This window comes from Martes martes (genome assembly GCF_963455335.1).
Source record: "Martes martes genome assembly, chromosome: 12".
Taxonomy (NCBI): Eukaryota; Metazoa; Chordata; class Mammalia; order Carnivora; family Mustelidae; genus Martes; species Martes martes.
Genome location: NC_137900.1, coordinates 766427 through 837634, shown reverse-complemented (window position 1 = coordinate 837634; position 71208 = coordinate 766427). Strand labels below are relative to the sequence as shown.

The window sequence follows — 71208 nt, the reverse complement described above, 5'->3', positions numbered from 1 at the left end:
TGGGGCCCTCCCCACCGAAGGGATAGGGGCGTGCCCCCTAAACCACGCCACAGCGGCGTACTGATTCTCCGGAGCTAAAGGAACTTGAGAGACAGCGGATGCAGGAGGATGGTCCGACCTCCTTTCATTCTAAAAGCAGGTCATACAACGTCTGTGATGAGGTGCCCGGCTTGTACCCAGAAGAGAACATGGTCATCGGCTGAGACCGAGGCAACACAGACACGGACCCGCACCCGCAGGCCCTCACCGAGACAGCCCTGGTTCTCCCCATGTGTTTATCGCTCAGGATCGGCCACTTTCCTGGAAGCACGAGCCCCTTCCCCCGCCTTTTTAAAGCCCCTTTCCCTTTGTCTGGACTCCACGATTGGTCGCTCTGTTGGAAACGGTATATAAGGTTCTCAGAGCTAACCTATCCTTCGGGGTTTTCATTTCATCTCTGTTAAGGCCTCTCATATGGAGTAAACTTTTTCTTCCGTGAATTTTCGTTTTGTTCTGTTTGGGGGATATTTGTGGGCAGTTCAAAATGCAGAGCCCCAGACACTGAACCTAAGAGGGTACAGAACCCCTTTCCCCCCGACTCTCTTTTATTCACACAAGTAAAACTCCCTCAAGGAGTCCCAGAAGCTAGGGAGGCCGACACCCTCCCTACTGTAGAAGTTAAAAGAAAAAAAAGTTACGTCTGTCCGTTTTTGTGGGGGAGCTTACGATTCGGACGGGCGGTGCGTGTGGTAAACGAAGCTTCTCGGAGAGGATGAGCCTCTCCGAGAATGTGGGGAAGCCGTGGCAGGAAGCGGGCAGGTGGCCAGCTGTGTGAGAGGAGAGTGGGTGGTCCCTCCCGACGGCCTCCAGAGGCGGCCCGTGCTGACCTGGGGGATAGCGTCGGGGAACGCGGCCCGGGGCGCTGTGGGCTTGGCACGACCGTGGCCGACACCCCACGTCTGGGTCTGTGGCTCCCCTCCCCTCGGTGAGGGTCCCTCGAGGTGTCCTTGCAGTGGTGGGGGAGCCCTTACCACGGTCTCCCAAGAGCCTGCTAATCCTCCTCTAAACAACATTCCTTTTCTTTTTTTTTTTTTTTTTAAACTGAGGAGCTGGGAGCGCTCCTCCCGGCAGAGGCGGGGGCGGAAACAGCAGCTCGGTCTTGTTTACCCATTCCCAGACGTCTTGGGCAAGCGTCCTAGGTTCTTTGTTTCCCGGTTTCCTCATATGTAACGTTGGGGCAACCATAGTATCTTTCGCATACAGTTGTTGTGAAGAGTCGATGAGCTAATAAGTGTCAAATCGGAAACGGCCCCAGGCCTGGGGAGCGATAGATCATGAATTCAGGGATCAACGGATGTGGGATCTCTAAGCTTCCCCCACTCCGAGGATCCGTGAGTCGTGACGACATGCGCGCGATCTCCATATATCAATCGACCATCCTGTTGACACGTTTTTATGTCACTTAATGCCCTGAACAATCCTGTGACTCAGGCTAAATCACCCCATTAGACAGAGGGGAGACCAAACCCGGCAGCTGGCCTCAGATCGCACAGCACTGGGTTCAGTCTTGACACCACAGCCAGGATGCAGACCCTCTCCTCCCCGAATCACAGAGCCCACGGGAGAAGTTATTTGCAACATAGAGAACAAGGGAATAGTACCAGAACACAAAAGAAATATGGCACACCAGAAAGGAAGAGGCAACAAAATGTGTAACACGAATGGACAGTTCCTGCAAGAAACTCACATGGCCAGTACGTCTGGACAAGTGCTCAGCTCAGTGGGTATCAACAAGGGCAAACCAAAACCACAATGAGATACCCGGGGCTACCCCCAGAAGTGCTCGTGAGCGTGGGGGAAGTGGAGAGTCCCTCTGCTACAGGCCACGGATGGGCTTTCTGAGCTCCAAAGCTACCCTCCCACTCCCTCCTGACCTCCCAGACCGCCCCTGAGAAGTCCTATGCTACTATTGTTTCTGATTCTTTTCCTGTGTGTTTTAAGATGCTTTGGGTAGCGAGGGGCTGTGGGGGAGAAACAACTTTCCATCCACCCTCTTGCGTTCTTGGACTCTGGTTTACAAATTCTATCAGCGAAGAGATTCACGGGACAAAAGGCACCCAAACTTTATCTGATGTTAATCTTAATTTTTACATGTACATGAAGGTCTTCATAGAAAAGAAGTAAACACCCAAGGAGGTGGATAGACCTGGAGGCTTACAGATGATGATTATATATGTGATTTCTACGTGATAAACTGTACGGACACAGCCGGACAGAGGAAACAGGTTTGGGCTTCCAGGAGCCGCAAATGATGGGAAGGTGCCCACATGGGGAATGCACTAGAAGATCAGGGTTATGTAGTGAGCTTTGTTCACGCAGACTCAGGTTGGGGCCTCCCCACCTCTGCTCATAAACATTGCTGCTCCCTTGCTGATCCGGTAGAGGGGACACACCTTCACAAAGAGAAAATCATGCCCTATTTTTAGGATGATGGGGGAGGACAGAGAGGTTTTCCTACATCTGCGCTTCTCAATTGCCTTCAGCTCAAAAATAATCCTTTTGCCGCGGTGGTGCATTTGGGGCGTCCTGTTCCCATCCCCCCACAACATAGCATCTGTCCAAAAATGACATGGGTACCTTGACTGTTCCCTCAGCGGGAGGTCTGGAAGGAGGCGACCCCGAGGTTGGTCTGGCACGTCTCCACGCTCATCAGGGGCCCAGGCGCCTTCCGGCAATCGACTCCTTCACCTCCAACGTGTCAACCGCGGCACCTCTGCGGGCTAAGACGGTTGCATCAGCTCCAAACCTCACGTCCTGAGGCACAGGGAGAGGGGCAGTAAGAGGAAGCCGTCCTCAGCAGAGGTGACCCTGAATTCCCTTGCTTGGGGCCCGGCCACACCACACCCCGTTCAGCACCTGGCCACGGGGTCCTAGATGACCACGCGGGTCCCGTCGTGACTCCTCCCACAGGACGGGCCCTACTGCAGGCCTCTGATCTGGGTTCTACTGTTTCCCCAGAAAAGGGAAAGGGCTGCTTGGCAGACACTTACAGTATCTGCCCCAATAGGGAGCCGCGTTCGTCTCCTCTGTGAAATTCCGGATTATCAGTTCTCTCCGATGTTTGGGGTGGAAGTAGAGAACTCTGAGTCCCACGTTCTTTAATCCAGCCTTGGCTAGAACATTCAGCTGAAGCAACTCCAAGAAAATGCGAATCTGCTAAAACAGGTGCTTTTTGAAAAGAACCCTGAGCTAGACAATAGGTAGTTTTTAGGTAGGGAAGGAGGTGTTCCACCGGACAAGCCTGTGGAATCGACGCATATTGTAGATCTCATTAGTGTAAAGTTAACTCTGGCTAAGTCCTTGTGGCAGGAAGTAGAAGGGGCTTTCTTGGAATACCGATCGTGTTAATAGTTCCATGCAGTTTTCTCGTAAACTTGGGACCAGAGTATGTTTGCCACAAGACAGTTCAAGTTTTCAGGCTATTTGGTATAGACAACTGTGTTTGTTCCCTTCAAGTTCAAAACTTCATTTCTTACTGGAGGCTGATTTGACTCACAACTGCGGTGATTCAGTCCGATTAACTCTGCCTCTTAAAGTTAGAACACACTTTTATGAATACGTATTTATTTATAAATTGAACAGCTTAACTTTGAAACACAATTCAGAAACTTGACTTGTTACAATATGTGAAGTTTCATAATGACGTGCTTCGCCATTTGAAACTCATTTTCTGAGGTGTTCAATGGGCTTCTTTGATATGGAAGCTCATGTCTCTGGTTTGGGGAAATTTCTGTGTGTTAATTTTTGAGGCGTGTAGACGCTAAGAAGCGAGCCGGCAGTGTGAGGGGAGCACGGGCTGGTGGCCCGCTGGAGTGTGCTGGGCAGGGAGCCAGGCCTTTCACTCCACATGTCAGCACCTGGAGGCCTCTCCTCCACAGAAGGGTCCTGGGAGGGGTGGCACCGGGCCGGGAGAGCCTGCCTGCCGGAATTCTAGAAGCAAGATAGGGCGGATGTGCTGGACAGACACGTCATCTGGCTACTCCTTCCAGGAAGAGCTTGCCGCCCCCAGCCGTCAGCTCCTCAAGGGTCTGCCCGGTGGCAGGGAGCCCCTTCCCCGGCAGCCCCGTCCAGTGCCCGAGGGAGGTGAGCACCTGCTGGCTGCGTCTGGGGCTGACCCCGGCAGCACAGCCCGGTCTGCTCACTGTGTCACCGGAAGCGCACGGTGAATGCTGAGGTGTCTTCTGCAAAATGTAAGGGTCGTCGTGGCAGACACCGTTGATGCCACATTTCCTTGGAGCTCACGTTCGCAGATCCACGACCTCTACGGCAAGTGGCGTGGCCACGAGAGCTTGTGTTGGGTGCATGAGGATGTGCTGGAGCAGCCCCGGGCCCAGAGTGGCAGCCAACCACCCCAGACCGGCTAAGCGGTCAGATGGGAGGACCCCAGCAGGGCCGAGCCCCGGCTGCCCACACCAGGACACTCTCATGGATGCGGCCCCTGGAGCTATGTCAGTGCCTCGGCCTCCCCTGCAGGAGCCTCCTGGGATGGCCCCCCAGAGAAACTCCTGTCCCTGCGATCTTCATTTTAGGACCCGCACTGGCGGGAGCCCCAACTCAGACACAGCCAGTCGGCACCAAGCCAGACACCGACATGCAAGCTCTCGATCAGAGCGGAGGGTGAGGGCTAGCTGTGGGCGTCCCTTCCGCCCGGCCGTCTTCAGTGGGATCGGCGTCCTATCACCTCTGCCCCGTGGGGGCCCCACACAGCACCGAGAAGCAGGTGCTTCCTCCTCGTTTCACAGAGGGGGAAACTGAGTCTCAGAATATTGCCTCAGGCCACAAGGCTAAGAAGCTGGGAGGCTGTTATTGGGATTCTCTCTTCGTGATGCCAAGGTCCTGTGTCCTCAACGTGGGAGAGTCTGCTCGGCCTGCAGAGAAACCGGATGAAAAGTCATTCAGCAGCAAGGCCCCGGGAGTCTCAGTAATGTTCCCAAGACTATAAGCACCTGTTCTGTAATAGACAAATTCGTTTCCCTCGCATTGTGTTTAGAGCAGCCAAGTTTGATACACAGGAGGGGAACAACCAATGCCATAATTCGAAGGGGAAACGATCCCAAATTTAGAAGCAGAATTTGTGAGTGGGACACAAGGCGTGTCACCGAGTGGAACGAAGGAAAGTCACCGTGGGTTAGAAGCCAAGGCAGATCCGAGGCCCTTTGGGAAATTACTGGTTTCCTGAGATTTTATCTCTCAGAGCAATGTTTAGCCTGGACTAGTGCGACAGAGAGAAACGGGCAGCGAGTGCCGGTCCCGGGTGTCACGAGTGGGTCTGGATGACACCCTGGCTTAGTGTCTCTGTCTCTGTCTTCTCCTCTGTAAGGAGACCGTGGGGGTTGACAGGAGATGCGGCCTTGAGACCCGACATTGTAGCTCCTAAGACTCTCCCCCCCCCGGGGTGACTCTCAGCTAAGACTTGCGGAGAGGAATGCAGGGGACCCAATCAGGTCACCTGGGGGTGCGTGTGCGCAAACGAGGCTCCGCATTCAGACCGTCCAGGTGCAGAATCTCTTCCCAAAATATCTGTTACAAAGCTCTTTCCAAATATCAAAACAAGCCATTCATATTGGAGGCAAGAAATTTGCTTTTGGTGAAATTCCCCGGGAAGTGGTGATGCGACGGTTTCCGAATCAACATAGAAGAGAGAAGACAGAGGGCCAGCGAGCTCTTCACGCATGAAACGGATTGTTTTCTTTGTCTTTTAACCAGACTTTGATCCTGAAAAATAAACTTTCAGATAAAAACATTCCCCAAATCAGAAAACTGGACTCGTTAGCTGCCGAAAAGTGGGTGAAAGCCCAACTCTACCCACTCGCTTGACCAGAGATGGGTGGACGGCAGGGGGCCGTCTGGCTTCGAACCCCTGGCCACCGGGGGCTCCAAGGCAGCAGAGCCCGTGAGACAAAGCGGGCTGGGAGCCACGCGGCTGCCCACACAGCGGCCCGCAACACACTGTCAAGTCGTTAGTGGCGGGTTATTTTGGACTTATCTTTTTTTATCCACTTCATAAACATTCATCGAAGAATCCATGTAATGTCACTTTTCCTTCTGAGGGAAGACATTCCATGCAAATAAAATGTTCCCTCGGCATGAAAGTCGTCATCGCGGTTGAAGCACAAAGGGCGGTGTCCTCAACGCAGTTGACAAACGTGGCGCTGGAAGGACAGAGCCGAGAACTGCGGGACAGGTGCGCCTCCGGGTACCTGGACACGTGCAGATTCCCGCATCATCTTGGGACACCAGCTCTCGCTGCAGTAGCCGCTCCGTCGAGGGGGGACGCCAGTGCCCCACAACCTCGTTTAAAATAATCCAGTCCAGACGCTGGTGCCAAAAAGGAGGTCTGCACCCTTCGCCACCGTGACCTGGATCGTATTTCAAAAGTGTCAGATCACAGCTGTCCCACAAAAGCCTGATTCCTTAACGAGTTCCTTATGTGTTCATCTCGTGAATACAGAAAGTGGGGTATCCACTGGGGAGGAGAAGATCTACAACAACCGAACCCGCGGGTGTGACGCTTCTGGAACACGCCTGTGCAGCGGCCTTCGCAACGTGGAATTATTTACTGCTTCATTAAGATGCTTTCATTTAAAAAGCCACATCTGAGAGGCGTCGTCATATTTACAGAGAAGACGGAGCATGCGCGGAAGCAAAGCTTACTGAAATCTCAACGTGCAGAGGCTTTAAAAAATGCTGATGTTCTGTTGTGTTCATTCGGGGCTGTTAAGAGCAAAATTTAAAAAATCTTATCATTGCTGTATGTTAGATGTTGGCCTCCTTCTTGAAGAAAGATCCCGGCAAGGGGCTGTCTTTGAGTCCTGACTTACCATGCCAAGTAATTCCGGATACTGAATAAAGCAAGCTTTTTCTTTTTCGAAAAGAGAAAAGAGGTGTGACCCTCAAGGTGATTCGAGAAATACCTATCCACAGACAGAGACGGATGGACAGAAGGGCAGACGAATACAGACGGGGGCGCGGAGCCGTGTCACGGGCTTTCGCAGACGAGCACCCCCCTCCCTCCAGACTAGCGCCTCAACGTGCTTTTGCTGGGAAAGGGGCAGCTACAAACCCCGAGAAGCATTCTTGAGTGTTCTCGTCCAAGACCTCAGGGAAACGGGGCTCTGTCTTACAAAAGCCTTCAGGATACCGACGTTAGGCCGTGAAAACTCCGCCCGCCCGTGTAGTCCTCCCGCGGTGGCCCGGCTGCCCGCTCCGCGCCCGCCCCACGCTGGTTCTTAGATTCCAAGTGGCTCGTTCCTTCTCCCATTTGCAAGTTCTCCAACGGGACTTCCGTCTCCAGACAAGAAAGCGTAAACGCACCTGTCCACCTCCTCTCTCTCAAATACAACGAAGAGCCTGGAAACAACCTGACAGAAAACGGCAAAGGGACTCCGAGAGCAGGGAAGAAGGGGGAGGTGTGGTGATGTGCTGAGGTCTGTGACCTCCCGTATGCCCCACATCGGTGCCGAAGAGGCCTGAAGCCTGCACCTGCCCACGGGCAGAGACAGACAAAACCAGAAAGGCCCGGCAGAAGAACCGGGAAAGGAGGGGCCCAACAGAGCCCAAATGGGGGCTGCTAACCAACCATTCAGCGGGGAGCCCGATTTGCCTTCAAAGCCCTGCGGGGCTGACCTAACCCCCACTCCACCTGGTGGGCTGACCCTCCAAGGGGGCAGGCTTAGTGCAGCCCAGCAGCTCTGTGCTCTGCACCCAGTGGCAGGAGAAAACCCAGCTCAGAGGCGTAAGCCCCTCCCGCTTCCCACTAGCAACACACGTGGCCCAGGGAGGCGACTTCCGCCCTCCAGGCAGCAAGAGGGAGGACGGGGCGAGAGCCCCAGAAGCGCCGGAAGAAGGAGCCCAGCCAGCAGCACCGTAAGGGCTCTAAAAACCACCCTCTCCCACAAAAGCAGGTCAGAATCTAGCCAGTAAATGCAAAAGGGGACACCTGCCTGCTAAAATACAAGACTTAAGTAGCATCAAGGGTCCCCAACACAAGAACCAAAATTTTGTCCAGGATACAACAAAAATTCACTTATCACACGAACAATCAGGAAAACTACACTTTGAGAAAGAAAAATCAATACCAATACTGAAGTGAAAAGATGTTGAAATTATTTGACAAAGATTTTAAAACTGTAATTAATAATGTTTCAATAGGGACACCTGGGTGGCTCAGTCAGTTAAGCATCTGCCTTTGGCTCACATCATAATCCCAGGGTCCTGGGATCAAGCCCCGCATGGGGCTCCCTGCTCCTTGGGGAGCCTGCTTCGCCCCCTCCCCCTGTGTGGTATTCCCCTTGCTTATGCTTTCTCCCCCCTCTCTCTGTCAAGTAAATAAGTTTTTTTTTTTTTAAAGAATGTTTCAATAAACAATTACAAATCCTCTTGAGAAAATTGAAAAAATAAAAACATCTCTGCAAAGAAATAGAAGTTAAAAAAACTCACTGAATGAACTCAATAGTAGAATGGAAACGACTCTGGATAGAATCCATGAACCTGAAGACAGATCAATGGAATTTATTCAGTCTGAACAAAACAGAGAAAGCAGACTGAACAGAAATGAATGGAGCGCAGGGATCTGTGAAACAGATGTCTAACTAAGTATCCAAAATACCCAACATTTATCATCCGAGTTCCAGAAAAAGAGAAAGAGGGTGTGGCTGAAAAAAAGAAGTCAAAGAAGCAATAGCTGACAACTTCCCAAATTTGTCAAGAGACATAAAACTACACATTCAAGAACCTGGGGGAAATCTAAGTAGGATAAATACAAAGAAATCCAAACAAAGACACGTCATTATTAAACTTCTGAAAAACTAAAGACAAAAAAACAAAACAAAACAAAAAAACCCCTCAAGAACCAGGGAGAGATGACGCTTACCTATACTGGAAGACCGAATTAGTAACACCAGATTTCTCTTCTGAAACCATGAAGGCCAGAAGTCAGTGATACATTTTTCTAGAAATAAAAGATCTGTCAGCCATGAATCCTGTATCTGGCAAAACTGTCTTTCAAAAATGAAGAAGTAGACTTCTCAGATGAAGGAAAATTAAAAGAATTTGGTGGCAGATCTACCTTTAAAGATCGGTAAAGGAAACCCCCAAACGTTAAAAAAAAATGTTATGGATTGAATTGTGCCCCCTGCTCCACCATTCATATGTTGGAACCCAATGCTCAATGTGACTGTATCTGAAGACCTTTAAGGAGATAACTAAGGTTAAGCAAGGTTTTAAGGGTGGGGGTCCCAATCCGATAGGATCAGTGGTCTTTACAAGAAGCGGAAGAGACCCCAGGGCCATGTGCACATAGAGGCCCCGTGAGGACACAGGAGGGGGCAGCCTACAAGCCAAGGAGAGAGGCCTCAGGAGAAACAATGCCAGCCAACACCTCACCTTGGACTTGCAGCCTCCAGAACTGTGAGGGCTGCCCTTGGGCTGTTTGAGCCCCCAGGCTGCAGGCTGTGTCCTGGCAGCCTGAGCAGACTAAAGCAGAAAATGACAACAGGCAGATGGTGGGACCTTCAGAGCGAAAGACAAGGACAGTGGAAGAAGAAGATGTAGAGGCAAACCCAGACTGTTCTTCTTCTCTTGAGTTTCTTTAACTATACCTTATGTTTGAGGTCAAAATTATAACACCATTTAATGTGGTGCTCAATATGTGCAGTGGAAACACTTAACACAATTAAATTTAAGAAGTGTGGAGGCTCAGGGTGCCTGGGTGGCTCAGTGGGTGAAGTGTCGGCCTTCGGCTCAGGTCATGATCTCAGGGTCCTGGGATCGAGCCCCACGTTGGGCTCTCTGCTCAGCAGGAAGCTGAGTCTCCTTCTCCCTCTGCCTGCCCCTCCCCCAGCTTGTGTGAGCACGGGCTCTCTCTCTTTCTCTGTCAAACAAACAAATAAAATCTTAAAAAAAAAGAAGCAGCAGCAGTGGGGAGGATCAAAGATGTAAACGGAGGTGAGGCTTCACACCGCGGGTGGAGGTGTATCACGGGGCACCCGGCCACAGCCAGGGCAACTGGCAGTAAGGTTATGCCAAGTGGCATGTAAAAAATATAAATAAGGAAGAATCTGATGCTAAATAATGTTCACGTAACTCACAAGAAAGCAAGCAACCCCCCCCCCCCAACAAAACCAAAACAAACAAAACAAAAAAGCCAGAGGAATAAAGAATGAGGACAGAGAGAAAACAAAATACTAAAATGGCAGACTTGAGCTCTAACATATGAATGACTACGTTAAACATTATGGGTATAAATATACCCATTAAAAGACAGAGATCTATTATTCTTCAGTAAAGAGAAAAAATTAAGAATGGAAAAAGTAGAGATAGAGTGGGCAATACACGTGACTCAATCACTTGCAGTCTACGAGAAAAACGACTTCAAAACAGTGCCGTAGACACGTGGGAAAGAAGAGGGTGGGGAAGCTGCATCACGCAGACACGAGTCACAGGAAAAGCAACAGTGACGATACTAACAAAAAGGGCCTCACAAAACGGTAAAGGCTCCATCGACCCACCAAGATCCGGGAATCCCAAGTTTGTGTGTAGCACACAGCAAGGTTTCAAACTATGCGAAGCAAAAACCGGTGGAGAAGAAAAGAGAAACAGGTAAGTTCACAGTCGTAGCCGGGGATGTCAATGCCCAGCGTCCAGCGTTTACTCTCGGAGACAAAGCCAGCCAGGCTGCGGACGAAGGAGCTCCAGCGTGGACCCCGGGACCTGCCTGACGTTCCCGAGTACTGCCCCACCAAGAGCAGGACACGCACCGTGAGGAGAGGCCATGTCCGTGGTCATACAACAAACCTCAACCAATCTAGAAGAGTTTTAAGCTGACGGAGTATGTTCTCTAACCACAACAGAATCAGATTAGAAATCAGTAAGTGAAGGACCACAGAGCCGTCTCCCAGTTCTTGGAAATGCGCCGACGCGCTTCTAAATAATCCGTGGGCGGAGCGGAAGGCCCGAAGGAAACTTAAAAATAAAAATAAATGAGGTTGAATGAAAATTGAAATGAAACTGAAAATACAACGTATCAAAGCTTGTGGGGTTCAGCTACTATGGTGTTTCCATTAGAAAATAAATGTTTACATCAGAAAAGGGACAATACATCAACCAGTAACCTAAGTTCCCGGCTCAAGAGGCTGGAAAAAGAAGAAGGGAGGGGAAGGATAGTCACGAAAAAGAAAGAACAGAATTTTAAAAAGGAGAAATCACTGAAAACAAAAACATGAGAACGAGAGAATTAGTGAAACAAAAACCGTATTTGTCAAGAAAATCCATCAAACTGACAAACTCTTAGCTCAGCTGACGAGGATAAAAGGAGACGGAACACATCACCACCAACATGAAAGGGCTCCACAAAGGTTGTCACGCGCATCAGAAATTTGACAACTTGGAAGAAATGGGCTAATTCCTGGAAAACCACAAACTGCTAAAACCCAGCAAGATTAAACAGTACATGAATCGTCCTAGAAGCTTTAAAAAATAGGACCTGTAATTTAAAAGTTCCTGGAAGAACAAACTTCCAGGGTCCAGACGTTTTCAAATAGAGAATTTCTCCGGCATTTGAAGAATTAACACCAATTTCACAAGACGTCGGCCAGTGCTGAGAAGAGGAGGGGAACTTCCCAACTCATTCTATGAGGTCACGATTACCTTGATACCAAGGTACAAAGAGGACGTACAAATAAAGCTAGACGTCAGCATCTCTCATGAATTTAGATACACAAATTCTCAACAAAACAGTAGCAAAATGAACCAGTGATGTATTAAAACAACTGTACATCATGACCACGGTGGGGGGTGGGTGTCCTGGGGCTGCGAGGCTAGTTCGACATTCAAAACCAACCAACGTCATCCACCAGACCCGTAGGCCAGGCAGGCCAAATCACTTGCGCGCCTATTTCCATCCTGCTGTCTGCTTCTCAGAGGATCCAAACTTCATTCCCTTGCTAAGGGTTACGTACCAACCACCCCACAGCATTAACTTAAGTTGAGAAACATAACAGAGAGATTTTAGATGGATTTTCTCTATGATTCATTACAAGGTAAGGGTGCCCAGTGCCAGTGCTACCATTTAACATTGTTCTGGAGATCCTGGGCAGTGCTGTGACAAAAGAAAAGGAAATAAGAAAAATAATGAACATCTACCTAGAGAAAGAAAACAAAAGAACCACCCAACCACAGTCGGGCCTTAGACAGCATGAGGGTTGGGGCACTGACACATATGCAGTAGAAAATCCCCATGAAACGCTGGACCCCCACCCCCGCCAAACTATACCATTAATAAGCCCACCGTTGACCAGAAGCCTTACCAATAACACAGCTGATTAACACATATTTTGTGTGTTAGATACTGAATTTTGACAATAAAGTAGTCCAGAGGAAAGAAAATGATATTAAAAAATCATAAGAAAAATACATTTATAGTACTGGGTTGTATTTACTGGAAAAAACTGCATAAAATAGGACCCACGCAATTCAAACCCATGCTGTTTAAATGTCAACTGTATTAGAAGATGTGCAGGAGTTCGGCAAGTTTTCTAGATCAGTTTTCAAAATTAATGGTCTTGTGCTCCCCGGGGCAGCACGTATACTAAAATCAGAACAATACAGAGGTAAGCAGGAACCCCACGAAGGATGACCCTCCGGCTGGTGAACTGTTCCCAGTCTCTGTTAGGGAGGGTGCTTGTGGCAAGCACCGTGTGTTCTGTGTTAGCTGTTGAACCACCAAATTCTACACCAGAAACTAGTACCACACTGTACGTTAACTAACTGGAATTTAAACGAAAGCTTGGGCGAGAAAAAGGAACACAGAAAACAACAGACGGACGGTCTTTCTCGACGCCGGCAATAACTCCACCACGTTAATGAAAGTGAGATACACATTACGATGGCTAAAAATATTAAATACCTAGAAATTATAAAAGAATCCCAAATCCTTCTGTGGGGAAACAAAACTCCACTACAGGAGACTGAAGATCCGAATGAATACGACGACATCCGTGCTCTTACAGGCATGTTTAATATTGTAAGATGTTGGTTCCTCCTAATTTAGTCTACGAATGAAATGCAGTATCAGCCAAATTCCAGCTGGGTTTTTTCAAAGGAACTCAACGAAATTATTTAAAAAGACATATAAAGACATAAAAATCTATGAATATTAAAGGAAATTTTAGAGAAAACAAAGGGTGGGTGTGTCCTGCCAGATGTTAAAGGACCATATTTTATTTTACTTTTTTATTTTTTAAAGATTTTATTTATTTATTTGAGAAAGAGAGTGAGAGAGTGGCGGGGAGGCCAGAGGGACACGCAGACTCCCGCTGAGCAAGGAGCCCAATGCTGGGCTCGATCTCAAGACCCTGAGATCACGACCCGAGCTGAAGTCAGACACTTAACTGTCTGAGCCACCCAGGGGCCCAAGGCCATATTTTAATAGACATTTTGAAGCTGACGCAGGAACAGATGAACAGGCTGAGAGAAAATGACAGTTTGAAGACGATCCACACGTTTGTACGAGACTCGGTATAAGGTGAACTATAAACATAAATTAATGGGGAAACAACAGACTGTTTAGAGAACGAATTGGGATTACGGAATACAGAAGAAAAATAAAATTGGGCCCTACCTAATCCCAGACCCAGGAGCAGACTCTAGATAAAGCCCCGAACATGAAAGACAGACACTAGAGATCCAGAGACAGCAAATAATGCTAGAAAGTCCTCAAACAAAAACATAAACTGTAAGGAAAAGAGGTCGATGGCTCTCATTACCTCAAAATTCATGTTTCTGCCCAGTGAGAGCGAAGACACAGATGGCAGGTCTGTTAACAACACGGCTGCGTGAAACCATACAGGGTCACGGCCTGGCACCCGCGGGGAGCCCCTAGGAAAATAAACCGGGGAAGGGGGTAATTCGAATACAAGAATGGGGAAAGGATGTGCACGAAACATTTTCAAAGCAGGAGATCCTTGGGGCTCTGGGAGGCTCAGTGGGTTAAAGCCTCTGCCTTCAGCTTGTATCGTGGTCTCAGGGTCCTGGGATGGAGCCCCACATCGGGCTCTCTGCTCAGTGGGGAGCCTGCTTCCCTTCCTCTCTCTCTCTCTGCCTGCCTCTCTGCCTACTTGTGATCTCTGTCAAATAAATAAGGAAAATCTTAAAAAAAAACAAAAAACAAAAACAAAAAACAGGAGATCCTAATTATGACTTCAGGCTGATAAATGAGGAAATGCGGGCATAAACTTATTTAGGGCAGTATTTTATTCTCCAGAAGGAACAAAGGGGAAATGCTTGAAGGGGTTGCCTCCTGAGAGTGTGGCTGAGCGTGGGCGCTACTGGGGTGAAAATCCTTCAATACAATTTGATTTTTTAACACTGTGCTTGTTTTACTTTGCTGGCATTTTGAAATTCAAGAAAAAAATTTTTATTTATTTTTTTTTTTTGAGAGAGAGAGAGAGAGAGCACTCCAGAGCAGGGAGGGCAGAGCGAGAGGGAGAGGAGGAGAGAGAATTTTGAGTAGGCTCCGTGCCCGGCATGGGGTTCGATCTCGAGAACCTTGAGATCACAACCTGAGCTGAAATCACGAGCCAGATGCTTAACTGACTGAGCCACTCAAGGACCCCGCAAGGGTCTGCTTTACACCAAGGGGTCGCCGAGGCAACGGCCCATCTGGTCTCTGGGGGAATCCGTTCCGCTTGCCGCTCCTGGGGTTGCGGGTGCTCCTCTGCCTGTCGTCATACAGCCTCCTCCCCTGGGGTGACCTCGCGTGTCTGAGGGGCACCTCCTTTTGCTTCTATCTTAGGAGGACACGTGTGGGGGCGTTGAGGGCCCACTGTTGTAATCCATGGCCATCTCACCTCAAAATCCTTAAGTGCATCCCAGATACACAAACCCCCTTTTCCAGATGAGGTAAATCTACAAGTTCCAGGGATCAGGACTTGATTCTCCGGTGGCCGTCGTCTGATCTCCTACAGTACGCAGTTCTCCCAGCAACATTTGTTGAAAAGACCGCCCTTTCCCTTGTGAATCGGGACTTGGGCACTGCTGAAACCAACTGGCCAGAAATGAAGGGTTCATTCCTGAACGCTCAGCTCTGCTCCACGGATACACCCTCCTACCAGCACAGTAACGTCTTGCTGACTGCAGTACCGTGGTGACTCTTTAAATTAGGTAGTGTAAACCCTTCAACTTTAGTCTTCTTTTTAAAAATTGTTTTGGCTACCATAGGTCTCTATTTTCATATAAATTTTAGGATCAGCTTGTTGATTTCTGCATAAAATCTGCTGGAATTTTGGTAAGGACGGCACCGAATCTGTAGATCAATGTGGGAAATCTTCCAGTCCAGGAACATGGAATGTCTCTCCATTTATTTAAATCTTTAACTTCTCGTAGCGATATTCTCTACTTTTTATACTTTTCAGTGTACAGGTCTTATAGCTATTGTTAAATTTACCTACTTATTTTAATGCTATTATTCATGGAATTGTTCCCTTAATTTCGTTTCGCATTGTTGCTAGTGCACAGAGATACGATTCATGCTCATGCAGTGGTCTGGTATCGCCTGGTCTCGTTAAACACGCTTATCACTACAGTTCTTCAATCGATGCCTTAAGAGTTTCTACACATAGTGTCATCTGCAAATGAATTTACTTCCTTTTTTCCAGTCTAATTCCTTCCCCTGCTCCTCATGGCAGAGGCCAGATTCTCCAGACAAACTGTGGCTGGCACTTTGGACTTTTCGTACCCGTGTTCAGGAGGGAAACACATTAGTTTTCTTTTCTTGTAGTTTGTCTGGCGTTGGTATCACGGGTATCAAATAGGACGAACGGAGATGTTCCCATCTCCTCCATTTTCTTCTGAAATAAACCTGTGAATGATTGGTATTCCTTGTTTTTTAAACGTTAGATAGAATTTACTAGTAAAGCCATCTGGATTTGGACATTTTTGGGAGAAGATGTGAAATTACTAATTCAATGTATTTGTTACTTTTACTCAGATTTTTCTTATAGAATTTGTTAGTCTGTGTCTTCCTCATTCACGTTGTCTAATTTGCTGGCGTAAACTTGTAATATTCTTCTACGATCTTTTTAATTTCTCTGGGAGCAGCGGCGCTGTCGTCCCTCCAGGCCTCATTTGCTAACTTGTGTCTTCTCGGTTCCTTTCTTGGCCGATCCTGGGTTTGTCAACGGTTTCACTGATTTCCTCTATTATTCCGTTTTCTATTTTATTTCCTCTATTCTTTGTTTTCTCCCTTCAGGCCTCATTTGCTCTTCTTTTTCCAGTGTCTTAGGGGATCAGCTTAGGTTAACGAGTGGAGACCTTCTCCTCTTTTCTGACACAGGCGTTGAGAGCTACGAAATCTCCTTCTGGCCCCTGCTTTCGCCGCGTCACATAAACTTCCACGGAGCGGTTCAGCAGGTTCGAGAAGCTTCCTTTGCGGCTCCCCTTTGATGGCGGACACGCACTGCCGCAGGCTTTCTGGTTTTGAGAATCTCCGACTTAATTGTGTTGCGGGCCAAGAACGTGCATTTTTCTATGGTTTCAATCTTTTTCAGTTTATTGAGACTTGGTCACAGCCCAGCAGGCGGCTCATCGCGGAGGCGTCGTGTGCAGCGGGAGGCTGTGTCCCGCAGGCTCCCGGCGGACGACCGTAGGGACGCAGGCCGGCTTGTGCGAGCCGGTCCACGCGGCCGCCCGGGCCTCCCTCGCCTTCCCTTGCCGGATGTTCCAGCAGTTGCGGCTGACGGGTTTGCTCAAGTCTCCAGCCATTACTGTTATGTTATCTGTTCTTTCACTTACGCTACTTTTGCTTTAGGGATGTTAGGTCACTGCTTTTAGGAGCCATATACACCTCTAACTGTTGTATTTTCACTACGCAGACACCTTTTATCATTCCAAAACGTCACTATTTGTACTAGTATTTCTTGTCTTACGAGCCCATTACCTCTCTAAATCTGATACTGGTCCCTCGAGCTTACGGTTCTCGATCACGTGGCACATCGTTCATCTCCTGACTTTCTACTTCTTTGTGTCTCTGAACGTGGTGTGCCCCGGCATAGTGTGTTTTTGTTTAGTTGGCCAACCTCAGCCTCTGGATGAAACGTTTTGTCCATTTTACGTTCTAGCGCGCTCATCTCCATGGTTGGTGGGGCTTCTGCTCTGCGTTTCATGCTGATTTTGCACCCCCGTGCTTCCCTGTGTTGCTTCCTTTTGTGTTACTTTTCGACTCACCATTTTAATTCTAATCTCCCCGGTTATTTCCGGACCCGACGGAGCGGCCCCCGCGGACTCTTCAGGAAGGGCTTGTGAACGGCACCGAGCTCCTCAAATTGTCTTCCTCCAACTCCTCACCTGAAAGACTGCTTTTCTGGATACTGCACATTTCTTTTCCCCTCATATCTCTGGACAGTGTTGTTTTCTATGTCGCTTTTCAGAGACGACGTTTTACTTCCTGGGTGTTCCGCCGTCATTAAACCTCCAGCCCCTCCTCCTCTTCACGAGACATGGGGCGAGATCACGAAGGCTAGGTCTTCTCTACGACAAAACCCATGCTGTCGATGTGTGTTAGGACTGATTTTATTCGATGTCCTCAGAGCACCGTGTTTTGGGAAGGCAGAGATCACTGAGACGGACTTGGCTACAGTGGTCCTCACACATGCTGTCGTCTGGGATACCACGGTTTTGCGTCCACAAGGACGCGTCGGGCCTGCACATCTGCTGATTCTTGTCCTCTTTCATGGACTTAAAAATGCGCATTATAGTATTTCTGTTACTGAAATGCAGCCTACAACTGGCACAGTGCCTTTCAGTGGCACACAAACAAATGCGTGTGGCCCCGCGTGTGGAGTTCCAGCTTTGAAATACTGCTCTTTTCTGTCCCAACTTGTCCGGAGCCCCACGTTTCCCGAGTTGGAGCCTGGCTGTAGACAACAGACGGGGAGCAGTCACCTGGCTCTTCCCAGCCCGCGGGCACCTGTGCCCAGTGAAAACAGTCCCCCAATGGCTTCCGTGCTGCTTGCCCCAGCCAGTTCACAGACAGAGCCCTCCAGAACCTTGTGTCTCCGAGAAACGTGTGCCCTGCTTCAGATTTGAGAGCGATTTTCCCTCAGCATCCTGCCTCACTTTTATAGAACTTTGTTGTTCCTAGCATGTATGTTTTGTGGCGTATATAACCGGATGTTGGTCACTGAGTAGTTTTAATAGAAAGACTTTAGTTTTGCTTTTTTCTTCAAAATGCTGATCTTCCCAAGGGCTGAAGTTAACCACCATGTGTTGTTTCCACCTTCTTTCCAGGAGCTTCTGTCATTCTTCAAACATAGCAATGAATATCTGGATGGTGAAATGGTGACTCAGAAAATACTATACAAATAGCTGAAAAGTTGCTATCACCACCTGCCAATGCCAGCAACAGCCCAGAGTGGCCCAGGCACAACCAGCAGAAACCTGCAAAAGTCCAGATACTATACACTGAAGAAAGGCACTAACACATCTAATTAATATCTTCTAAACAGACACCAAGACTACTACCCAATGTATGCAAAAAAGCCAAGAGACTATTCTGTTGAATATATTACATGTGCAAACAGACTGGTTATCAGGAATGTAGGTTTATTTCATTAAAAAATAAAGCAAAAGATTCATCCCCCAAAAAGAGTCCTGTATCCTTTAAAGCAGCAGCAATCACAAGGCACGTATGTACGAAATACCTCCAGCAAAACAGAAGCTACACATGAAAAAACAGGTTATTCAAACAGACGTTGAAGACCATTTGTTAATATGAACACACACTATAAAAATGGCATTCTTATACATTTTTTAAAACAATTTTATTCCTTGACCTTTACTAAGACAAGAAACAATGGTGTAGTAGTAACACACTACCCCGTGGTGCCCAGCACAAATGTTTATACCACCGAACCTGGTTTGCTCAAGAAAAAAGATAGCTAAAGAACAGCTTAAAAACGGTATGTTTAGTGCATTCACATTTTCAGATATTTGAAATCCATAAGCTAACAGGAAAAGTAAATTTCCTTCACTTAGAAAAAGACTGTAGTTACATGTCCTCAGGCAAACCCACTCCACAAAAAAGGACTACATTCAGGATATTCTAAAATATCAAGGACATGATTTCTATTTTGGGAACATCACAGTGACCCTCTTCCTAAAACAGATTAGAAATCAACACGTAATAAATGTGAAGGTCAATTATATTAAAATAAAGCAGTACTCGACTTAAATTATTGATCACTTAAGAAATACAATGACTACTCATTCCCTGGTTAGGGATGTTAAGATTAGCTATTAGAAATGGTGTAACGTTAATATTTAGTGTATATAAAATTTTGGGGATTCAAATATATTACAATGAAAACTTTGTCATAATCACACAAAAAGTGTTTCCTTATACATCAGCCACCGCTGAGCTGTGCAGGACGAGGGCTGAACAAGATGCGGTTGAGTCAGACCCTCGAGAACGGGGTTGCGTCCTAGCCGGACGGGCGTTCCTCCGAGCACGAATGCTGCAGAGACGTAATTCTAGGAAACGCTCAGGAGTGCTGCACGCTCTTTGCTATCGGAGGGAGAGGAGATGAACTGAAGCTCCATTTTTAAACAACAAAAAAGAACATAAAATACTAGTACAGTAGAACACTTAAATAGTACTAAATAGCACAATTTAAATACCAGTTATCTGCTGTCATTAGTTCTCTTCTTAAAAAAAAAATCAGTTCCTGGGCTTTAAATGTGTTTCCTTTTTAAAACTAGCCAGCATCCTCCTCGCAGTTGGGTGGCGAGTCTGCACCCACGTAGCCGGCGGCCACCCCCGCAGGTCCCCGCAGGCCGCGCCCAGGTCACAAGGCAGTGACGCGGAGGCCCGTGCGTGTGCCGTGTGGCGGCCGCCCAGCAGGCCCGAGGCCCCGGCCTAGAGCAACACAGCCCGGGCCGCCTCCTTGATGGTGCGTGCGGCTCTCTCCAGCTCTTCGTCTGTCTGCTCCACCGTGACCACAACCCTAATGCTGAGAAATAACGACACAGGACATCGTCAGAGGGGTCTCTGGCACCTGCTTCGGCCTGTCAAGTCCTACCGGGACGCGGCACGGCCAGCAGCGTGCTTGCCGTCTACAGCCCCCTCCTCACCCCGCGGCGCAGCGCAGCAGGGACCCTCCTTCCCACAGGCCTGGACGCAGACCGGCCAGGTACAGAGTCCGCCTCTCCCCGCCCGACTGCGCCGGGAGCCGCACCCTCCCCATCATCTCTGCCCCGGCAACGCCGGTCCGAAGCCCGAACTCAGCACGCTCAGGTCAGTGCCTGCACCCCACGCCCATGGACGATTCAGTCAGTCACGTGAAGCTCCGGGACACGGAGGCAATGCAGAAACGGTTACATTTTCAGGAAACCGAAAACCAAAACTATCGCTCTGACAGGGCAGTGCTACCTCTTTCTCCCCCTCGCCCCCCTGCAAACGCCCGTATCATCCACTGGACACGGCGCTGGGCTGGGCTGGGCAGGGAGCCCCGAGGGCTCAAAGCGAGCGTGGCCCCGTGCTCCGGAAACCCGGGATCACAGCTCTGCCTGCGTGCGGTCAGGCGCGAGGGCAGGACCTTCAGGGCACCCCTGAGCTGCCGCCAGCGGTCCTCCAGAATCCCAGTCCGGACCTCCACGTCGGCACGGTGCTCGGGACGCGCATCGCCCCGGACCCCGGGGCCTTCCCTGTTCTCCAGGGCCCTCTGGCTCGTCCCTCTCAAGCTGGTGCCCTGGCCCCCGCAAGCACCCGGGGGTCTGGACGCCACTGCCCGCCCTGCTAGAAGGGGCACCCACAAGTCTGACGTACTTGACCACACTTGAGGCCTGAGCACCGCCTGCCCTTGGCGGCCTGAGCCCCTTCCCAGCCGGAACGGACCGCGCCCTCCACCTCTGGCCTCGCCGACCCTGCGCTGCGGCCCTGAGCGCTCCCGCTCTGGGTGTCTCCATCTTCGGCTACACGGGAAGTGCTGAGGAACGAGCACCGATCTTAAATCAGGAGTCCAAGCGCTCCCCTCGCACGGACGGCTTCTCGAACCCCTCCAGATCTTCCCCACTGTTGTCCTGTTTTCCCCTGGGTGGTTTATATGTGTTTGCCAGCTCAAGTGCCACACGGCGCTCCGGCCAGCTATGGGGTCAATCAGGGCCGGCACAGCGCGTGCAGCTTAGGGTCGTGGCAGACCTCTGCGGACCAGAGCTCAGTCCTGGGGTCTCACACATCTGAGTTAACTGAGGGAGTACAGTGAGTCCGGGGGGGGCTTTACAGTTAAAAATTTTAAAATGGCTGGTTTAAGAAGAGAAAACAGATGACGTACTGTATAGTACAGGACATACTCTTCCTTATCCTGTGATAGCCTTTCAAACGTCTTCAGAACAGAATACATTTTATAGAGTTCTGAAAGTAGGAAAAACAGGTCCAGTCACATTGTAACGTCCACCAACCTTGGAGGAGGGAGGCACTTCTCTTCCTTCTCCAGGTAGCGAGCCTGGGTTAGCGCGATGCTTCTGTTCATGCACTGCAGGAAGAAGAGGGACACGTTTGCAAGCTGGGCTGCGGACACCGTGCTCGTTACCACAGGAACGGGCTCTGAGATGCTATCCGTAACCGCGGCGCTCATTCATTTTTCCAGTTACAACTGTGAGAAGGCAAAACGGCAACACCAGGACCCCATCCCGAGCAGCCCCAAGCGGCACGACCGTCCTACGGCGGCCTCCGCTCCACGCCGCCCAGGGCACCACGCCAGCCGTGTGGCTGTCCGGCACTGTGAGACAGGGCCAGCGCCACCGAGACTCCACTTTTAATCTTACTCCACTTAAATAGCCACAGGTGGCTAGGACTTTCCATTTTAAGCAAAGCAGAAGTAGGACATGGGGAAACAGTGCCAGCAAAGTCCTGGACACCACCCCGAAGTCGGACTTCACAGTTAACACCGGAACGGTCTCAGAGACAGACCAGTCCCACTTCAAAGACCGGGAGTCCCTCTCATTTCCGCACCTACCTTCGAGCAGGTCCTACCAGGCTACAAGAGTCTGGTGTCACCCACTGTTTGCGTCACTTTCCCATACCATAACCATCTGTCAATATTTTTTTAAAAATTCAAACATTCTCTCTCAAAATAAAGAAAGTATAAAAATCAGACTGAAGTCACGGTTTATCAGGGTTTCTTTTCAGGAGATGAAAATGTTCTGGAAGTCAGGGGGTGTACAACCTTGTGAGCGTGCTCACAAACACTTCACTGCAGTACTTTAAAAGGGTGCATTTTTTGGTCTGTGAATTATAAAAAAAGCATCAGTCAGAGCCAGGGGACCGATAAAGGAAGGAACAAGCATTCCCAGGGCTGGGCAGTGAGGGTGTCGGCCCGAAGAGGGGCCACGCCGTCCGCAGCCAGGCTGCCCTCCCGAGGCTACCCACACCACCGGAAAGCCCCAGCAGGCCACACGGCAGATGCTTACTGCCCCGACAGCCGGAGTGTGCTGGAGGAGCTAACTCCTGAAAACATCTGGACTGGCTCTGCTCCTAGCCCTGGCCAGCTAAGAAACATAAACCATCGCCCAGTTTGCAAAAACAGGGTCTTGTCCAGCCACTCAACAAGCACTTGGCAAGAGCTCTGTGTTCTGCAAAGCTCACGCGAGAGTCTCCTCTCTCCGGCACCGACCAGCAGTGAGGCAGAGCTCGGGACGAGGACCCAAGGACAGAGCTCTCTCTCTTTTTTGCGCAAATGCAGTTTCCAGACTGTGTTTCGTCCCTCCCCAGAGGCCCTGCTCCCGGATTCAGCTCTCATGAGGATTTCCTGGAGGCAGCCGGTCTCGGGCTGGGGCCTCTGACGGAGTCTGGTCTCCGTGAGCTGTGCAGACTCTGGCCCTCTCTTCTGTTCTCAGGACGAGCAACGCAAGTACGGCCTGCGTATCCGATGCTCTTCTCGCTCACCCTCTGCAGTGTCTCCGGCACGAGTGGAAGGAAACCCACTGCTGGGGGCTCTCACGTGGAGTGAGCGCCCTGGCAGCAGGGACGGCCCAGGTCCCGCAGCGTGGAACCAGGGCAGAGAGTCGTCCCGAGGGGGGTGGGTGAAGGAGACTGGAGTGACGGGGCTTGTGGCTCCCAGAGGCTGCTCTGCAGAAGTCCGCGTCCGGCCCCACACCGGACAGTCTCAGCGCACAAGCTCGCCTGTCACAGAAGCCACCGTGACGGCTCTGCCTTGTACGCTGTGTCCATTCAGCTTGCACTTAATTTATACACAATTCTGGTGCCGCACGTAAGCCCAGGGATGCTGCACTTTCTCTCGTGTCCGTATGTACTCAGTGACATCGCGGTCCAAGTGCCGAGGTGGTAAAAGGTGCCTCCGGGATGTTTCACCCCGCGAGAGGGCATCTGTCTTTTCTCGCGCTTGCAGAGCTGAACCCGAGGGAGCACCCGGGGCATCTCTGCACTCGGAAGGCAAGAGCCGCCGCAGCCTGACTGCTCATCATCTCACACACTTCCTCAGTTAGGGATCTCAGATTCTGTTTCCACTTTTGCTTTATAAGATGACCGACTCCAGAGGGCCTGCACGAAGCCCTCCGTGATGCGTCCTTCTAAGTGACAGGGTTCACCCTGTAGGACAGAGGACAGCTGACGCAAGCTGGGAAGCAGGCTGACGTCACCCGCGCCTCCATACTGAGCAGCCACGTGACCAGGGACAGAGGCCTGACTGCGTGGCCACAGCCAGGCAAAGGCACACAACAGAGGACAGCCATCCCCCTGACGCCCGGTGGCACGGGCTCAGAGCAGGAGCCCCTGGAAGGAACCGTCAGGACAAACGGGACAGGGAGGCAGAATGCAGCCTGCTTTCATTCTCAGACGCACACTGGCTGGACCGAAGAGTCAAGTAAAGGCCCGGCCCCCCAGCCAGCTGGCTCGTGGTGCCGCCGGGCCGCCTCTGACCCTCTGCGAGGGGAGGACAGCGAGGAGCTGCACGGAGCAAGTGAGCGGGCCCGGCTCGAGAGACACAGCTCTACGGAGCACAGACGGGCACGTGCGCTTCCCCAGAGAGGCACTTCTCAGTTAATAACTAAGTTACAATCAGTAGTAAAATCACTTTCAGAAGATTTAAATCAACCTCCAAATTAGGCCTGGTAAAGGAGCGAGTGGTCCGTCTTCCTCTCTGGCTACAAGACTATGCTGACCTGTCTCCGGGCTACGCTGGGGTTTCAGCCCAGACGGCTGCCAACTGCTCTGTGGGATCATCGTGACTCATGACGCCACCCCCCACGCGTACGCCAGCCTGGCTCTGGACATGCTAAGCGAGTGGACGGTTAACCAGTTAGACGTGTAGACGCCGCGTGGGTTCAGGGCAGAGGAGCCACGTACTTACGTGATTCACAATCTCCTGAAGGAGTTTAACGTCTTTTTCTCGAGACCCGGTGCTGTCTGTGAGCTGTAGGTGAAACGCTGGGGAAAGGGACTCCCCCACCACTTTTAACCCAGAAATGCTGAAAGGAAACACACACACAAGCGTTAAGTCGCTTCTGGGCACAAGGATGTCCCACATCTAGGTCACTGTCCGACGGCTGCATTAACGAATGCACCATCAGCCTGTGGCTTTTCCAGGAAGCGTCACGTGGCGGCTCCGGCCCCGAGAGGGACAGCTGAAACCCACGCTCTTGCCCTGGCTCGCCGATCTAGATCCTCCTGCAGGGCCGCTCCGGGAGTGTGGCCAGGAAGGCGATCGCTGTCCCGGCAGACACCTCTGGCTCCCTCCTGCAGGCCGCTCCCTGCCCCCCGGCCCGCAGGCCCCCTCCTCCTCTGCCTGTGCTCTGCAGCTGGTCGGGAAGTCAGGTTCCAGCCTGAGGGCTGCCTCCTGGGGCCTCCCTCCCAAAGCCCTCCTTTAGGGAAGCATCTACACCCTTGTCTCCTATTACTGTTTCCTTCGTGACTCCTTACGATTGATAATGGGCCTTTGTTCGTTATCTCAGTCTTTATTTGTATATCGTCTTTCCCAAATTACAGGGATGACTCCTGACATTAAAAACACTGCATTTTGACCATCAGAAGTATGTTTAGATTATACAGTTCCCTTCTTATTTGCATGTTTTCTGTTAAGTTGTACTTGAATTATGACTATTTTCATCTTTCTTAGGATTTAACAGCACAGACATCTGTAGCTTCTCAGATGGGGAGAGGGATTTCCTTAGGGGTTAAATCCTGTATTTTCAAATGTTTATTATATTGATGGCAAGAGAACCGCAGCAAAGGTTCATTCAAAGTTCATTTTTATCTGATACTAGTAACAGTTTGACTCATCTCCTAGGCTACAAATGATGACATATGACTATGTGAAATTGAGCTAAACATTTTTAAAATTTTTTAAAATTAAAAAAAAAAAAGCACTTTTATTTACTTATTTGAGAGAGCACACCTGCACGAGCAGGGGAGCAGAGGCAGAAGGAGAAGCAGACTCCCTGCTGAGCAAGGGGCCTGATGTAGGACTCGATCTCAGGACCCTGGGATCATGATCTGAACTGCGGGCAGACGCATAACTGACTGAGCCACCCAGGGGCCCCGAGCTAGCTTCACTTAGAAAGCTCTGCTTCTCCCTCAGAATGAGATTAGCACAAAAGGTACTTCGTAGCACATCTGACTTCTTCAGCACATTTAGGACTCACCAAGCTTTACTGAATGACTACTGTGCGTCAAGCACCATGTGAGATGCCAGGAGCCAATTTCAACTGCCTTTAAAACCACCAATGAGCACTGCAACTCGTGTCTCCTTTCCTTAAATGTAATCAGTCCTACTAGGACCTTTCAATAATCCAGGGTGCAGAACAGTGCACAAAAATACACTGCAATCAAGTAGGGATTTACTCCAGAAGGCAAGCATGGTTTAACACCAGAAAAATTATAACAATGTAATTCAGCAAAAATGTATGATTTTTTAAAAAAAAGCCTCCAAATCTAGGAATAATTTGATAAATACCATGTACAGAAAACTTTCAGTATGAAATTTCATACTTACTGAAGAAACGCTTTTGTACTGGGAATGACAGGGGTATCACTACTATGACAGAGGATGTCAGTAGTGTGTTAGCGACCTACACCAACGCAGTAAGAGAAGAAACAGAACTAAGATGTCTAAGAAGCCGGCAGGAAGAGAGAACCACAGGTCTCTCATAAGCATCATCATGAACAGAATGAAACAAACCACGAGGAGTCCGGAAAGATTGCCGGATATCAGATCATGAGGACAACGTGCAAACTCCAGAGAAGACTGGCTACAAGGAGAAGCGACAACTGGCTAGCAGCTAGAGAAGGTGGGGTCTTCGAGGAAAAGAGGCAGTTAAGACACAAGATGGTGGAGTGTACCCAGTGCTAATCAAATGACTCCGGAAAGGGTGACAAAAGAGAGGGGACAGCCAAAGGTGCTGGGCCCTTGATGGGGAAGAGCTATGACGGCAGGAGACAACGTCTCCAGTTGTAACTCGACGGAAGACTGGTTCGGATGCCGGTGTGTGTACAGATTTGTGAGAGAAGAGGAGGGGGTCTGAGTGAAGGCAGCGGAGCCAGGCTGTGTGTGACAGTGCATGGAGCACAGGGCCTGAAGAGCTGGGAGGAGACAAAGGTGGGAAGAGTGGGAAGGTGGAGCGCTGCCTTACAAGATGCACAGAGACACCACTAGACAGCATGAAGGGCACCCGAGCGTTCCTGAATTCATAGTGACTCGAACATGCTGTACTGTGTTGGCATATTAATATTTTATAAATCAGGTAACTAGAACCAACACGAATATCTCCTAACCATAAATCATGCAAGAGGAACTTCTGTTACTACCGTGTAGACACACCCAGAACTTTAATTATTTCTGCCCTTGCTTCATCCGGAACAGCTGTGACCCGCTCCTTTGCTCACTGTCCTTTCGCCCTTTTGAAAAGCTTCCACATCTGTTGACAGGGAGGACTTTCATGGTTGGAAAGACACGTCTCCACCTTAGGAAAGGCAAAGGAAACACCTCGGGCAACGTGAGAGCTTCTGTAAGACCAGGAATCTGCACGAAGGTGTCACCCACCTGAGTTTTTTTCTCCATCCAGAGAAATCTTAAAGAGCTTCTCTTGTGTAGTTAAGACAAACGTTAAGTAAAAACTTGTTCAAAAAAAAGGTTCATTTCAATTTCACCTGTTTTTCTTGTAGTAATTTAAATAAAACTTAGTAACTATTTTATAAAAATTATGGCCAGTACGAACCCACTGTCAACTAATTCTATAGCATATAATGATATCATTTTATCTGTACAGATGCGGAGCGATTCTCCCATGTCTACCTGAGCGTGGTAGCATGTTTGGTGGTTTTCACCTTTGTACTGTATGCATTACTATAATATTAGCGAGCTTGTATCCTTTTTAGAAAAACAAAGTCATGGTTCTTCAACCACAAGTGGATGTTCTGGCTTCAAGCCCACAGACAAATCTGACTGAATGGAGTTTTCTCCTTTAGTTGTAATTCCGTTGAACTAATCTAAGCCTATTAAATATACTCAAAACCAAAAAGGTGACATTCAAAATTTTTTCACTAGTTGTTTAAATATGGTACAGACAGACTTTAAGTTGGCTGAAAATACAGAAAACTTACCCTTGTAAAGCTTTATGAATTCGTTCGCACTTTTCCTTCAGAACTAAAAAAATACCTGCATGAAAAGAAAATGCACTTGTTAGTGTATCTAGAAAATCTGCTATCACTAATCTAAAAGTATTTTTAAAGATTTTTGAAGTTCATCAATTTAAAATGCTGCAAACCCTCCTCCAGACTAGCACACAGACAGGAATACTCCTGGAGGCCCGAGCCCTGGTCACTGGCACGTGTCCTGGCAGCTCCTCACCCAGGATCAGCAGAATCTGGGAGGAGGTTTTCACAACGCAACAATGGCTCTTGTTCTCATCAGATTCTACAAAGAATCTGGCTAATAAAAGGGTACAAATATATCACTTTCTGGACACTTAACAATTTGGTAAAAGATAAACACTGTAGTAACGTTTTCTATCTTTTCCTTGATACCTACATACTTTATCCATGGAAAATTAAAAAACTAAAATATCTTAGCAAGAGGCAGGAGCGCCAGGCCTTCTGAGAATGTGCACCCGGAAACATTCGTATTTCCTGATTCTCTGAACTAAAACTGTTAAGAATTTAGGAATTTTAAAAATTCTAAATTTAGAAACACCAGGTAAGGGTAGCTTTTCATTTCTGTTTTAGGCTTCGTGAGGAGTACTGTCAGAGCCTGAAAGCACATTTGAAATTTAGCCAAATTGGCTCAGTAAGGAACCTTTAACGGTTGGTAACCGGGTTTGGCCTTAGTACCAACTCATGAGTCAAAGACTGAAGGGAAGAAACCAGACAAGCTATAAATCGTATTACCGAGAACCAGCAGCGCACTTCAGCTAACTTCTCCAGTGACAACTAGCCCAGAGCTGCCCCGCCTCCCGGCACTGCCGCCCATCCCGGGAGCCAGCCCTGCTCTGGCTCCGGCTCGCCTCCTGGGCGGGGGAGCAGCTCTACACGAATTCCTGAGGCTGGAGGACGTCTTCACCGCCCTTCTCCCCAGGAAGGCCGGGTAGCGCCATGGGAGGCACAGCTCCGGGTGGTAAACACTTTCCCTCGAGCTAATTCCTCTGAAAGCACGCCAGCAGCCTGGCCGACGTCACCTGCGGGGCCTGGTGTCCTGGGTTCAGAAGATCATACCTGGATTCTCCTCCATGATATTGAGAGCCTCGATCGCAGCGGCAGCCAACAGCGGGGGGAGCGAGGCTGAAAAGCAGTACCCCTGGCCGGAAAGTCGCTGAGAAGAAACGCACAAGTCAAAGACTTAGATATGCTGCTCTTTCTTTTTGGCTAAAAAACTTAACGGCACCAGATCTGCACCATCTCTGACTGGTGTGTACACATAGTAAAGAGCTAGGATCCACACACGCACGCCAAGTTACACTTGTGACACAAATAAGACTTTCTTAAAAAGGGAGATAATTTCGAGTGCCAGCACTGAGTGACTCTACTAACAAATCAACTTTTAAATACAAACCGTGGTAAACTAAGTCAGAATGAAATTCTGGGACTGGAAATCACACGCTGGTAACTTCTCACCGTGACCAGTGCGACAACTAGTTTCAGCTTCTGCTCGTTTTCCAAAACGAACGCACCTGATGGTCAATCACAAAAGACCTGCCGCAGCAGAAGCCTCCGACCGAAGCGAGGGAGTTCTCCATGCTGGCGCTGATGAGGTCGATGTCATCAACCTGCCGGAAAAGCGGAAGCGCAGGGGTCATCCCTTAATTTAAAGAAAAGTTAAAGACCGACGTCAAGCCTGCAGACAAAGGTTCGCACTGATCACGTCAACATCTCAGTCAAACAAAGCACCCACCCGCAAACAAAGCATCAACCACACAAAATTCATCGCTACAAGGAGAGATGTTTCAAAGTGCACCTCTGGAAGGGGCTCACTGTGCTCTTTTTGGCCATTTCGTCATGCCCGCACGATTTATTCACAGCGGCAGGAGAGACAAATTAAAAGAAGACGAAATCCAAAACTGCTTCGTACTAAAAACATTCAGAGGAATAAAATAAAGTGGCCCAGCTGGCCTTCCCCCAGAAGGTGCTTGAGATAACACAAACAAATCGATCAGAGTTTTGGGCATTTTACCCCACATTCAATTTACCTTTCAACTTTTCAAAAATGAAACCAATTACTCTGTGCCCTGCGGGCTTCTGAGTCCCCAGCATCTTCTCAAGTCCGTGCCCCGCTGACCCTCACCTTCTGCAGCAGCGCCAAGGACCGCCCCGGACACACGGCAGCCATTCAAAATCACGCACTGACGGCCGCAACGACAGGTGGTCTGAGTGCACCTGGGGGTTCCTAAATGGTCCACACACCCACTCTTTTCAAAAACCTCTTATTATGAAAATTTTTCAGTCACATAATAAGTACAGAGGATAGAGAAAGAATCTCCCCACCAGATTCAGTAATTACCCGCTCGTGGACCACCGTGCACCTTGCACCGCTAGCTCCTTGTTGCCCTCATCACTTCTCTGCAGCAAACCCCAGACTTCACACAGTTCCAGCTGTAAACGTCTCACTGTGCATTTCTAAAGGATATGGACCTTTCCAAAACCATAGTCACAAAACTATTATCACACCTAAAAAGTGAAAAATTTCTTAGTACCGTCACATACTCAGTGTTCGAATACCCGTCTCACAAAAGCTTGTCTTCTGCGGTGTTCGCTGGAATCAGGACCCAAAGGAGGTCCATACATTCTGCACTTTCCCTCACTGCATTCGTCACCAAATGTCAGTCTGTCCTCGAGGAGTATGTGTCACTCTAACTTTGTGTGATATTCGTCTGGCTCTCCATTTTTCTCTGGACCGTACTGGTGGTGGGATACAGATAATCTCTGATGATTTTTCATGTTCTTTAGTTCAACTTCTTAACACAGGTTGCAAAAGTTTTATGCACAGGATTTGCAGCAAAGTTCCCTTCATCCCCACCGGTCACAGTGGTGGGTGAAGACAGGTCCTGCGGACAGGCTGACGTTGCTTCCCCGAGGTTCCGGGGCACCAACCATCAAGACTGGGGCAGTTGGGGCTCCTTTCCCACCAGCAAGAGAACGCACGCCCAATTCACTCCAGCCGTCTGGAACCTCGACGCTGTGCGTCGTCTATGCCAGCACTGCTTCTGACTCTCTCTAAAGAAGGCATGACTATCTAACACCCATAAAGGGAAATAACAGAGGATTCAGAATTATAACTACTAGAAAGTATATCCTTCCACTGCCATCATGGTATTTTCTAAAGGACTACTTTAGGGAATTCTCATTGATTTTAAGAAAAACATGTTCAAAGGCTGCCAAGTCAACAGACCACAACGTTGTGAGCAGCCACTGTGAGCTCACGGGTCCCGCAGCCCGGCTGACCTGCTCCTTTCTGGGCTGAGCCAAGTGACAGACCCGGAAGCAGTGTGGCCTTGCGCCCTTACGAGGAGCGCTGCCTCGTGAGACACGTCCGGTGGGACGGCACCGCGCGTGCTCTGCGTGAGGAAGTGCCCCAGACGAGAACTTACACTGATCCCGAAATGCTCGGTGACGCCTCGGCCGTGCTCCCCCAGGACTCCGAACGAAAGGCTTTCCTCCAGAAAGATTCTTGCTTTGTATTTGTATTTTAGTTTAACCTAAGTGGTAAACAGAACACAGCTTTAAACTACTGACGATCAGCGCACTAGACAATATCCTGGGAAGACAGACCTAATCCTAAAATAGAGAGAAAATAAAAGCACTACAGGTTTCCTCACAGACCTCACAGGTCCGTACACCTGTGCATCGGCCACTTGCTAAAGCTTCTTCATAGTCAACACCCAAGGCCTGGGGCAGGGCGGCAAGAACCCTGCACACGCCCAGCTGAGTCTGACCAGCGCTTCGGCCCCTGCGGTAAACAAGCGTCCTTCTTCAGGGCTTCTTCACCGCCGCGCTGCTTGCATCTTGGGCTCTTGGCTGGTGATTCTGTTTCGGACGGCCCGAGCACAGAGCACAGCGCTGAAGTGCCGTCTAACGTCTCACGGGAGAACAGTTGCGTTAGATCAGCTGCAGGTCGGGCACGAGTCACAGTGCTGATGGCCCTGAGCTCAGTGTGAAGGAACCAACAACACATACGAAACTGGGGCGCCTGGGTGGCTTAGTCGGTTCAGCGTCTGCCTTCAGCTCAGGTCATGATCCCAGGGTCCTGGGATCGAGACCCACCTCTGGCTTCCTGCTCCGCAGAGAACCTGCTTCTCCCTCTCCCTTTGCCCCTCCCCCTGCTAAACAAAATCTTAAAAAAAAAAAAATAAATAAATAAACAAAAGACCCTCTGATACGTGTTAAATAAAGTGTCTTTGAACAAAAGAGACATAAAACGAGCTTAGATACTGGGCGACTGATGGAAATGCTGTGACGTAAGGCAGAGAATGAACAGCATTAGCCCCAGGAGCCACACTTTAGTATCTGCAGCCCATATGCATGACGTAACCACACACGTGCGCTGTCTAGAACTCCCAGTGGCCCTTGAACAACAGAGGCTTGAACACAGGTCTGCTGAGATGTGGATGTTTTTCAATAAATAAAGTCCGGCACTGTAAATGTATTTTTTCTTCCGTATGACTTTTTTTTGTTTTTAATTTTTTTTTTTAAGATTTTATTTATTTGACAGAGATCACAAGTAGGCAGTGAGGCAGGCAGAGAGAGAGGAGGGAGCAGGCTCCCCGCTGAGCAGAGAGCCCGATGTGGGACTCGATCCCAGGGCCCTGAGATCATGGCCTGACCCGAAGGCAGAGGCTTTAATCCACTGAGCCACCCAGGCGCCCCACCATATGATTTTCTTAACATCTTCTTTTCACTAGCTTATTTTAGGGATAGAGTGTCTAATCAAATGATGTACAAAATTTGTGTTAATCAGCTGTTTATGTCACAGGTAGGGCTTCCAGTCAACGGGAGACTATTAGTAGTAAAGTTTTTGGGGAACCACGAGTTATGAGGACTTTCAGCTGTGTGGGGCTAGTGCCCCAGCCCCTGCATTGTTCAAGGGTCAATGGTACCACGATGACAAAAACAGGCTGAACTTCAGATGCTCTAAATTTAACTCAATAATGCAGACAGCACAATGCCCATTTTTAAAGACGGAGACATTAAGATATTATGAATGAAGACATATAATCTACCTGTTAAACGCTGGTTTGATTATATGTAAAACTCCTGAGGAAACGTGTATCATTCTTCCCTCAGTGGCACTGTGTTTTAATTTGAATTCATGGCACTTTTTTTAAATTCAGAAAAAGCTTTCATTAATAAGCCTTTCCATCTAACTTTCTCTTTGCTTTCGGTCTTATAAGAAAGTCTTTTCCCAACAGAGGTTTAGATGTATATTTATCTGCAGGTTCTTCTGTTACTTTTTGTTAGCACAGTGGGAAGCTGACACATGCTTGCCTGCATCCAGCTTTCTCCCCCTCCAATGTTTACGTGATTTACCCCGAAACACTATGAACGTGATCAGTTTCACGAGTGAATTAAAGTATAGTAATTATCAACAGCTAAAATTTCGGTGGATTTTTATTAACAATGGATAAGCTAATCTGGGGAGAACTCTATCTTTTCAATACTGTTTCTATTCATTAATATGTATGGAACGTTATATGAGTGAGAAGTTTTCTAAAAATCAGGTTTTAGAGAATTTCTAATAGTATTATGACAATACTGGGGCACAAACACACAGACCAGTGAAACAAAACAGAAACCCTGAAGTCAAACCCTAATCTGTATCCTGTCATCTTTACATACTAATGCTAATACGCATCCGACCTGTCCCTTACACTGGGTATTTCTTTTCACGGCTTGGGTGCAGCATCCGCCCATCGCTACTGCTCCCCACTGCTGCAGTGCTAACCACGCAAGGCTGCTATCTTTTGGCCACCATCACCCCGATATGCTTCTGTCAGCCTTTGGCATGAAAATAAGAGGACAACAGATATATCTCTTCCTGGATATTTAAAGATGTCCTCAGGAAACAGTGAAAAACTTCAAAAACGACATGAAAGCCTCATTCTGAATCCCCACTCAACTGACGGACTCAGATCCCAGCTCATGGGCAGAAGGCAGAGGCGGTTCACCGGAGGATAACCTCGACACTGTCAGCAGGATGAAGGAAAACCACACGATCGACTTACCTACCGATGCAGAAAAAGCACCGGACAGAATCCAAACCCGTCGTGGAATAAACACACAACACATCAGGACGAGGGGGAACTTCCTCAACCCGATAAAGGGCATTTACAGAAAACACACCGCTAATATCACAGTCAGTGGACGCAGCCTGAAAAGCTTCCCCCTCTCGCCACTCCTGGTCAACACCGTGTGGGAGGTGCTAGCCAGAACAGTCTGGCAAGAAAAATAGAGTAAAAGACATCCAAAACGGAAAGGAAGACGTAACACTACCTCTACACATAGATTACAGGAGCTTACATACAGAATATTCCATGATACAAGGTCGAGACCCAAAACCAGGGGTGCCCGGCCGGCTCAGTCGGCGGGATCCAACTGTTGTGAGTTCGAGCCGCATGCTGGGCATAGCGAATGCAGCAAAAATGAAGTCTTAAAAAAAATAGTAACAATGAAATAAAAACTAAAAAGCCCTATAAAATCAGTCGTATTTCTATAAACTGGCAGTTAACAATCCCTAAAACAAGTCCATTTATAACAGCATCTAAAAGAATAAAATACTTAGGAATAAATTTAACCAGAGATGTCAGGCCTGATAGTGATAAACACAAAGCACTGCCGAGAGAAGCTAAAGAAGGTCTAAGGAGACGGACGTACTTCTGTGTTCACGGATTCAAGGACTTGATGTCATTAAGACGGAAATACTTCCTAAAGCAATCTACAGATTCAATACAGTCCTGATTCAGTACGATCCCTATCCAAATTTCAATGGCATTTTTTTTTTTTTTACAGAAATGGAAAAGCTGATCCTAAACTTCAAAAGGAATCTTCAGGGACTGCAAATAACCAAAACCAATCTCAAAGTTGGAGAACTCACATGCCTTGATTTCAAAATTTACTATAAAGCAAAGGAATTGAGACGCTGTGATACTGGCATAAGGCTAGACACAAAGACGACGGGACAGACAAGAGAGTCCTGAAAGCTAGAGAGCCCGTCCCTCTGTGGCCAACAGACCAGGACCACCCAATGGAAGACAACAGTGCCTTCAGCAGACGGTCCAGGGACAGCTGGAAACCACGTGCAGAAGAACGAAACCGGACACACACACCAATTAAGTCCACATGGATCAGATGGGGCGCCTGCGGGGCTCGGTCGGCTACACGTCTGCCTTCGGCTCAGGTCACGATCCCCGGGTCCCGGGATCAAGCCCCGCACTGGGCTCCCTGCTTGTGGGAAGTCCGCGTCTGCCTCTCCCTCTCCCTCCGGGCTCTCTTTCTCTTTCTCTCAAATAAATAAAAAAAATCTATAAAAGCAAAAACAAACAAAACACCGAGATGGATCAGGGCCCCGCAACAAAGCCAGAGCTACGAAACTCTCAGAAGAAAACAGCGGTGTACCTTCCCGACTCTGGATTTGACAACAAATTTCCCAGCGAGGAACCAGAAGCACGTGCGACAAAAGACTAGACAACTGGCCTCCGTCAAAATTACAGACTTCAGTGCATCAAAGGACACGACTCAAAGACATGACAAGACGACCTCCAGAACGGTGGGGGAAACACTTGCAAGTCACGTGTCTCGTGAGGGTCTAGTATCCGGGGCATGGAAAGAACTCTCGTAACGTCACAATACAAAGACAAACAGCCTGCGTGGAACATGGGCGAAGACTTCTGAAGTCTCTTCCCCAAAGACACACAAAGAGCCGCACACACAAGAAAACAGGCTCAACATCGTCGGTCTTCCGGGAAGTGCAATCACAACCACGTGCTTCACACCTACCGGCACAGCAAAGATCGGAAACAACCACCGAGTGTCGGTGAGGCTGTGCGGAAACCGGCGCCCTCCCGTGCTGCTGGCGGGGCAGAGGGTGTACAATGGTGCAGCCGCTGCAGAAAACCGTCCGGCAGGTGCTCAGGAAGTTAAGCACAGACTCACCATTTGATCCAGCAACTGTACGTACGGCCAAGAATACACACGGAAGACTGAAAACAGGGATTCAAACAAGTGCTTGTACGTGAGCTCATGGCCGCCCACCAGCAGCCAGAGTGCGGCGGCATCCAACCCTCCAGCAGCCAGAGAGCCGCGATCCAGCCCCATCAGCACAGGAGCCACGCAGCGCGTCCCCACAGCGGACTGCACGACCCCGCGCTACGAGGAACGACGAAAACACGGGAAGTGCAGGAAGCCAGACACAAAAGGTCATAGGCGGTATGATCCTGTTTATCAGAAACCTCCAGAACGGGTGAATCCACAGAGACAGAAAGCGGACTGGTGGTTGCTGGGGGCTACGGGCAGGGGGAAGTGGGGAGGGGCGGCTCAGCGGCGGGGGCCTACTGGGAGAAAACCAGACAGCTGACGGCCGCGTAACATGGTGCCTGTGCCAAACGCCAGCACCGCAACTCTCTAAAACGGCTAATTTTATCTTGCGTGAGCTTCACCTCAGTGAACGAGAAATCTCGCAGTCGTGCTTTCTAAAACCAGTAGATTTCTCTTCCTGTTAAAGCAGCTGTTTTGGGGCGCCTGGGTGGCTCGGTTGGTTAAGCCTCTGCCTTCAGCTCAGGTCATGATCTCGGGGTCCTTGGACTGAGCCCCACGTTGGGCTCCCTGCTTCTCCCTCCCCCTCTGCCCCTCCCCACGGCTTGCGCTTTCTTTTGTTCTCAAAGTCAATAAAAGTCTTTAAACAAAAAAACTGTACACTTGTAAGTCAATTACACCTCAATACAGTAGGTTTTAAAAAGCTGAGTCTTGATGATTGCTTAAAGACCAGGGTGGGCACGTAACGCTCATCTGCTTCCCGGGTACACGAGCGCCCATTACGCAAGCAGCGCAGGCGCTGGACAGGAGAAGGGCACGTAAACCAACCGCCCCGTCCGAGTACTGCAATGCTCGGTGAGCGGGCCGGCTTACCAGCTCCGGGAGAGGACAGATAGTCCCAGTGTTCATATACAGCCCTTCCACGACGATGAAACGTCGGGTGACCCGAGCCTTGCGAGGATTCTTTAAAAGGAAAAAAACAAAAAGACATTTTAAATCTCAGTAACTCCAAACGCAGAATCTGTCAGATGCTCCCCAGCACTCCACCCGACAAAATCTATTCATCTGAGTAAGTAAACCAACAGACAGTCTGGGTGAGTTTCAAGTTCAAGGTTTTATACCCTGTTATTTTGAGACAACAGTGCTTTCTTTTCTCATGTTTTCCAGTTCACTCAATCCGTGAGGTGACCGCACACACGCACGCACACGCGCAATTTAGGTGCTCTGAGAATGCCGAAGCACAAATAAAACAAAACCCCCCACACCCAGAATGACTGAGATAGCCCCAGGGAAATTTCTGGGGAGATGGGCACATTTTAGGTCACAACAGGGCCATGATACTTGGATTATGCACTGGTCAAAATGTATGGCCAGGATTTGTTCACTCCAACATCTACCAAGTTTGCCTAAAACAGAGCTACAGTGATGGTGGCAATCACCACAGGTGGGACGGGAGTGTGACAGAGGCTCTGATGACACGAGAAGGGCACGAGGCTTCTTATACTACTGTATTTCCGTTGAATATACCCGAGATTTTCCATGATAAAAAGTTGAACAGACCCTGTTCTCCTTCACCTGCCCAACAGCAGATAAAATCCTTCCTGACCACCGGGTCAAGTAAAACCCAACCATGACCTCATCCAGGCACGCGTGAGGCAGTGGCGGAGGCTACTTCAGATGACACAGAACCTTCCTGCACCCCGCTGACGTCAGGTCACTAGTAATAAGCCACCGGCCCTAGGAAATTTGTAGATGCTTCAGGCATGCAAGGCTGGAAAAATACTGCGATCCTTGGGTAGAACTGGCACCATCTTCCTGTGCAAAGGTTTCTTGCCTCTACCCTTCTAACGAGGGACATGCCAGGACCCACGGCTGTGACGCTCAGAGCACGCGGAATGCATGCCCCCGAGCGGGCTCAACCACCTTCACTGCACTCTTGACTCAGACCCGAACGCCATGGGTTTGCTGGGGGTCACGAGGGAAGATGTGAAGAGAGGCGCGCCTCCCCCTACCTTTCCAAAATGAAGTATTTTTATTATGACTTAAAAAATACTCAATGGAGGAATCTTGGGACATGAGAAAGTGCACAAAATTTTTAACAGATCAGGTAGTTACAAGACCCATTGATAACGGCTGTCTTTCTTATAAACTCTGTTCAAATCAGGATTTTACTGCCATGTGTTAGAACCTGAGTTAAAAAATTATTTTAATTAATAATTACTGAAAACATATTTTGATGGAGATACACTACTCTGCCGTGCGTACACCATAGAGTAACCATTCCACCAGCGCCGGGCGTAGGTGGTTTCCCTTCTCTTGCTTTTTTATATCACATGTCGGATTCTCTTCTGCAGACAGCACCCCAGACACAGGTATGAGCGCTAGCGCGTTCCAGCGTCCCCTCCGCAGACTGGGGAGTACACCTGCTCCCCGACGCGCACGCTGCCCTCCTCTTCCAGAAAGCTGCCTGCGCTACTTTCCCCCAAAGCTGCCGAAAGTAATTAGGGCGACGAGGAGGCGATTACAGGCAGACCGCCTCTCCAACATGGAGTGCGTTCAATAAGCAGGAACGCCCTCACTTCATATCCACAAGTGATCCACAGGCGAGTTTTCACGACAAATTACCACTTCATACGTAATTCGGCTGGTCAGCAAGCACAGAAGAACCGTGTGCTTTTCTTCAAAAGAATCATACCTTTTGGTCTTCCGTCTCTTGTTCCTGCAGCAGGCGCTCCAGGTCGGCCATGTCATTGTGCTTGAACAACTTAATGTCACTCCGTGAAGCCTGTAATCCTTTCTGAATGGCAAAGCAGGCAGCTCTGTCTCTGCAAGGAAGAGAGACCCACCAGATTGGGGTTTTAAAAGGTCTGGTCAACATTCTCGGGAGAGGAGCGCTCGCGTTCGGGGGCTGCTCACCGCGCACTTGCTAACACGCAGATCGGGAGGGACATCGGACGGCGCACACGCCACCGCGCGTGCCTCACTCTGAGCGTCCTTTTCACAGAGCGACCACGCTCACGCCTCTGCACGGAGCACGCCCCTGCCTCATTTCACCCTCTCAGAAGTCAGCGTGCACATCTGTTCACCTACGGCAGTTTCTTCTTTCTGAGAGACACACACGACGCTGGTGATCTCACCCTCGGTGGCGTCTCGGATTGGGCCGGCGCAGACTCTGCCCTCACTTTGCCACGAGAAGCGATACCGACTGTGGACTCTGGTTGTGGCGGCTCAAACTCCCGTAAGATCTTCTAAACCGAGTTGGTTAGGGAGGGAGGACGTCTCTGACATTAAGCTGCGTTATTTTAAAGTATGGGCAAGGCTTCTGCCGCGAAGATGGAATCATCCTATTTTCCCTGTTTTTCTAAGTACAAGCCCAAACCCCGGACACTACATATAGAGCAGACATAAGAAGCCTCCGAGAAGTGCAGGAAAATGACAGGCCGGCTGACGACCGATGACACGCCGTCCCGTGGGCTTCCCGGACTTGGAGCTGACGAAGCCGACCCACTCCAAGTGCCCGGGGCGCGGGCAAAAAGGCTCACAGAACCTGCCCTCTGTGGCCCAAGGGACAGGAAAGGGGCGGCCCGGCAAGCAGAAATGACTCGACGGCAGCCAAACCACAGAAAAACCTGGGCTCCCCCCCACCACCAGCGAGGGCTGAGGGGGCCCGGATTCGGCCCGCTGCAAAGCTACTAGGAGGCGCGCCAAGAGCCGCCCCGGTGGCCTCAGGAAGGGAGCCGGGACTGGACCCCGCGAGCCAGTAACGAGGGCCCCCCCGGCGGCGTCGGTGAAGACCGCGTGGAGAGCCCCAGCCTCCGCTCCCCCGCGGGGAGGGACAGCCTCCTCTTCCTGGCTTGGGCTGTGCCAGAGGCGGCTCAGGGGAGAGCAGGACTCTCATGAACACCGACGGAAATGAAAACCCCCCACCCGGGTGTCCGCGGAGGCGGAAGGGGGGCGCTGGCCTCGCACCTCCCCCCGGCAGTCACGAGGCAGTAGTGAACGCCCCCCACCCCCAACGGAAGAGTGACAGGGAAAGCCGACTAAAACCCAAGGTTTAAGTAAAGCATAAACTCTGATAGCAGAATATGCAAATATCCCGATTTCGAGTATCACTTGTCATACCAAGAATCAAAAGGTATCAAACAGAATGAAAGAAAATAATCAACAAATGCCAATGCTGAGCTGACAGAGTCTGGATTACCTGAGAGTCACTTTAGAGCAGTCATGACACAAATACTTCAGTGAGCCCTTAGGAACACGCTTGGAGCAAGGGAAAAACAGAAAGACCCAGGAAAGAAACAGGAGACGAAGCATCCCATGGGAAAGCTAGGACTGAGAAACACCACGGCCAGAAGGAAAAAAAGAAAGAAAGAAAAAAAGGAAAAGTACAGTGGACGGGCTCAGCAGCAGGCCGGGCGGGACGGACAGAACAGAAGCCGGGCCACGGCAAGCAGAGAAAAACACGCGACCACGAAAGAGCAGAGCTCAGGGACCCGCGGAACTGCAACGAGAGCTGCCACGCTGGCCCCAGCGGAGGGCTGGAGGACAGAGAGATCGCGGGGCTGAAAAGTACTCAAAGAAATAAGGATGGAAGATGCCTCCAATTTGGTAAGAAGCTGGGCGAAATTCATACAGGTAAACCCAAACAAATAAACACCAAAATTATAGTAAAGCTTCTGAAAACTAATGATGATGAGGAAATCTTGAAAGCAGCCTGAAAATGACACCTTACATAGAAGAGAAAAATAATTTGAGAGACCAATCAGAAACCAGGGAGGTCAGGAGAAAGTGTCATATTCCAAACGCTTGGAAGAAGAGAACTCGCAAACAAGAATTCTGCAACAAGCAGAAAGATCCTTTAGGGAACAGGGGAAACGAAGGCAAACGAAGGCAAACCAGGAAAAGATGACCCCAGCAGACCGGCGGGGGGGGAGAAATGGTAAAGGAAGCTCTCCGCATGGAAAAAAATAAGTAAAGAAAACGAAAGAATCTTAGATGATCAGAGAGGAAGAAAGAACACAGTAAGTAAAATTATGAACAAACACACTAGGCTTTTCTTACCTTCCCAAGTTTTCTACATTATTTTGGATGATTTAAGTAAAAGTTACAACACTGTCTGATGTGGTTTTCAATGTACATGCAGGAAGTACTGAAAACAATTATAAACAAGGAGAGGAGAGACATGTGAGGAAGGTAAATGTTTCTCTACCTGAAATGGTAAAATGACGAGACCGGCAGACGGTGATGACTTACGCACATACATAACGTCATATTGAAAGCAATGACTAAAAACAAAACAGGACTATACAATGAGAAACACACAAAAACACCATAGAAAAGTAAAAATAGAATCCAAAACATAACCCCCAGAAAGGCAGGAAAAAGAAAACAGAAAAACAAAAAAGAGATTAACAAATATGAAAAAAAAATAAAGTGCCCTCATATGTCCAGTAATTACTTTAAATGTAAATGGCCAAAATACACAATTTAAAGACAAAGACTGGCAGAATGGATCAAACATGTCCCAACAATATCCTGCCTATAAGAAAACATACAACAGGGTATATAAGAACGTGGTAGTGGCCGTATGTGTGATACGCACAGAAAATACAGCATGCAGACATTCATCAGGAGGAAGCAGGACACCTACGTTGTTATCTGATGAAGTAGACTCTGGAACAAAGAAAATTACCAAAGACAGAGAAGAACATTATACAGTGATAACCAGGATCAATTAACCAAGAAAATATGCACCAAACGACAGAGCGACAAAAGGCTGAGAAGCAAAAACTGAGGTAAGAGAAAGGAGCACAGACAAATCACAGCTACCGTAGCTGTAGATCTACCAGACGGAAAACCAGCCAGGCCAGCCCAGACCTCAACACCGCCGGAACTGAGACGGTCGGAGTGTCGCTTACGCAACACAGCACCGAGCAATGGCCCCATACTTGTCATTAGTGACCAGGGAGCATATTCTCACGCAGATCACATCGGGAGCCATGACGCAAACTGCAACAAGTTTAACATCTCCCAACACTTGGAAATTAAACACGCTTCTAAGTAATTTGTGGGTCAAAGAGAGTCTAAAGGAAAATAAAATATACCAAACTCAAAGAAAATAAACAGACCAAGGTGTGTGGCACAAGGCTAGAGGAGCACGTGAGTAGTGCACAGCACTAACACATTAGAAAAAAGGAAAAGTCTCAAATCAACAATCAAAATTCCCAACTACAGAATCTAGAAAAAGAGCAGAAAGAAGCCAAAGAAGAGCAGGAGGCAGGAAACACTGGCAGAAAGTGGCAGAATCGAAAACGAAAATACAACAGAGAAGCATCACTGAAACAAACAGCTGGTTCTTTGCAAAGATGAATAAAATTAAACAACTGGAGCGAAACGGACGAGAAGGAGCCGGAGCACCGGGCGGGGGTGAGACGCGCTATCACACTCGGGAGAAAAAGGAGACATTACAAAGAACACGACATAAGTCTGACAAGAGAGAGGAACGAATTCCTTGAAAAACACAAACCATCTTAACTCATCCATATGACACTGACAATCTGACCAGCCTTTTAAGTACTAAGGAAATCGAATTCAGAACTAAAATTCTTCCAAAAAATAAATTTCCAGGCCTGGTTGGCTTTACTGGAGAAATCTACCAACACTGAAGGAGTTGACATTAATTTTACACTATTTCTCCAGAAAACACATCTACGGACACATTTACGGACTCATCTCCTAATGACAAGACCAAAGTCCAAAAAATGCAAACATCATTAGCTATCAGGGAAATATAAATTAAAATCACAATAAAATCTCTCTATGCACTTACCAGAATGGCTAAAAAAAAAAAAAAAAATGACAGTACCAAATGCTTCTGAGGATGTCGAGAAACGGTATCACGTAATACTATTTATGGGAATGCAAAATGGTACAGCCGCACTGTGACAGGCAGTGCGAGCACCCGTGCGACCATGGGTTCCCAAGGAGACTAAAGCCCTCTGGCTGTGAGACTCTCCCCGCATGTGGCAGGGTCTCGGCTCGGTCCTCGAGGTGAGGGCGGGCGGCCCTGCAGAGGCACCACCATGCGGGGTGAGCGGCCCGAGCCGGCATCAAGGCGGAGGGGGAAGACGATTCTAGGCACAGGGACTGGTGTGTTCAAAGTCCCAAAAGCGAGAGGAACTAGCGTATAGGGCCAATGAGGCTACAGCACGAGCACCTGAAGGAAAAGGGGACAAAATGAGTCTGGAAAGGTGGTCTAGAACGCAGAAGACTGTAGTGAGGACTTGGATCTTTGTTTCAGGAGCGGTGGGAGCTCTAACGCATGACATAATCAGATGAGCATTTCTAAAAAGATTATCCTGGCTATGCTGTTAAAAAGGAAAAGAGGAAAAAAAAATAGATCTGAGACCTAAAATTCAAAGTCCCTTCATGATCCACTCAAAGGACAGCAGAGGCTTGGGCTAGAGGGTGGTGCCCGCGGTGGGGGCGGCTGCTGCCCAGCCGGGCCAGCCCAGCCCACTGCTCTCCGCTCTCCCTCTCCACAAATGCGGAGACGCCACACAGCCAGGGCCCGTGTGCTCGAGCACACAGATTTGCTCGCGGCTTCTATGATCCTGGCAAGCCGCGGGGCAAGGTCGGCAGAGAGCAGGACTCGGGGCGGGGCGCCGGGCAACGGAGGGCTCCGCTGAGCGACTGTGTGGGCGGCAACCACGGACCGTCAGGGACACTACGCTGCCACAGAGCTCCAGAGGGAAGTAAGTTTGGCTTTCCCGACATCAATAAATAAAACCAATCAATTAAAAAAGAATGCTTTCGGCATCCTTCTAGTGATGGTCTCATCAATGCCGCACCAATTACTTCGTGGAAATTCCTCTTTAAACAGAAAGTCGGTATTACCTAAGGCACATGGCCTCTAACAAAGGAATTCTCCAGGAAGGTCACCATCACCTCCAGAGGAACTCTGACTGGCAACGCAGGTAAAGCTACTCACACAAACACGATGTCGCCTCTCTTAGAGTAAGCGGGGATGGCACTGGCTATGGTGGCAAACCCGTAGGAGTAGATGATGGCTTCTTCCGTCTTCGTGAATTTTGCCAGGCGGTCCTCCAAATCCAAGTGCACATCTACAATAAGACGGTAAGTGGTTAAAACATCTTCTCATTCTTTTTCTTTAAGTACAGAATAAAGAAAATAACGTAAGCAGTTTAGTTAGTAATGTCACTTAATAGCCAAAATGAAACCGTCTTTGACTTGTAAACGATATGAGACCTGCTGAGACGACTCTCGGCCAGAACGATTCCCCAAGCCTGTGCACGGCATGAGCTCCTCCTCCGCCCCCGCGAGGTATCCGTGGGGCCGACCCGGCTCTTGCTTCTCTGCCGCGCTAGCTCGGCGACACAAGGCCCAGCGACTTCACCTGCTTTAACTTCCCTCAACCAACCACATGGAGGCTCTACTAACGTGTGACACGGTGTTAAAGCCTTTTCCCATTTAGCAGAAGGTACCACAGCAGACATTAAGACAACTGGAAACCGACTTTTAAAAGGAAAAGAAAAGACGAATCGACGAGCCCTCGTGCCCTGCAGACGACGGCGCTCCCTCCTCGGACAGCGGCGCCCGCACGCGGTGTGCACCTGCTCCGGCTCCGCGGCGCTCGCTCTCCCTCTGACTCGCCACGTGAGCGTACGGGGACTTGAGATGCGCGGCACAAGGAGAAATGCCGCCGTTGACAAGAGCTGCTTGAGAAGAATGCGGGTGTAACAGCAGGAACGGACTGTGCCCGCTAACCCGGGACCACCCATCGCGGTGGCTCACGGCCGCTCACCTTCCCAGGCTCCGGCGCCGGGCTACACGCCCCAGCAGGCAGGCGACACGCCCCGGCGGTGGCTAGAAGAAACAGTGCACGGACCGGCTCTGAACCTGAAAACTTCGAAGTGGTCCTAAAACGAGGCACTACCCAGGAGAGAAGAGGACTTTCAAAACTTCCTTTAGGGGCACCTGGGTGGCTCAGTGGGTTAAGCCTCTGCCTCTGGCTCAGGTCATGATCTCAGGGTCCTGGGATGGAGCCCCGCATCGGGCTCTCTGCTCAGCGGGGAGCCTGCTTCCTCCTCTCTCCCTGCCTGCCTCTCTGCCTACTTGAGATCTATCTCTGTCAAATAAATAAATAAATAAATCTTAAAAAAACAAACAAACAAAACAACACAACAACAAAAAGTTCCTCTAGCTCTTTTCACCATAGCAGGACCCACACCTGGACAACAGAGTTCTGCCACACTCCCTCTCTAGGGTCAGGGACGCGGACACCTGAGGCGAGCTCTAGCTTACTTGCTGGGTATGGCTGCTCAGTTTTCATGCTCTGCACTGCAGGTCTCTTCCCATCGGGGTGGGATTTAGCTCAGGGTACCTGCCTGCTGCCGTCAGCCACTTGGTGGCGAGTTCCCACCTGCGCCCTCGGTTCACGGGCAAGCGCGCTCATCTCCGGTCAGGAATCACGGGGCACGGGTCTGAGAGTAGAGGGACCGAGCTGCTTCAGGCAGGCAGGCCGCAGGCGTGACCTGGCCCCTCGTCTCTTCCTACGGGCTTGGAGTTCTGGAGTTTTCCCAGGCCAGCCGCTCCCTGCCTCTCAGTCGTGCCCCTCTGTCAGGTGGCACAAACCCAGTCCCCCTCCGTGACCCTGTGCTTACCAGACTACCCGGCTCTACCTGACAGCCACTGCACGTCTGATTAACAAATGAACGGAGAACATTACTGGACCTCCCTCACCTAAACACTTTTTAAAACATATTTTTAAAAGTCCATTCTTTTATCATGACCTGATTGGAATGGGATAAACAGTTCATTTTCACAATTCCTCCAAGACATGTGTACATGAAAGACCAAACATGCCTCTTCCTGCTGGCAGTTAAAATGTACACCAACACAGCCTATTACAAAAAGCACATTAAGTGCCGTTTGATGTCCATTCCCGAGAGATCACGGTCACTGCACGGGTGACATCGACATTAGCTAAGTGTGGGACTTCACAGTAACGAAGTTAATGACTGTATCCCATGTGATCCAAATGGTATCAAACAGGTGCTTAGGTCCTGAGCATCAGACCTGTGACATCACCAACACAGAGGACATGACCCTGACCCTGACGGCCGCCCTCTGCCACACGCTGCCAGTGAAAGGTTTCGGGGGAAATCGGACGAGAACGAGGGAAGCGGCCACACGCTAGAGAACCAGGCCTCCCCCGCACCGAGCGAGGAGCTCCTGCCTCCTCCTCAGCGTGCTCTCTGCAGCGTGCCTACAGGCAAGCCCCCGTCACCCCCACTTCTGATCAGAATGAGGGCAAGTCCCCCTCTGCACATGGCAACGTGGCCTCTAAATCAGGACTATCTACCCCACATCTCCATGATCTAGTTAGCAGACGAGCCCCAGAACTGCTCTCATCCAGTATCTCCATTTCAAAAACAAAACACCTGCTATGGACACGAACTATTTTTGCTAAATACAAAAAAGACTTTAAATCATTCTGTAGACTCCGCTTTACACGACTCCTTTCTTCACGGATGAGCGATGAGAAAGTCTAACAATCTTGGCTTAATCTCAGGGCTTTAGCATTAGTTACGCAGTGGATGAAAAGTGCATGTTGGAAACGTTCCCACCGTCGTACATACTCGTAACTGCTCTTACATCACTGCCAAAAAGTGGTTAAGAAGAAACTACAGTAAGTCAACGACTTACCGATTCCTGCCTTTCCCAAAAGTCTACAAAGACTGGCCTCTTCCTCCTCGTACCTGGAGACACGGGGCTTTAGCCGACGGCAGCCTCGCAGAGCAGGTTTGGGAGAGGCGGGTGCGCAGCGCTGCCTGCCTCTGACGTGTGACAGCTACTCTGAGCAATGACTGAACTCTCAGCCAAGGGAGGGGGAGGCAGCCAGCAGGGAAAGCGCCAGGCCGTGCTCTCCTGCTCCTGACGTCGGTCTTCCGTGCAGACGAATCGTTCCGCCGCCTGCTCCACGGATCCGCACGGAGTGCAGGCAGAGCACCCCACCCTCGGATTCACCGCTAGGAACACCCGGTGCAGGGCAGAGGCCACGGGGGGAGGTGCCCAGAAAGCTCTGTGTCCCTCCCGGCACTCGCGGCCCTTTCTTGCACCCGCTCCCTAACCAGAACCTAACAGAAGGGATTCGAGGCCGGTACAGGATGTCTGGCACCCACGGCAGGGCCTGGCCACAGAAGTCATCACAGGGGGTTCCAGATCCAGCCCCCCGCCTCACCAGGTGTGGACCAGGGCAGGCCTGAAACTGCTCCGTGCCTCTCAGGTCCTTCCTCTGTCAAAGAGGGAACACTTGGACCCACCTCAAAGGACTGTTACCAGAACCACGAGTCAATGCCCACAAAACACTCACAGTAACACCTGGCATGGAAAAACCAATACACCGTTTAAGTGTTTGTACAGGTAAATCGGTATTTGTAGGATAAAAGGCTTTCTTTTAAAAGGAGAAAAGCAGTTACACCATTTTCTAATTAAGTTGTCCAAACCCCGCGTATTTAAGAACCTCATATTATAGTAATTTTTCCCTTCGCCTTTCCTTTTATATATCTCCTCTTTTATTCTGCTAAGAGGTATTTCGGCTTTCTTGGTTGTCTTCCAAAGGAAAGACTACAAAATAGTCAACTTCAGAACAGTTTAGAAACCACCAACTACATTTTTTCTTAAGGCTTCTGTATTTTGTGTTACATACTGTTTTCTTTTTAATCCCTGGAGACAAGGACAACTTTTCTTAGAAGTACGAATGATACACTTATGCACTCATTAGAACATAAGTATCGGGGGGAGTGTATCCCAAAATGTTTTTACGTGCAGCATCTTACGTGATTCTTGTCAAAACGTTCTAAGCTGTGCAAACAAGGAGCGTCCCCTCCTACCCTGCAAAAGCAATCCCGTGACGGTTAGTAGGAAGAAGTGGCAGGTCTAGGAATGTTATGACCAAATGTTCCTTCTAATAAAACACACAGGCATGACTCAGTTGACTGCTCTGAATTAAAGAAAGAATATATTCTGAAAAATAAACTGAACAATTTACTTGTTCACTAATGGCTCCTGAACACAATTAAATGCCACTATCTTTCACCACGAAATCCTGCCACTGACTGTATTCTGACTTAGATTAAGAACAAAGAGTCAAGCAGGCACCGTGTATGCAAAACAGATACTGGGAAACCGGTGACAACCTCCAGCAAAAGAGATCTGAATGCATTCAAGGAAAACCGAGAAGCTGGACAAGACAAAGTGTCCAAGCACACAGCCCGAGCCCGAGAAGAAAGTCCTCTCTACGACCTGACAAATCCAGGTGCTGTTCTCAAACACACGCTCTGACAATAAAATAAGAAGCTGGGAAACTCCTAATCATATGGTCCTGATGAGATGACCAGAGACCTTGAGGAGTTCTACTTGCCAAAGGCAGAACATTTAGCCTAAGAAACTAGACGAATTTTAACTCAACCGTCATTTGACTTTTTTTCTGTGTTAATAATCTAATGTCATCTAATACGTTACTATGAAATAATAAAAAGGATAACATTTTAATAAAAAAATTTATTTTTACTAGTGATTTACATTCATTTTTGAAAAGCTGAGAAAAGAGCTAAACAAGGAAGTCTCTTCATTTTTGAAAGTAGATGCCTGAATGTGTTACTCCCAGGGGAAAAAAAAGATGACATTAAGAATATAACCTTCCGTGGGGGCCCCTGGGTGGCTCGGTTGGTTGAGCATCCAACTTCTGATTTCGGCTCAAGTCATGAACTCAGGGTTGTGAGACTGAGTCCCATGTCAGGCTCTGCGCTCAGCAAGGAGTCTGCTCAGGACCCCTAAAAATCCAAACCCAATTTAAATTTCAAACTCACTCCGACAGCAAGGTCCAGAACACATGCAGGCTACGCTGCCATTTTTGCAAAAATAGCGGGAAAACGTATGTACGGAAGTAGTTTGCATTCGCTGAAAAACGTCCCTGGAGGAATTAGGAAGGAACTACTCACAGTAGTAGCTCCTTAGCAGCTGCCTTTTGCGGGGGCGGGGGTGGGGGGCTGCGATAATGGTGGGGGAGGAGACAACTTTCACTCTCTGTGAACCTTCCGAAGCTCACATCATGGGCTGAATTATTCAATCAAAAATATTAACTTAGAAACCATGAACTTGGGGCACCTGTGTGGCTCAGTCATTAAGCGTCTGCCTTCGGTTCAGGTCATGATCCCGGGGTCCTAGGATGGAGCCCCTCATCGGGCTCCCTGCTCAGTGGGAAGCCTGCTTCTCCCTCTCCCACTCCCCCTGCTTATGCTCCCTCTCTCACTGTGTCTCTCTGTCAAAGAAATAAATAAAAATCTTAAAAAAAAAAAAAAAGAAACCGTGAACTAAAGATCCCGCATCTGGAAGTGTACGGCAAGCCGCTACCACAGACTCCAGTCCGGGGGGGCCACACACAACGTTGACTGGGCTATTTTACCAGCTCTGGGAAAACTGGTTTCCAAGAGTTGAAACCTTTCTTTTTCATGACTTGATTCAGCAATAAATCTGCTATTTTCTCAAATTAACTCCCAAGCAGAAGTCAAGGCCACACATGCAAATAAAATCCGCTAGAAAGAAATGTTTTTGAGAAAGTAGTTTTTTTAGCCCCAGTAAGCAAATCATAGAAATTCTTGTTGATGAGATTGCAACAAACAACCCATAAACAATGTCTTGCGTAGCTCTCTAACACTGCTTACCTAGGAAATAATTCCTTACCAATAACAACCACGCAGACAACTGTGTCTGCAGTAGACTAAAGAGGGGGACTGACCGGCGCTCTGCAAGTCTTTGGTCCTGCCATCAGGGCTGGCATCAGAGTACCTGGCTCCTCGTTAAAAGGCTGAAATTAATGAGCTGTGTGACCGTGAGGAAGTCACGTAACCTCTCTGAACCTTCCCCGCCGCTTCTGAAGGACTGGGATGCTGGAACACAAGATATCTCAGACCTGTTCCAGCTTAAAATACTGGGACACCTACTCTGTTGTCTGTTTCCATTACCAATAATTTAACACTAAGCTGGCTGCGGAATAAAGAAAGGTTCTCCCTTCAATAAAAACACCTTCACTGTCTGAGTGAGACACACACGTGCCCAGGCTTAGACGTGGAAACTCGGACAGAAGACAGAAGAGATTTCCCAGGCTCTATTTTCCCCACATGCTGCCGTGTGGAGGCCAGAACGTTACGTCCAGTATTATATTCACGTGAACAATCATTTAACAACCTTTTCCCTGAGGACTTGAGTCGGGGACTTCGTAGTGTCTGGAACCACACGCATCCTAAGACACAGCTGGTCGCCAATGGCCCTCTTCGTTCCGGAAAGAGCCACATCATCGATCCTTCGCCACCTCCCACGCCATCTGTCCCGTCTCCCTTCCCGCAGGAGGTGGCTGCCCAGCTGGAGCCATCGCCCGGCCCACTCGCAGCGAGGCTCGAGCCGGGGTCCGGGCTCCCCAGCGGAAGGTGGGCAGAGCCACGTGCAACACCCCGGGCCCGCTTCAAGGGCTACTGCTGCCGCGCGGCCCGCTCCTCCACGCCGGCCCCGGCTGCGCCCTCGCGGACAAGCACAAGGACGGTGGGCTCGCACTGGAGGAAGGGCAGGGGAAGCAGTCGGCTCCTGCACGACTGTGAAGAGCAGGGCCATCTGAGCAGGACCCGTCCCCTTCCAACAGGCAAGCGCGACGGAAACAAACCGGGTCTCCTCGTGCCACGGTCCTCGGGGCGCCTACAAGAGCCGCTCGGGCTCCGCCGGGCTGAGGACCAGCAGGTCCTTTCCTCCACGAGGACCAGGGCCCCTCCCACGCACAGACTCACCCCCTCAACGCCACAGTCAATCACGGACCTCTTTTCCGAGGAGCTCTGAAACTAAGCTGAGTCCGCCGTTAGACGCGGGTGCGCGGTGAGAAGCGGACAGCGGTACGTACCAAACGTGCCATAGAATCCTCTAGGTCCGCAAGTCCCCACGCCGTACTTCTTCAGAGATGCCAAAGCTGCCGCCTTTGTGGGAGAAGAGTCCGGTCTTAGTGCTTATCTCTAGGGCTCAAAACCGAGCTCCCTACTCTTTACCCCCTCCCAGCGCCCCCCGCCGCCAACTCTGCTCCTTGCTCTCTTAGAAGCGTGGCCGTTCTGACGGGACACGAAGAGCAGACACACGCGAAGATGGAGGGACAGACCTTCCCACGTGGGAAAGCGGCGTTCGTCTGATCATCCAGACACGGTTGACTCAAGGCCTTTACGATTTTCGGCACTTCTGGGCAGAAGTCTTTCCCCTGAACGGCTCACCGTCCTCCGGGACCCAGAGCCATTTCCAAGGCACACCTCCGACTGTGACCTGGGGGCTGGCTCACATGGCTCCCGGATGTCACTGCCGCCAAGCCGCACCACCCACCCTGCCTGCCCACCCTCTGCGGAAGCCCGGTCACAGCTCTGCCAAGAAAGAGCGACGGCCAATGGCCAGCAGAGGCAGCGCCCCCCTCCCATGTTCTACGTGGTCTCTCCTCTCCTGCCCAGTTCTGTATGTAATCGGCGGTTCCGCACGGGACCTACTTACCTTGACCCGAGCGTTATCCAACAATCCCAGGAAATTAAAGGAGGCAAAGTTGACGCATTTCTTTCCATTCACCACAATGTTGTGGCTGGGAGGGCTGGGAAAAGAGAGGACAGAGGTAGATTTGAGCAAATCCTCAAGCTCCAGGGCACGTGCTGTCACATCACCCTGGGGCCACACGAGACACAGAACTGATGTCACTCTACCCTGGCTGCACACCGGTCTCCTAGCTCTCTGCTCAACCAGATTTATTTCTAGAGAGAGTGTGAGTACACACGCGGGAACGGGGGAGAGGCAAAGGGAGAGAGAGAATCCCCAGCAGACTCGGAGCTGAGCGCGGAGCCTAACGCAGAGCTTGACCTCATGACCCTAAAACCATGACCCGAGCCCTTAATCAAGAGTCAGCCGCTTCACGGACGGAGCCACCTAGGCGCCCTCTTCTCGTTATTTTTAAAGTGTAAAATTAGAAAGTGGTATTTATGAATCAGCCACTAGTTTTATTATCAGGTTAATTTGTAGTACTTAAAAAAAAAAACAACAACAAACGAGTGAGCTATAATTCCAACACAGATAAATGGCAAACCTTTGATTTTAAAACTCATTAAGAAAGAAGTAGCTAAATGAAATGAAGTACCTTGGGAAAAAATTTGGAGTAAGACAAAGATGAAGGAAATATAAAAACATCAAAATCAAAAGCAAGAATGGGCAGAAAAGGTTTGGCTTTACAGTTAAATCGTTTGAAGATACACGTGAACTACAGAAAGACACAACAGCGGTCAGGCTAGGTTGCCCAGCTCTACAGTTAGCGCTGGAATACCGCGTAACAAGGCTCCCGCCCCGGCCCCGGGGAGAAATAAAGCAACAGGGTGGCCCCTTCCCCAGCAGCCCAGGTCTCGGCTGGGCTGGGACCGGAGACGGGCCCTTGAGACGACCACAAGGGCTCTGCTAAGACACTTCCACAGGGAGACCGGGAAGCCCTGCTCTCGGGCCACGTTCAACGAGCTGGTTTTCGAGGAGAGAAACAGACGATGCTGGGCAACCTGGGAAGGAAGAGAATGACCGCCGGAAGCAGGCGGACCCGTGCAGCAGGCAGGAGGCCTCTGGGATCTGAACATGGGGCGCAGCTGCATTCCGGCTCCTCCTGGCTTCTGGGGCGCAGGGAAGCTCCCCAGACCCGTGAGTCTCTGCTCCCTCATCCACGACGTCGGGAGAGAACCCGCCTCTCCGGAGAACGGCTCTCAAAGTGCCTGGCCCCTAAGAGCTGCTCTCTCAGTAGTCCCTCCTCCTTCCCTGCGGCCTCAAGGGCTCCTCTTCCAACCACCTGCTCTGACTCCGAACCCGCCGCGTCCTTCCTCTCAGGCTTCCCGCTCCTGCTGGCACGGGGGCGCTGGCGCTCAGAAAGAGAAGAGCGGAGCCCCTATGGGGACGAGGCTGTAGTCAAGGCTGCTGCTGGGAAAGTCAAGGCCGTTCCACAAAAACTAATAAGCAAAAACAAAACAAAATGAAACAAAAACACTAGCAGAGAAATCAAACCATCCAGGAAAAGGACACCCCAAACCGCTGAGCACAGCTGAGAGGCTGTCAGGAGGCAGCATGACGTAGGAGCCCGGGACCTCGTTCCTGTCGGCACCCAGAGCAGGGAAGGAGAGCAGCTGCGGGCAGAAACGGGAGGTTCCCACCGCGCTCCGCGCAGCTTTGCAGGGATGTCCCACCCGGCCCTCACCACGGAACACCACGACGGGACCCTTCAGGACCTCTCGCCGATGAAACACGGCCAAGCTAGAAAGACAGCTCCACGATGAAGGCATCAGAGGACAGAAGGTGGGAAATAAAACCCTTCCCACCCAAAAGCCACAGTCTCACTGTCAGTGAGAGTCAGGAATTAGAAAGTGAACTTAGAGACACGGAGGACAGTGTTTTCACAGAAGGAAACCAGGATTACAGAACCGCACGGACGATGGGCTGGGGAGCAGCGTGAGAGCAGCTACCTAGAGCCACGAGGGACCCCAGAGCCCAGGAGAACTGCATGTATACAAGCGCCCGGCGAATGACGGCAGATGCACCACAAACTGCCAAATCACACACATTTCTCTTTCTATGGAGGAAAAGAGAGTTGGATAAACACACACAAAGGTGAATTCTAGGCATATTAAAAACCTAGAAGATGCTTTGGAAGAGGTAACAAAAGAAAATATGGAAGAATGTCCTTGCGACGCCGTGGAGTATGGACAAGTCCTCCCACACAGAGTGAGACCAAAACGGATGAATCGGAGTCAAAATTAAGAATTTAGCTGGGGAGCCGGGGGGCCTCAGTCAGTTAGGCGTCCGACCCTTGGTCTCAGCTCAGGTCTTGGTCTCAGAGTCGAGAGTTCAGGCCCGGTGTTGGGCTCTGCGCTGTGTGTGGAGCCTACTTAGAGAGAGAGAGGGGGAGACTCTGGTTCGGTGACGACACCGCAGACAAAGGTCACAGATGGGCAACACTTACCGCACGTCACCGAACCGAAGATGCCATCGCCGTTTTTAAAGGAAGGAAAACTGTGCTGATGAAAACAGGGGGATGTTTTCTTGTGATCTTACAATTTCTGAGTTTACACCAAACGAGCAGTTCTATTAGGCATCTCACACACAGACTTCTGTCGCACTACGCCTGCGCGACGAAGTGGAAACATAACAGAAATCCGTCAACACATCCCTAACCTCTCCACCGGAGCCCCGCTGTTCGCTCGCGCCGTGGGTCACGGGCCGCACGGGCGTGCCGACAGGACTCCTCTCTGCGGCCAGGAGCCCCGTGTCGTGCGGGGCGCTCCCGCATCACGGCCGAGCTTACCCGACAGCTTAGTGTCTCCCACACCTCAAGTTCTGATGCCGACTCTCTCCCTGGACTGAACTCATCCTTCCCCCGATGGGATCACGTTCCTACGCCAGCCGCAACCACCCACAGGCAGGAATCCGGCGGAGGGAGGCTCAAGCCTCGGTCACCGCAGCCGCTGCTCACTGGCCGGGAGGAGTCCGGGCCTCACCCCGCCGGCCGCGGGTCTCCCTGCCGGCGGCGCTCACAGCTCTACGAGGAGCCGCGGTAAGCGCGGCCAGGACCGGTTCGCAGGCACAGAGGCAAGGAGGCCCCGCCGACAACAGCTCTCCGGGGCCCCGAGGTTCACCCCAGCTCAGAGATCTGACGACGGGAAGGACGCGGGACGTGGACTAGATGCGGACACACAGAGCTCCACGCTGAGAGCGGGCCGCGGAGGGAAGTCCACGAGGCACACGGGCTTCGGGCTCATCGAGACGCGCGCCGGAGCGCAGCGAGAGCCGGTGACGACACGAAGAGGCGTTCACAGGACGGGAAAACCCAGCAGCTCCGAAGCAGATGACATGATACTCAAAGGCCCAAATACTCAGAAAAAAACAAAATAAAACAATGTTGCCCAGCAGGGCTGTGGGGACCTGAGCCCCCATATCCCAACTCAGGGGAGCGGAGACGGGTGCACCACCAGGTAGGGAAGCCCCACGGGATGAGACCGGCGTGCGTCCGGACCGACTGCGGGCCCCAGAGACGCACGCAGCCGCACAAGGGGCCGGTCATCACCAGATCTCGTGTGGCGGCAGGGAGTGGGCGCAGCTGAGGGACCCAACTTGAGCAAAGCGGCTAAGGACGCAACGGAGGCCGACACAGCAGGCGGAAGGAGGGAGCGAGCGGCACATCCCGCCCGCGCCGCGCGAGGTCTCTTCATTACCCCCTAACGCCAGCTAACGTCTGTCTCACTGCCGGTTTGTCTGCCCCAGAAGAGCTGCGCTTCTGATCCACTGTATGTGCTCAGCACACTCCTGGGACACGACGGGCACCCAAGCAGATGTTCAAAACAGTGAGTGTGAGTAAGTAAGAATCAGAAAGACGCCCGGGGCACGAAATGAAAAATACGTGTTCATAAAACGTTAAGATGTATTTCCAAAGGTAGTGTGACAATTAACACTGGGAGACCGCACGGAAGCAGACTTGGGGTGCTGGGGGGAGGCTGGGGGGTAGGCTAGGGGGAGGCTAGAGGGGAGGTTGGGGGGGAGGATGGAGGGGAGGCTAGGGGAGAGGCAGGAGGGGCGGCTGGTGGGGGAGCAGCACGGCTCAATGCCAGTCACAAGAAGGACTGGGGATTCCAGCCCCCCCCCCCCGGGAAGTGATCTTCAACTGCGGCCCCTAACCGGGAGAGAGGGGCGCAGCGTCTCCCACAAGAGACCCACCAGCCCTGCGGCTCAGCCAGGGAGAGGCCGTCACCCCCTGCACTCCCGCTTGCCCCCAACAAAGCTTCATTACACAGCCGTGTCAGCAGCCCCCTCCCTCAGGAAACGGCATCCTGCTCCCTTGTTTGTTGGACTTGCTTACGTTTAGCCCTAACTTGCTGGTCCCAAATTGTCCTTTTTATTCCCAAATCAACCCATTTTTATTGGTAAAAGTAACTATTTTTAAGGTTAACCATACATGCGTAACAAAAATAAAACGCGTCACTTTAGTAATTCAGACACACAGGACGTCAAGCGACGACTGGAAGTTCAGTGGAAGTGTCTCGGGGCGGCCGAGTGGGGGCCGGGGGGAGGCGAAAGGGGACAAGGCGTACAGCAGCGACCAGAGTGGGGCGCAGGACAGGCCGGCACCTGCGTCCGCACGGCCCCACGCGGAGAAACTCAGACGGAGCCTCCGCCGCGTCGGAAGACGCGCCTCGGGCCGAGCTGAGTGCGAAGCGGGGCCGAGCAGACACTGTGCGCGGGGGAGACACGAGCCCGCACGCGCGCGCCACACTCGTCCGCACCTAGAGGCGTGCGGTGGCCGCAACCCGAGAAGCTGCTCGGGCCAATTCCCTCGGGAACGGTAAGGACAATTGCTCAAGGACGATAACCACAACTCACTGAAGACAGGGAGTTTGGAACTAAAAATCCAGGCTCAAGACAATCGACGGCGCGACCCACGCAGACCTGTTCGAGGCGGCGGAGGGTCGGTCACGCGTCCTCCGGGCTGTGCAGCCCCTGCACGACTGAAAGCTGAAGGCGGCGCCCATCGTGCGACGGGGCTGCGGGGTGACTTACCGACGGGGCGCCGGGGCGGGCGGGGCGCAGCCGCTCTGCACCCCGTCCAGGCGAGCCCCGCCCTGGCTCCTCGGGAGCACAGGGCACGGGGGCACGGTCACGGGGCGGTCATCTAAGGTGGCGCCTTCTGCGGGCCAGTGAGCCCGGCCAGTTGGCTACGGGGTCTTCTTCGGGGAAGACCGGAACGAGCCTCCCCCCTTCTGGCCGGGGCATGCGTTAACTTCCACGGGGCCCAGACCACGGAGCCCTGGCGAGGCCACTGCACGGGCCAGAGACGCGGAGTCAGGGTCGAGAGCGCGCCCACCGCTCGATGACTAAGAGGAGGGCGAGGCCGATCCTATCTGATGCCTGACCGGGACCGGCAACAGGAAGGGAAACGAAGAAACAAAACTCATATTTCAACAGGCAGGTCAAGAACCCCAAACATTAGCAAAACAAACCAGCGATGTGTAAGAACCAACCAAACAGCCTTATTCCAGGAATTTAAGAATTATTCATGAATAGGAAGACCTACCAGTGGCCTCCGGTAAACACAACAGAACGAACGAAACCCGTCAGCCTGCGGTCCCTTCTAATGGGACGTAAGACGCCTCCAAGGTCTAACTATCTGACGCTGCCGAGACCGGGACCCAGGGAGGGACGACTCCCGGCAAACGGACAGCTTGTCCGTGAGACGTCAGAGACCAGAGAGCGGGCGGCACGTGGGCCGGCAGAGAGCGGCTCAGCCGCGGCTCCCGGACCACGACCCCCCCCACCCCGGGGAACAGTTCCCGGTGAGCACGAGGGCAGCTGGAAATCTGGTAAGCAGCAGCCGCTCACTCAGATCCCCTCCTACTCTGCAGAAAGACAGACTTCCTCCCTGGAAAAGCCCGAGGGTAACCGTGAGTCCTACGGACGGCTGCGGCACGGCGCCGTGCCGAACACAGGAATCGAGTACAAATCCACATGATGAAAAAGGGGACGCCGAGCCCTCCTCCTGGACACAAAGGAGGAAACCTGCAAAACCTCGGGTCAGGGAAGGACTGTAAACCCAACACGAAAGCACAAGCAACAGAGGAACAAAACCGACAACTGGACTTCATCCCAGTCAGAAACATCGGTGCTTCCAAGCACACTGGCAGAGAAGCGACAAACCCACAGAATGGGGGAAATACCTGCATGTCGTGTTTTTGATAAGGGACTGGTATCCAAAATATACAAAGTGCTCTTGTAACTCAATGATAAAAAGACAAATAAGCCAATTAGAAAATGAGCAAATGACTTCAGTAGGTTATTCTCCAGAACAGACATGTAAATGGCCGATCAGCGCATGAAAAGGTGCTCAGCATCACTGGTCATTGGGAAATGAGAATCCCAGCCACGGAGGGTGCCACTCCCCACCCAGCAGGATGGTCACAATGAAAGACAGGGTTGGCCAAGACAGGGAGAAATCACAACTCTCATGTGCTGCTGGTGGGAATGGAAAATGGTTCAGCCACTCTGGAAAACAGACTGGTGGTTCCTCAAAGTAAGTTCCCACAAACCTCAACAATTTCATTCTCAGGTGTATATTCAGGAGAAACAAAAACGTTTGTCCACAGAACAAATGTGTACACAGAGGTGCCAGGGTGGCTCCGTCGGTTAAATGTCTGCCTTTGGCTCAGGTCTTGACCCCGGGGTCCTGGGACTAAGCCCCTGGAGTCAGGCTTCCTGCTCAGTGTGGGGTCGCTTCTCTGCCTCCCTCTGCCCCTCCCCGGCTCGGGCATGCACTCTCTCTCTAGTAAAATCTTAAAAAAATATATTCTGAAATGAGACGGTGGCAATGGTTGCACAATTCTGTGAACATACTAAATCCCACTCAATTGTGGTGAATTAAAAGACTGAATTTCATGGTCTGTGGATTATGTCAATGTGGCTATTACTGAAAGAAAAAAACCTCTCCAAGTTAAGTAAATTCACTTACTCTTGTGTTAACCCAGTACTGAATGAACAGCACTAGTGCGTTCACTGAAAAGTAGCTACATTTTTTTTTCTGAAGATTTTATTTATTTGACAGACAGAGATCACAAGTAGGCAGAGAGGCAGGCAGAGAGAGAGGAAGGGAAGCAGGCTCCCCGCTGAGCAGAGAGCCCGATGTGGGGGCTCGATCCCAGGACCCTGAGATCATGACCCGAGCCGAAGGCAGAGGCTTAACCCATGGAGCCACCCAGGCGCCCCAAGACAAGCAGTGTTTATGAAGAAAATCACATGGCTTTACTGTAGGACATGAAAGACCAGAGTGACACACCAGGCACACAGTGGTTTTCACGAGTCCACATCAGCGCACTGCCGGTCACAAGCCGATCTCATCTGTCAGTCAAACGTGATCAGTTAAACAAGCTCACACCGAGGAACAACTGCAAATAGCCAGGCGGTTCAGAAGGACAAGGAGGGGAAGGGCTCACTCTAGTCACGGCCCACTCTTGAGCTGTGCTATTAGGTGAAGTTCTGGCACCGGGAGAGACAGGCGCGCCGGCAGAGGAGAAACAAAGCCAGAAACAGACCTGTTAGAAGGGCAGGCGCTCTACAGAAAAAGGGAAATTTCTACTCAGTGGGTAAACGATGGACAAGTCAGCGCATGCAGGGACAGCCGACCGCCATACAGACACGGGCACGTTCGACCTCGGGGGGCAGGGAAGGACTTAAGCACGGCGCTGCTGATGAGTAAGTCCGCGCTCAGAACGCCTAAAAATTCTGCACGACCACAGCAATGCATGGAGTGAAGGACGCAAACCTCCCGTCAGCGCAGGAGCGGAAGGACACACTCAGAGAAATACGCTGCGTCACACTTTAAGACAAAATACTCAAGAATTTCATGGCGTCAAGGATATGTGTTAAAAGTATAAATAGAGGGACACCTGGGTGGCTCAGTTGGTCAAGTGTATGACTCTTGATTTTGGCTCAGGTCCTGATCACTGTTGAGTTCAAGTCCCGCATCAGACTGTGTGCTCAGCGTTGAACCTGCTGAGGGCTGTCTCCCTCTGCCCCTCTCTGTCTCCCTCTGTCCCTCTCTGTCTCCCTCTGCCCCTCTCTGTCTCCCTCTGCCCCTGTCTCCCTCTGCCCCTCTCTGTCTCCCTCTGTCCCTCTCTGTTCTTGGGCACGCGCTCTCTCTCTCCCTCTCTAAAATAAAGAAATGAATCTTTTTTTTTTTTAAGGTTTAAATGTAAGTGAAAGACATCCACCAACTTCATGGAAACGGTTGTCCTCTGTGGGTGACAAGAGTAAGGGGTAGATGGGAAGGCGTTTCTTAACTATAACCGGAACGTTTTCTTTCTTTCTTAAGGTAGATTTGAAATAAAGATAGCAAAACGTGAATGCCTATTTATCCTGGATGGTGGGTATACGTGGGTCGGACATTTCCTATAAACTTAAAATACTTCTTAATTTAAGAAAGCAGATGTGGTAAAGACAAGCAACAAAAGAACTAAACACAAAGGCAGATCAGACCTTGGAACAAGTGGGGAGAGAGGCAGCCCAAGGAAGGTCAGTTGCGGAACTCGGACTGTCGAAGTCAAGTGCTGCTGTCCGTGGCTGCCTCGCTAAGCAGAAGTGTGAGCACACTACTCACGTCTGCCACAAAGGTAACCTACAACAGATCTAAACTCAGAAGCCATGAAGCTGAGAAAAAGCGGGAGCACTGCTTTTCATGTCAAGTCTGTCTCACTATTTGAAGTGTTACCAGGAGCACATACAATTTCGCAAAACAAGGTTTCTGGTTTTTGTTTTTTTAATGGAAGAAAGGGACAAACTGCAATGCCCGAACTAGAGACCGTAAAACTGCCCGTACGTCCTTAGCAGAGTCATACATCGGGCACTAAAACAGTCTCTGAGCTTCTGAGATTTCTCACTGTTGTATTTCTGCTGGAAACACTACACAAACCTCTGTATGCTTTGGCGAGTACCCCTACAGGAGAGCAAATACACATCCTTCGAGAAGCAAAGCACTTTACCCTGAAACGACGTTGTAGTTGAGGGCAGGATGGTCTTTCGAGACGGGAGGAACAAGAGGTTCCGGCTGCCACTCTTCAATCAATTCTTCCTTTTCCTACGGGAGAGAAAGAAACAAAATAGGGCAGGTGCTGGTCACCGGACAGTGACTGTTCTGTTCCCACACTTCCGTTAAAAGCAACCAGTAAGTTCCTTGCCTGTCCCTGAACAGCAGCCCGTGAGGCCACGTCACGCACACTGTCCACCTGTGACCCGGGGCCAGATGTCAGATGCCTCTCCGGATCCCCCTGTATTCAAGAGACTGCAGATCCGTAAACCCGAAGGACACTGCATCTGTGCTGCCAGAAGTGAAGCTTTAAAACCAGTTTTTCCTTCCACAGCTTGTAGGGTGAGATGTCCGTGATACCGAATCTTGCTAAGTTCAGCTTTCGGAGGACGACTCTGAAGTGATGTCTAGTCATTCTCGAAAAAATGTAGGTATGTGTGGACTCCAGCTTTATCCACAAAAACTCAAAATACGGAATGACCAACTGCTTACAAAGCTGAGCTAGAAACCAGCCACCTGATCGTTCCCAAGTTCTGAAACGCCGAGGGAACAAGCGGAGACAGGACCCTCCGCCCCGGGAGGCCCAATCCTACTGCAGTACCACCCAGAGTGTGCCACGGCACGCTGATCCCACGAGGCAGGCGGAACAAAACAGTGGGGGAGGGAAGGCTCTGGGGTCAAGGGGAGGGCATCTCTCCAGACAGAGGGCCAACTCTCCACCAGCCTAGTAAAGGCTACATGAAATCATGCGGTAAGACATGCCCTACTCTGCTTTCGCCAGGTTGCCCAAATATATTTGCCCTAAGAACCGTAGGCTTCACGTCCTCTGGGGGACACTGCCTGACTGTCCTACAACAAACATGAACGATCAGGACGGCGGCAGCCGGTCTGCGCAGCGTGGGAAGCGATCACCGCGCTGCTGCCTTAATTCCGCCCGTCTCCCTGCTGCACCCAGTGCTGCCTTGTGAACCAGAGTTGTAGAGATTTTCACGGAAAAACCTTTCTCACAGTCGCGGGTCTCTCTGAGCATCCTGGCCCAAGGCTACAGGGGCTGGACAGGGAAAGGGCCCGAGGGACGGAAACCACGGTGAGGTCAGAGCTGCCCTTCCCTCCCGCACTGGGGTGCCTTTCCTAGGTGCTCCCACTCAAGTGAGAGGACGAGCTTCTTTTCCACAAGCCCCCATCCTCCCGGGGAACGGGATGCCACGGGGGCGGTGCCACAGTCCCCTAGGCACTTCTGCTTCCTAAGGTTCGCCTGGCTTGGGCTTGGGCTGGGTCCCTTACCACAGAGAAATTCAGTTTGGGGTGGGGAGGTGGGAGGACTGTTTCCTACTCCAAATTTCCTTCACGAAGAACCCAGGGAAAACCGTTTGTGTCTCAGGACCAGTGGTCTTCCTGACCAGCTCACGTCCCTCTGCGCGTTGATCATCGAAATCCTGTCGCTGCCCAGGCTTCCCTCCTGCCGTCCGCCCTAACGCTGCTGCTTCCCTAACACAGTGCTGCGTTCGGTGGCGCGGGGCCCCTCTGGGTGCCTACTTTACTCCTGGCTTCTCCGCGTTCTGCTCCCTGATATTTCCTTTCCCTTCGTTGTTTACACGACAGAAAATATTTTAACATACATAGGTGAGCCACCACTCGTACTTTTTGGAAAGATGTACCAACTGTAATCACACAGTGAGTAATGAAAGATTTAATTTCTTACCTTGACTGTAAGATCAGATCGTTCTTGTAATTTGTATGTTTTAGAGAACAGAAGTCTGATTATCCAGAGAATTAGAATGCCTTCCAAAATAAGGTGATAAGCAGGAGCCTAAGAATGAGTCAAAAATCAAAATAGAAATGAAATAAACACTTACAAAATCTGCACATAAATTGTGATGCACTCCTATATCGCTTCCCATGACCTTAAACCTATTGCTTCTGAAGATTTATTTTCAGGGCGCCTGGGTGGCTCAGTGGGTTGAAGCCTCTGCCTTCGGCTCAGGTCATGATCCCAGGGTCCTGGGATCCAGCCCCACATCGGGCTCTCTGCTCAGCGGGGAGCCTGCTCCCTCCTCTCTCTCTCTCTCTCTGCCTCTCTGCCTACTTGTGATCTCTGTCTGTCAAATAAATAAATAAAATCTTAAAAAAAAAGATTTATTGGGGCGCCTGGGTGGCTCAGTGGGTTAAAGCCTCTGCCTTCGGCTCAGGTCATGATCTCAGGGTCCTGGGATCGAGCCCCACATCGGGCTCTCTGCTCAGCAGGGAGCCTGCTTCCCCTCTGTCTCTGCCTACTTGTGATCTCTCTCTCTGTGTCAAATAAATAAATAAAATCTTTAAAAAAAAAAAAAAAGATTTATTTTCAAAACTCCTTTCATCTCTACTCATTCCTCTCCCCACTTCTAAAAGTCAGCAATTTCTCCTTCACATGAAAAATCTTTAATAGCACAGCTTTAAAACCTCCATAGCAAAGAAATTTAATTCTTACAATAAAATCGGATGTAGAAGCCCAACACGTGCAATGATATCAACTACCAGATGAGTCGGATAACGAACGTTTCTGCTGGTGGGAAAGGACAGCAGCCGACCCGTCACAGCTCTGCTAGCCTTCTTCCACCCCAGTGAGCCACAGATGAGTCAGGAGAGTTCCCTGACATTCAGTTTCCACTGTTCGTGGCGTTTTGCACATCTTACTCTATTTTCTGTAGCCCTGATAAGGCTCTTTAAATCCTTCTTGGAACATGACTGAGAGAAAAAGACTTTATAAATGCCTAAAGGAATGGCAGGTTTTTTTTTCCTACAGCAGTTCCCCAAAGTACGCAGCGTGTTCCACGTCAACGGCATGAAGACTCCTCACTGAAATGATCCACGCCAGGTCCTCCTTCCACTGTACCTTTCCAGGATGAAGGCTGGGCTGGCTTCTATGTTTTGTACAACTAGACACACTAAGTGCGTGTGGAAGATTCCAGGCAGTGACTAAACCCCAGTCAGCTGCAGAGTGACCTACTCCAGTAAGCTGTCCGGGAAAGCCACTTAGAAGAGGTATTTACAACAGTAAATACAAGTTCTGTGCGAACATCAGACAAAAAGAAAGTGAAGACGATTCACCGCAGTTAAAAACAAAAACCCAGAATGTGGAGACGGGAAAACTGCAGACACATTGATCGGTTAACGCCTAAGTCGATACACAATTCTGTTTCTAACTACACACGTGTGTTACAGGCACACACTCGTGTTTCTCTTTTGGGTGCAGGACCCCTCCGATTCCGTACACCAGCTGTAACACAACTGGGAGCGAGAATGGAAATCTCTCTCTGAGAAGGTTTTTAAATGTACGGATTCCCCTTGAGTATCATTCATTTGAGAACAAGGACTCTAGTCTAAACATCCGTCTGGTTTTCCTGGGACGTCTGGGTGGCTCAGTCACTCCGGTGTCTTCCTTTGGCTCCGGGTCATGCTCCCAGGGTCCCGGAATCGGGGCCTGTGTGTGTTTGGGGGGGGGGGGTCCTTGCTCAGCGGGGAGCCTGCTCCCCCGATGCTCCCCCTGCTCGTGCTGGCGCGCGCGCTCTCTGACAAGTAAATAAAATCTTTAAGAAAAAAAAACATTCTTTCGGTTTTCTCAGCACCTGTACTCCAGTAGGCGAGCATCTCACTCTACAAAGAAGTCGTCGTAAGAAAAACCGAAATACTGACAGTCTCGTGGATTCATCCAAATCACAGATGCGGCTTCTGTTCCTGGAAACGCCCCGTCCCAGGGGACGCCTCGCTCCTGACCCGCGGCGCAGTCCTCACGAGGGAAGCAGCAGCGCAGAACACGAAACTGTTCATTTGTTTTAAACTTTTTTAAAAAAACGCCCACGTCAGCGGCTTTTATCTCCGTGACTGTAACGCGGCCCGCACCGCCCCGCGCGCCTCGCGTCCGCTCCGTGACCGGTGTTCGGAGGCTCCGAGAGGCCCCGCAGGGAAGGCGGCGGCGTCCCCCGCAGCCGCGTCGAGGAGACCCGGGGCTCGCGGCCCCGACCCCGGAGTTCCCGCCGGCCTCCCCCGCGCCGACGCCGTCCCCGCACAGCCACCGCGCGCCGGAGGCTGGTAAACACGTCCCGGGTTCCGGGCCCCTCACTAGCTCCAGCCGCGAGGCTGGCGGGCGGCCGCCGCCCCGACCCCGCGGGGACAGCGCGCCGGGAAGCGCTCCCGGCCCGGGCGGCGGGGCCCCGCGGACGCCGGTGGCGCGAACGCCCGCTCCCGGCCGCGGTTCCGCCGCCGCCCCGCGCACCTGCAGCGGCCGGGCCTTCGGGGAGGCGAGCGCGCCGCGCCCCGGAGCCCGCGGGGGGGCGCGTTCACGGGGCAGGAGCGGACACGCGGGCAGCGCGGCGACGGCTCCGCATCCCGCCCCGCGGCCGCCGGGCCGAGCTCGCCCACGCAGCTTCGCCCACGCAGCTTCGCCCACGCAGCTCGCCGCCCCGCCCCGCCGCCCGTCCCCCCTCGGGAGCGCCGACAGCAGCCTCGGCCCCGCGCCCGCCGCCCGCTTCCCTCCCGGCGCCGAAGGCGACCTCGGCTCCCGCGCCCGCCCGAGTCTCCCCGCGAGCCCGACCAGCCGGGGACGCCGGGGTCGGCGCGCGACGCAGCCGGCCTCGCCCAGGGCCCGTCGCCCCCCGCAGGGCCCGGCGGTCGCGAGCCGCTCGGGCGCTCGGGCTCACCTCGTAGAGCGCCTGGACCATCTCCACCAGAACCCACTGCTCCGCGGCGGTCGCCATGGTCAGCCACCGGCGCTTCCTTCCGGAAGGCGGCTCGCAGCGACGTCACGCGGCGCGCGGCGCAGCCCGGTGACGTAAGGCCTGGGGGCGGGGCCGGCGAGCGGTGGGGTTGGGGGGAGGGCTCCGCCTCCCGGCGCCTGCGCGCTGGAGGAACGCGGAGGGCCCGGGCCGCAGAGGCGGTGGGAGTGGAGCTTGGGGTCTTCCCGGAGGCCGGGACAGGCGGGGGCAGGTGACCCGGGCCGGGCTCCCGGGAGGGCGGCTGACGTAAAGCCTGCCCTGCGCTCGCAGGCCTGCTCGTCCCTTCTCCGGGACGGGCGGAACCCGCGAACGCACGTCCCTGAAAACCACAGCGGCCTCGCCTGCGGCACGTGCGCGGGTCTGCCCCGGCGGGCGGGGTCTGCGGGGTCTGCGGGGTCTGCGGGGGTCTGCGGGGGTCTGCGGGGTCTGCGGGGGTCTGCGGGGTCTGCGGGGGTCTGCGGGGTCTGCGGGGTCTGCGGGGGTCTGCGGGGTCTGCGGGGTCTGCGGGGGTCTGCGGGGTCTGCGGGGCCTGCGGGGGTCTGCGGGGTCTGCGGGGGTCTGCGGGGTCTGCGGGGGTCTGCGGGGTCTGCGGGGGTCTGCGGGGTCTGCGGGGGTCTGCGGGGGTCTGCGGGGTCTGCTCCCCCTTCTAGTTCTGGGGGCTCCGTGGGCCCCTCGGCTTGTGGCTCCATCGCTCCTGTCTCGTCCACCTTCACAGGGTCTTTTCCTCTTTCTCCAAGTGTCTCTCCTCCGTGATTCCTATAAGGACACTTGTCATCAGATTGAGGGCCCCTGAAGATAGTCTAAGATGATCTAATCTCGGAATCCTTAATTACACAACCACCTCCCTCTTCCTGATTTGACCACTCAACTAATATTGCATAATATTATAGAGTTATTGTATAATACTATATAGAATATCGTATAATATATCACATAGCCAACATTATATACCTATGCATACAATATAGGATGTACAAACTACAATACGAGTGCCTAATAGGCAGCCACGGATTGTGGAAACATCCGTTTCAAAAGTCATCCATCCCGAACAATCATACCTCCAGCTGCATCACACAGCGACGAGCCACACAAGCAGGAATTAGGCTGTCCCCACGGATTAGGGTTAGGGCTTCTCAGAAAGCCCTGGAGAGACCTGACCCCTTGGGTGACCCCGCTTCTCCCTCTCCACACCCTATATCCCTAATATTTGCAAACTGTGTATCTGATGAGAGCTTAATATCCAGAATACATGAAGAACTGCAATTCAGTAACGAAAACCGAAACAACCCAAGTAAATAATGGGCAAAGGACTCGAACAGACATTTTTCCAAAACAAATATGCAAAGAGTCACTAAGCACACGAAAGGGTGATTAATGTCCCTGAATCGTACACTTAAAAATGGTTAAAGAAGTAAATTTTGTCAGGTAAGTGTTTTATCACAGTAAAAAGCAAAAACAAAAACCCTACTATTTCTTTACATGAATATATTTATCTTTTATGTAAATTAACTTTTTTTTCCCCAAAATTTCCAACTTTCGTCCTTTTGTGCTTCATCATGGTAAAATTGCTATAGTCAGCATTCCAGCCCACTAATTCTCTCTTGTATCCATGCAGCCTGTCAGATCAGTGGTTTGAACTTGAGTTTTAGTGATCGTTTCTAGGAATGTTAAGTAGAATTCACATCACCCATTCATCAACAGGTATTTCCTGAGCACTCCCTTCAGCACTGGAGTCACAGGACCCCAGACAGGTGATGTCCCAACCTCCTGGGTCATGGGAAGACAGACCCTAAACGTATACAACTAAAGATGTGGCTTAAGGTCATGAAATGCTACGTGGACGGAGATAAGGAATTACAGAGAGTGGACAGGACAGGCCTCTCCGAAGACATACCATTTGGGCAGAACTCTAAAGCGAGAGAAGGAGACCCAGGAATGTTTTGTGAGGGAGTGATGCAGGGAGAGGGAAATAATGGGGAGATGCTCAGAAGGTTCACGAAGCCCCAGAGTGTGGCTGGTGTGGGGTTAGCATGGCTCCTGCTCGGGCCCGGCAGCAGGGATGGGTGAGGTGGGAGGTTCTTGTGCCTGACACGGTTTGAAGGTGGAGCCGATAGGATTTGCTGCTGTGAGGTGGGAGAGAAAGGGAATCAGGGATGCCTCAAGATCTCCCACCTGAATGACACTGTGTGACCGGTGTCCCTGCTTCTAAGAAGGGGAAGACGGGAGGAGAGCAGCCTCGGGAGTGGGCACTGGACCCCCATGTGGATACGTGCCAGGGGCAGGTGGGTGTTCGGGTCTGAGGCCGGAGGAGAGGTCAGGAATCAAACGGTCCGGCTGACGGTCTAGTGTCTGGAAGAGATTCTGAAGCTCCGGGGAATGAGTGCAGGCACGGGGGAGAAGAGGTGAGGGCCTCTGCCTTCGGGCGTCCTGATCTACTGAGGCAGGATTTCTCAAGACGCTGCTGCGTGATATGCAGCTCCCAAATGAGAGCAGACAAGCAAGAAGTCAGTGTGGGACAGCTCATTCGGAAAAGAAGGGGAGGAGATCGTCCAGGCAGTCGGGGGCAGGCCTCCCCGCCACGCGACCACGTCAGGCTGGATGAAGGGGAATGCACTTGGGTGGGTCTGTCACCCCGCAGATTGAAGGGAAAAAGGCAATTATGCTTGCCCAGAAGAAAAACGTTACAGAAACAATCACTGGTTTAGCAGTGAACCCCATTTAAAGTCATGTAGTCATGAAAACATGCAGAATGACCTTTAGAAAATGGGTCCAAACGACACAGAAGATGGGAGCTGGCGCAGTGTGTGCACGGAGTGAGGCGAGACCCCGGGACCCTCGCCGCCTGTGGCGGGCGAGAGCGAACTGAAAGCGTCACGGTGGCGGGTAGCGCGCCCACGAAACATGAGGGCTGCGCGAGAAGTGACAGGAAGAAACGGTGGGCTTTTGGATTGGGAATCTGGGGTGGGGAAGGAGGGCCAGGGCTGATGTTTTTTGTTATAAACCTTGTGCTTTTAGTTGAGTTCTTTAAAGATTTTTTTTTTTTTTTAATTTATTTGAGAGAGAGAGAGAGCATGAGAAGGGGGAGGGTCAGAGGGAGAAGCAGACTCCCTGCCAAGCAGGGAGCCCGATGCGGGACTCAAGCCCGGGACTCCAGGATCATGACCTGAGCTGAAGGCAGTTGCTCAACCAACTGAGCCACCCAGGCGCCCTTTTAGTTGAGTTCTTAAGCTATAATGTCTGTACTACTTGGAGAAAATAAAAATTAAACCAAAGTGTATTTTTCATTGTCCTTTATAATTCCTCACCCAACTTGGTTCGTGCTGTGTGTCGGTCACTGTTACTAGTGATTTATTGTAGGAACCAGTGAAGTACCACGGAGAGATTTCAATTTAGATCTACAATCAAAAAGATTTGTTGGCATAATAAAATTAACTGAAAATCCCTTAATCCTCCCATAACCCAACAGCATGTCAGACGTGTAGTTTTGTATACGGTTTTTTTTTTCTAAGCTTTTATTTATTTATTTGAGAGAGAGCAAAATGAGAGAGATCAGAGGCAGAGGGAGGCACAGACACACCGCTAGGCAGGGGGTCTGACGCAGGACTCCACCCCAGGACCCTGGGATCATGACCCGAGCCCAAGGCAGACGCCCAGCTGAGCCCCCCAAACGCCCCTGCACACACACTGTGGAGTCCACTCCTGCAACCCTTCGTTTAGAGAGTTTCTTAAGGGCTTTCGACTCATCACGGCCGTATCGAGGCTCTAAGTCGAGTCACCCAGACCGCTAGTTTACAGATCACGTGTAGTCTGTCCCTCTGTTCACTTCTCCCTCTTTGCCCCAGGTCCCCTCTCTGCCCCAGGTCCCACTTCCACTCCTGTCCCTTGACCTTCTGGACACCTGCTGTCGCGTCTCTAAGGATACTTGTAGCCTTGCAGAATTTATGCAGTGACGCTCTCCATTCAAATCATTTGTGAAAAAATTTTAAAGTGTGGTTCAGGTTGTCCCTGGAGAGCTCCAGATCTGTGGATCGACAAAGCCGCCAGAGACCGGTCCTTCTGAGAGCTCCGCTCCAGCGCCCACAGATTCTTTTTAAGACCAACGGCAAGGTCATGTGAAGACCGCTACTCGACTCCTCGCTGGCCGTAAGACCTCAGTCAATGTAATCCATTCCGAATGATCCCATGTTCGTGTCTGGGTGAAGAGAGATGGGTTTCCTGGTATTTTTTCTTAACAGCAAGGAACCAGCTCTCTCGGGATCCTGAGAGCTCTGCCCAAGTCTCCCTGGCCCCCAGCGGCTTAGGTCTGCCCATTCGTGACTCAGTCAGTGTAGAGCAGAGAAGGGAGACTCACGGCTACACAGCAGAGAGACGGAACGGACATTGGGAGCTAATCACGACCCTCTAAATCCAGCTTGCTCGACCCTCCATTTTATCTTTATTTGGTTTCTCTTCCAACCCAGTCGACACAGCAATCATCTGACCACGGCACCCGTCACTTCAAATGCTGTGACGGTGCGGTAGCGCGTCTTCAGAGTTGGCCACGGCATGGAATTACACCCCTGCTGGTCTCACCTTGAGTCTGGCTTTTCTCTGTCGTTTGCTTTTGACCAACGATGCTGTGGGACTTCTGAAAGTGCCTCACAAAAACTTTGCTGTTTATGCCTGCGCCTCTAGGAATACTCTTTTTTGGAGTGCTCGCTCCAGGAAACCGGCCACCACACTGTGAGACACCGAAGACACTTAGGAGGCCAAGTGTGGGCACGACGGCGGACCGCGCCGGCTCAGATCCCCGCCAGCAGCCTGCCAGTGAGCCGCCTTAGGCATCCAGCCCAGGTGAGCCTCAGGACACCGCAGCGCCGGTTTCCCTGTGACTGCAACATCCTGCAAGGTGGCAGTGAACCCACCGAGCCGTGAGAGAGAACGACACGCAGGTGTTCATGTCATTCAGCTCCAGGGTGGGCTGTGACTTAAGAGCGCATCCCCGAGATGAATGCCTCCCACGTAAATCGGTTTAAGCTGCATTCAGGTGTGAGGAAGAGGGCACCTGGCTGTCCATGACTCCCACGAGGGCGCGTGACGACCCCGCGATACAGGGAGCCTGGGGGAGGCAGTTCCAGGATTTGGTCAGTGACCCGGACTCTCTTTCCCATGGAGCCGTCCGCAGCAAGGTGGCCAATGAGGTCCAGATGACCTCGGTGCCACGCAGTCACAAGCAATCAGGACGAGAGAGGCCGGGCAGAAGTCCTCGTCTCCTGAGCGCGGAGGTTCCATCTGGAAACCCGATTTCCCCGGAGTTCTCTAGCAGTCTTCCCTTTGTACTTCATTGGGATTAGAACTAGCCAACCAGTCACGATTCATCTTCTGGGTCCATGGTCTGTCCTCACTGAGACCGAGGGGTCTCTGCCACCGCCTGAATCAGCTGGGCTTCTGTTTTGCGGAGAGGGGGGTGGGACGGGATGTGCCGTAGTGTCTGCCACCCCATTAGATCAAGCCAGTCCTTAGCCAGGCCTGTGTCCTGAGCCCCATTCCCCCGGCTGCTCCCTTCCTCCCCTCCGTGCGTCTTGGCTCGTGCCCCCGGGAGGTACGCTCTGTCCCTGGCACGCTCCTTCCGGCCGACGTCTGGGATTTGCACGCTTCGGGTGGCGGCTCAGACACCACTTTCTCAGGGAGCTGCCCGCTGGGTTCCGTGCTGTCTTCGAACGCTGCATTCCTCGGTTTCATGTAATAAAACCGAATTACGGAGGTGCGCGTGTCCGCATGAATGTCTGCCTTCACGTCTCCAAGGACGTGAGCTGTGGCCGTTCCTCTCGCCATGCTCACAAGTAACCACAACTCAGTGAGTAGCTAGTAAATGTCTGAACAACGGGGATTCCTCCTCACCTTCTCCCACACCGCCTTACGCTGTGTCCGTACTGAAGGCGTTTTTAAGAAGTTATTTTGGATCCTAAATCCTGAGAAACTTCAACAGGGTACTCTGAAATTGTCCACGTGGTGAGTTC

The 71208-nt window shown here is 51.0% G+C and overlaps 1 protein-coding gene across 3 annotated transcripts; it reads right to left on the bottom strand.

The window, feature by feature from the left end:
• Positions 1 to 18619: 18619 nt before the first annotated feature.
• SPTLC1 (serine palmitoyltransferase long chain base subunit 1) lies at positions 18620 to 65232 on the bottom strand. Of its 3 annotated transcripts, none has more exons than XM_080819662.1 (15): positions 65135 to 65232; positions 62161 to 62268; positions 60415 to 60509; positions 51377 to 51470; positions 50751 to 50823; positions 43770 to 43902; positions 38475 to 38604; positions 36653 to 36742; positions 31123 to 31230; positions 29209 to 29304; positions 28754 to 28850; positions 27647 to 27701; positions 24399 to 24516; positions 21490 to 21563; positions 18620 to 20042 (listed from the first exon to the last, which is right to left on the bottom strand). In XM_080819662.1, exons 1-15 carry the CDS (start codon positions 65189 to 65191, stop codon positions 19949 to 19951), a joined length of 1422 nt encoding a protein of 473 aa, XP_080675788.1. In that variant the 5' UTR covers positions 65192 to 65232; the 3' UTR covers positions 18620 to 19948. The 3 variants fall into 3 exon arrangements, with proteins under 3 accessions (XP_080675788.1, XP_080675789.1, XP_080675790.1); XM_080819664.1 differs by having other exon boundaries at positions 18624 to 20010; XM_080819663.1 differs by lacking the exon at positions 62161 to 62268 and having other exon boundaries at positions 65135 to 65216.
• Positions 65233 to 71208: the final 5976 nt, after the last annotated feature.

Coding starts and splice junctions, on each gene's coding strand:
- SPTLC1 (XM_080819664.1), bottom strand. CDS start 65,191: ATGGCGACCGCCGCGGAGCAGTGGGTTCTGGTGGAGATGGTCCAGGCG. Junction 60,510..62,160: donor GATCTGATCTTACAGTCAAG/GTAAGAAATTAA, acceptor TCTCTCCCGTAG/GAAAAGGAAGAATTGATTGA. Junction 27,702..28,753: donor TATCATGGAGGAGAATCCAG/GTATGATCTTCT, acceptor CTTTTCATGCAG/GTATTTTTTTAGTTCTGAAG.